A 72,089-nucleotide genomic window follows, 5' to 3' on the forward strand; every position below is an offset into this window, starting at 1 on the left:
ATTTGTGCCCTACAGCGTCAACCTCTACATGTACCCTCTGGGGGTTCCTCATGCTGTTTTCGTGACCTTTTTCCAACATTATCGATACTGTGTTCTAGAAAGTCAATCACTTGCCTCTCTTACCACTCGCTCTTGGTTTATTATATTTTCATGCAAAAATTTTATTATTAATTGTCTCGACATGCTCAAACTTCCTGACAATATTCTTCTTCATTATCACTGTGGCATCCTCGCTAGTACCTGCCAATTCATGCCATCAACGACAGCCATCTTTGGTCCATTGCTGGACATAGGCCTTCCTCAATTCTCGCCACCAAACTCGATCCTCAGTTCTTCGGACCCATCCGCTTCCCGCCAACCTCTTTAGGTCGTCGGTCCATCTGGCAGGGGGCGTCCCGCCGGTCCTCTCTAAGATACGTCTGCCCCAGTGGCCGTCGGCTCTACGACAGATATGCCCCGCCCATTGCCACTTCAGCTTACTAATTCCTTGAGCTATGTCGGTAACTCTGGTTCTCCTCCGGATTTCCTCATTCCGGATTCTATCCTTTACACAGAAAAGAAACACCGAGCATAGCCCGCTCCATCCGTGCCAACGTATACCAATCTGTGAAAAAAATATGGATAAGACGTGTTTATGATATTTTTATACTATCACATATATTTTTTTATATTTTAAAAGGGAAAATTGATTGTATTAGCTCCTATATTTGTGGTATTTCGTGTTCGATTCAACGCCGCGCATTGTGCTCCTACCAAAGACAATATACCCCCCCACCCTTCCATTTTTAAAAATAATGTAAATTTATTTATCTCAGCCGAACTGATACGCTAAAAATAGGTGTATTGTCCAAACACATTACAAAAAATCAAATAAAAAAAGCTAATAATTAAAAAAAGGAAATCCCCTACACAGTTATTATTATGGTATAAACTACAAGTTGCACTGTATTTAATTCATATCTGCACTTGAAGTACTACGTAAGAGCAACAGTTCATATTCCACAGAATCGTGACGTGCACCCTCGCGGATACGCCTACTACATACTTACTTACCTCAATTTACTCTTCCTTAGAACTATAGGTATACTTATCCTATCCTATCCTATATCTTATAAAACAAAGTCGCTTTTCGTGTCTGCCTGTTGTTTCTAACTCTTCTTCTTCTAAACCACCCAACGGATTTCTATGCGGTCTTCACCATTAAGTCGAGTGTTTTTCGTAGAAGGTTTATATATAGTTTATTATTTGTACATTCTTATGTAAATTAACATAAATACGATAAATGTGTATTAAGTCCTACCCGTTGAGACACTTTCGCGCATGCGCTGCTTTAATGGTAAGTACTACATGAAAAAAATGTACTGGAGTATTGTTCCTCTTAATAAGATCTACAAAAAAGTCCGCGAGAGCATATTCGTATCTTTTAAGAATAACGTGTAGTGATCATTTTTCTGTCTAAAAATAATAATTTCAATATATTTTTTATTGTGAGGGATATTTTTCCATAATGGTATTAATCCTTATCCTTTAAAATACTTTATTAATTTTCTACGTTAAACGAAGATAAAATTTGCTTTTTACAATATTTCGAAATTGCGAATGCGAATAGTTTTACAGAAAAACGCATTTAATTGTTGACACATCCCGCCGTTGACACATCAGCTGTATGTTACTCAAGTTTCACTTATCCCTTACTCTCAGCATATAAATAAGTACATTAGTTACGTTGGCCATTTAATGTAGACCAAAACTGTCTTTTACTGTTTTTCATTTTAATAAGTACTTTAGAAGTTGTTACAATATCAAAAAAATCCTTGCTGCGAAACGGCTCGCCACTCGCCATGCGTCCGCCGTGCCCGCTTGCCTTACACGCATCGGTGGTTCAGTGGTAGAATGCTCGCCTGCCCCGCGGGCGGCCTGGGTTCGATTCCCGGCCCATGCATTCTATTTAATTTTCCTCACAGGCAGCCACGTCGTGCTTGCTTTTCATCAGGGACAGAATACCCCCTTCAGCATTAACCACAAGCTCGAAAAAAAATCCCGGCTGCCTCTATAGCAACAAAGATTTAGTTAGAAGCGTTTGCACGTATTGGATAATTGGAGTTGAATGTATTATTTAAGCGCGATATATTTGGTTTCACATTTTTTGTAGTAGTTAGTAGTAGGTAGGTTTTTGTTTATAATTTCTTCCGTTTAAAAATAGTCATTTAACTATCTAAAAATAGTCATTTAAATATATTTTAATAAGTACTTGAAAAGATTAGTAGCACAGATTTAAAATTACGGTACCTACTAAAAAATCCTTGCTGTGTAAAACAATTGGAAAATCCTTATTGAAACTACGAAAATGCGGGTTGCATTAGGGTTTAATTAATTTGCACATTATCTTAAGTGCTTTGCAAACATACATTACAGGAATAATCCAGTAGTTAAAGCGGGCGAAGCCGCAAGGGGGTCGCTAGTATATTATAACCGTCTGTCTTGAGACTAAATGCGACGGTTGTGGGTTCGGTTCCCACCACTTCCGGGAACACATTTATTATTAATATAATAAATTTATTTACTCTGTCTAGTGCCTACTCTGCTATTTGCGAGATATAGCATGCGCTAAAAAACATTTAAAATTAGCTGCCTCGCCCGCGTGGCCTGTGTTGACTTGACTCTTGACAAATTCCAAGTAATGGTAAGCCGCAGGTACAGCGGGTTGCATCATCACTCCTATGTCGATAAATGGACTATCCAATTTTTTTTTTAATTATAGCGTTCAGCCAAACTCTTCAGCTTTAGTATAGTTTAGTTTAACATAATTTATTTCATGGCTATTAATTTAACATTGAAATCTAACAATGGAAATTTCAAAGTGCAAGTGCACCCAGTGTCAATTTATTCTGTTCTCCACTTTAGTATACTTGTATACCTCACTAATTTAAAACCACTGTATTAAACATAAGTAAGGCAAAAATTTACAAAATAACGTTAGTGTGACAAGAACGAACAATGCTTAACTTAAATCTTAATTATAATTATTTAGCACCTACCTACACGTACTGCGCCGTGCACGTGCAGTAGTTCGAAGCGTGAAACATGTGATAATAATCATAGCTAAGATACGAATCATTTAATGGTAACTCTACTGTATTTTTCTGGACAAGTAGGTAATACTTAATGGTAAAAGTAAATAGAGAATTCAGAAAATTTAAGAGACTGGCTTCCCATTCGAGATATGACTTATTTTCAATTCCTTTCCCTTTTAAGGAGAAAACATATTGTTACTAGGTTCCCTGTACCTACTCTGGTAGAAGCTGCGTGAAGATGAAATAAAAAGATTATTTTAAATTCAAAACATTGATCTTGGAAACTCACAATAATGGCAATATTTTAAGATTGCAACTTATTAAATTAGTAGAATTCAATGTAACTAATTACAATGAAATCATTCTTAATAAAATCAAATGAAATAACTATATCGACAATATAATTATATACCAAAATAAGGATCGCGGCGACATATACAAAACGCGAAAATTAAGAGTTTGAATTTAAAATGGAAATGTAAAACAAAATCAATTATGAATTTATAAATAATGTTTTCAAATAAATTACATAACAAAAGTAAGAAGGTGACTGTTGAAATTATTCATTTGCTGAATAAGGCGAGACAATTACCTCATTGTATAGAATTCGCGGAATGATTAGTGACTTAAGTAACATCTAGGAAAATTAATTTTAAGACACTCCGTTTTCCACTTATTGCGCAGTTTTCAAGACATTTCTATAACTAATATTTGTAATTAATAACAACAATGAGAATACGTAATACAGTAAGATATTCATTATAGATTTTAGTCACTGTTAAGATAAATATTAGTGTCCTTTAAGCATTGTCCGACATTGTTGTAATTCCGACGGTTGTGAGTTAGATTCCCTCGAACTCGGGGAATTAATATTTTCATATTTTCGCTTTTTATAAAGATAACAATGTCATGAAAATAGGTAAAAAACGGAAAACTGAGTGTTTTAACTCTAGGATTATTACTCTTGTGAAAATTAAATATATCTAATACTGAGATTTTAACCTACTATTGAAAGAAAAACCTTAATTAAATAAAATAAAAGCATTTGTTAAATTTTCTAGATAAATTTTAAGCCTTAGGTTTATTGTGAATCAACGTTTCATCTTCGCATACGCTACAGCATCCACGCACTGTACCTACTACTGAGTTAGTGACTCATTATAATTTTATTATTGTATTTGTAATATATGTATTTAAAAATTGTTTCACGTTTTTTCCCTTAAGGAACGTGGGCGGTGCGTGGAAAACGGTTTCCTCTGCCTAACCCGTTATAAGGGAAAAGTCAAACAATCATTCATCATTCTGTTTTGAAATACAAAGAATGTTATGAATAAAACTGAATTTGTAAGTAAGTACCTACATAATTTGAAAGAAAATAGCAACAACTGGCGGAAAGTGGGGAGCCGAAGTGTCTCAATGGGAATGGAATGTCTTAACACAAGGTTCCCAGGTTCCCTCTGCCTACCTGCAATACGCCACCCGCACACCGCGCTAGCGGGTCAGTGACTATCACGAGATGAGTCTACTGTGCGTCTTGTGCCGATAACAATGTTGACATTATGTTAGTCAGTAAACAAGTATTTGATGATGATGATGATGTGCAAATATTGTACTTTAATTATGTCAATTTGTCTGTAAACCTATGAATATTTATTGTATTTGTGAAACAGGTGTCATGGTTTATTTTTTTTTATTTTTTTAAAAAATAATACAAATAATTCAAGTATACTGATAGAATGTTAAGAATGCCTACATACATAAAAATATTTTTTTAAAACCACGATAAGTGATCGTGTCCTAAAAAAATGTTTTATCTGCATTATGTCTTTTATACGGCGGGTATAATAATTAAATTTGTGTAATACTTTTTATATCTTATAAATATGTCGTTAATCTTATGTTGGACTATGGATTAAATTCTACCTACTTTTCTAAATTTTTTGATATCGAAAAAGAAAAAGATTTATTAAACGAAACATAGAGACCGTCGTGACGCAGTGGGTGCTGGGTAGCATGTGCGCGATGGGCGTGGCATTGGACTCGGGAGAATTATTATTTTTATTTAATGTTTAATTCCCTATTTATTTTAATTTAAATTTTTATTTTTTCGGTCTGGTGTCGCTGGGAAAAGCGCGATGTTCAGTTCCGTCACTTGGCAAGTGGAAAACGAAGTGTGTTAACACTAGGTTCCCTCTGCCTACTCTGCTGTGTGCGGGATACAGCGTAAAGCTGATTTTATTTCCAACTCTGGTAGACGAAACATCGAGCACATTCGAAAAAGCGCCGGGAAGTAGGCTAAAGTAACCTAGTGTTAAGACACTCCGTAACCCAGACATTGCCAACCTTTTGAAACATTACGTGTTGGGTGGTGGCTTCAACGCCGCGTTTTATGTTTTTACTAGAACGAGGAAATGAAAATAATGCTTTACCCCTGACGGTAATCGAACTCACAACTGTCACATTTACAGTCATATGTTGTGCCGTGTCTATGATATAAACATTTTCTCGAGTAATAACGGAAAATGGAAATCTAAGTTATCTAGTTAAAAAACACGAGTGCAGACACACGAGTACGTATTACACCACAGAAGAGAGAAATAACTGTGAATTTTACAGATCTTTATATAACATGCGATTAGGAAGTGTTTGAGTGTACAACATAGATGTGGGTTCGATTCCCGCTACCTCTTCTAGTTATAATGCAATGTTGAGTTCGTTTATGCAACTTAAAATGGTCGATGAATACATCAGTGTATAGGAGCACTTTAACACTAGGTTCTTTCTTCCCAACTTGCTATATGTTGGATTTAGCGTAAGACAAAAAAAAATAATTTAAAAAATCAACATTTAATTTATGGCAATTATAACATAATAAATAAGTTATGTCTGTGAAAACCCATATCTGAGTATTATTGAACATAAACAACTTACATAAGATATAATATCGTAAAAATATCTTTTGTCGCTATTACTTTGTAGAGTTAAAGAGCCTTATGACTATCTTTCACTTCTTTAATTAAAAAAACGAGTGTGAGTGCTAAGGCGACTATTGTGAGGTCGATTTCCACATGACTGAAGATGGACTGAAGTAATTAATATTTTTAACAAATAGACGACATTTTCAATTATTTTTATTTGTCTATTAAAATGGTCTAACTTTAACTAAGGAGGTAACTTATTAATTCTTATAGATTAGCTGGATTGATGCAAATGCATATGTAGAGCTCTACATACATACATTCATCAGATGTTTGAGATCTTGCATTTTACATATCAATAGAAAATACCCAACAAACATATAAAAATAACAAACAGACAAACACACAAACAATTAAACAACTTACCTTCACGCCATGGGTCGTCAACGCCGCGCCACAGAGCGCCACAGAGCGCCAACCGCCGCGGTACTTACAAACAAAATCTTAATAATCTTTGATTCGTGTTTTTTCAGTAACGTAAAAGATTTGTTCGTAAAAATATTTAATGTACAGACACACTTTTATCCTGTTTTATTATATTATAGATATTGATGAATTGAGTCACCGCGTGAAGATATGAGCACTATTTATGTTTGAGTTCTCGGTGGAAATCACGCCTTACGCACACGCACAGGAAAATGCTTATATTCAATTTTATGCATAATAAATATAAGAACCTTTGGGATTTACCCCAAGAGAATTCGAACCTATACATCATTTTCATATAGAGATTTATACAATAATTTAAATAAACAACCACACCGAAACAAACGCCGCGATGTGTCTTGATCTATAGTGAGGAAATAAAAATAATGAAGTCCCCCAAATGAAAAGGAACCCGCAATAGTTACGCTGCATCTCGACGGCCAGGTTCGATTCCCACTCGGGGGAATGATATATTTAATACTTTCATTTCCTTCCTTCGGGATACAGCGTGAAGCTAACAAAACATAGTACCTAGTAATGTACACAGAAAGAAGAAGCTTTGCCTAATAATATTTTTTTAATCAAAATAATATATATCGTAAGAAATTTATAGTAATACCTAACACATATAATTAAGATAATTATTTACATGTGTTGAGTGGTCCGCCACTCAACACATGTACTCAACTCACTCAACGCTGCGTTCGTTTTGTTACAGAGCGAGGAAAACGATTATGACAAATGTCATTCGAACAAGATGAAATATATTCTTTTAAATAGTATCACGTGAGATATTAAATATACATTAAAGTATAGGCTATGAGCATTAACTTTTATTTTGTTTTCTTTCTTTACAATTAGGTCAGTTAAACAAAATTATTATGAAATGCAAAAACTAATCGAGTGAGAATCGAACCCACAATTGTCGTATAAGAAAGATACTCCGTTATCTTCGTTAGTATTTTAACATCGTGTTATTTATACGCACATATGAACATATTGAAAAATAAACCTAAACTGTATTTCCCCTTTTTTGAATAAAACATTGAACTTAACAGTTATTATTCACCGCACGTCCTTATTTGATTATACAGTTTCCCTAATATTTTTTTTTAGCTTTTTTTATCCTCTCCCAATAGGAATCGAACCCACAACCGTCGTGTTTACAGTCAGACGACGCTATATAGCTTACAACCTGAAAACGAAAATACAGAAATAATTAATTTTGTTCTTTACCAATAACATTCATTCAGTGCACCTCTAAAGTAGTTCACGATTGTATCTGCGTAATACAAATCAACTTGTTATATCATTTTGAGAACCAAAATTACTAAAATTGCATCACATGGCTTAATTTACTTTAAAATTTGGTAAAAACATTACAATTGCGGCCATATGGCACAGTTAGTAGATTTAATTAAGTGAGGTGATTGCGGGTTCATTTTGAATAGGATTTTTTTTGTAGGTAAAAGGAATTTACGCAGATCTGTGAGCATCTGCAGTCGCCTGAGTGCACATGTGAACCCAGGGAACTAGCAGCTTCAAGGCGGTCAGGTAACTGATCCTCTTCTTCATTAATTTATACAAGTTAAAACATTAATCTTGTATTAACTAAAAAATAGTAATTAAATCAGCTTCACTCTGTATCCCGCACACATCAGGGTAGTCAGGGGGAATCTAGTGTTCAGACACTCCGTTCCCCACTTTCCGCCGCATTCTGGAGGCATAGCGTGTTGATTGGCGGAACTCAAAGCCGCGCTTTGCCTCGATACCAGAGCGAAGAAATGAAAATATAAATTTAAATAGTCCCCGATTGTACTATTAAAAATATTTACTTTATTTTAGCAGCAGAGTAGGTGCCTAAATAAAGGCACACAAAGACACATGCAATCGTCGAAAACGGAGTGTCAAAACATAAAGTTTTCTTCGATAACTATGCTATAGCCAAACCCACTGCTATATCAGAAAAAAAATGAGTTTCTTGCTGAGTGCTAGAAACCGCGACATTTACTCATGCATTTCAACTTGTATTCAGATCAAAAATGAAAAACAAAGTTATTAGTCACTGTAATCCCTTAATGACCATAGATAAAACAAGAAATTATTCCGCCCGCCTAATTCTATATTAATACAAAAATATATTAGAAAATATATTTTTATTAGAAAATAAAATATCTAAATGGAGGCAGTCGTGGCGCACTGGGCCATCGTGTTGGGGGTTCAATTCCTACTTGGGAAAAATAATTATTCTTACTTCTTTGCTATAGTAAGACGACAAACCGCGGCGTTGAGTTTTGCCATTTAACACGCAATGTTTCGAAAATTCGTAAGAAAGTTGGAAACGGAATTTAACACTAGGCTCCCTTTGTCTACCCTGGTATATGCGGGATACAGCGTGAAGCTAATAAAACATATTTAATACAAACCATTTCTTAGTTCAAAAATTAAAAAACAGTGATTATACACTATAATCTCTTAATGACCATAGATAAAACAAGAATTATTCCGCCCGCCTAATTCTATATTAGTACAAAAACACACATATATATTAGAAAACAAAATGTGTTTATATAATATGTCGGTCTGTAATACCATTCGGAGCTCGCGCGTCTTGACGTGCGGTCGTGTGTGATAGTAGCTACCAGCAATAATTATACTGAGTGCATAAATAAAAAAGCCTATTTAAGGAAATAAAGCGTAAGTTTTTTTTATTTTAATTTTTAGAGAATTTTTTAAAATATTTTTAAAATTAAATTAGGCAGAAAACGTCTGAAATGTTTTGTTGTTTGTATAAATATATATATTTTTTATTATTATTGTTTTTTTATGCGATTCTGGCCGGTGATTAAATTTTTTATTATTTATTCCTTTAAATCTTGTATGTACATCGAATATTTACTTACCTACTTCATAATAGCAGTTTTCTTTTGTTCTTTTGTTAAGTTTTTTTTCGACAATACGATGATCTATTTTTTATTAATGATAATTAATTCTTATATAATTTGTGTATATACTCGTTCATATTTATATAAAATTATTAGAATAAGATTTTCTTATGATGTCATAACCATAGTGCTGTATGTAGGCTTTGTACAAATTCATATTTTTCCGGTCAGTTAATATTTTTAATTTACATATAGGTAAATGTGTGTTTTAATTATATACCGACTTTTTTTGTCATAGTTCACGGATAGACAGACTGACTAAGTAAGACACCCCGTTTCCCATTTTCTACCCAATTTCAGAAACATAGAATGTTGAGTGGCGGAAGTAACGCTTTATGATAAATGAAAATGAGTCTACCGTCTACAGCATCTGGTTAGGCAAAAAGTGTCAAGATTCTAACTAGTCTTTCCAGATTAGATCTCTTCTTAGGTGGTGGAACCTAATGGCACCTTAGCAGACTTAGCGTGAAGAGAATTAAAAAGCAGCTTCACGCTGTATCCCTCACACAGCAGAGTAGGCAGAGGGAACCTTGTGTTAAGACACTCCGTTCCCACTTTCTGCTGAACTCTGGAGGCATTGCGTGTTGAGTCACAGAACTCAACGCCGCGCTTTGCCTCGTCACCAAAGCGTAGAAATGGAAATATAAACATAAATAAATATTTTATATTGGGAGTCGGAACTTGACGCTACCTTTTGACTTGTGAGAGCGGATTGAACCCACAGTGATCGGGGTTATTGTCATATGATGTTCCACTGTGCCATGGTAGCCTCAATAGGTATAATATAATTTCCTTAAAATACAAGCTAGTCACCGTAGGACTCATCTCCGTACCAAATGCAGTTCTATTCACAATTACACGCTTACGCATGTTTCTCACGTTACACTTAAACCTATGGCAGGGTAGGTAAAAAGGATCTAGGTTCCATTCTCCGTTTTCATTTACTTAGTGAGATTACTTGATTGACACTTAACACTTCTTTTTTTTAATCTTCATATTGTATCCCGAATAGCTCCTAGCATGCAAATATTTTAAGTAATAATTGTAGATATATTAGTCATTGCTAGTATTTATTTATTTATTATTGTTATAATTTCAACTAAGTATATATAAATGTATGTACGTACGTTTAGTGATGCAATTTAAAACCACGTGGCTCAGGTTTGGTGGTGATGGGGAGTGATACAAAAATATTTTCTTCTTTCGTATCAGTAGTTTCCAAGATTAGCGCGTTCAAACAAACGAAACTTTAATTTTATATATTTTTATTTCACACTGTATAGCCGGGTAGGCAGAGGGAATCTGGGAACTTAGTGTTAAGACACTTCGTTCCCATTGATATATTTCCGTTTCCTATTTTCCGCCGAATTTGAATTTGGGGAATAGCGTGTTGAGTGGCGGAGCTGAACGCCGCGGCTTGCCTCGTTACCAAAGCGAGAAATGAAAATATTTCATTTCGTCGAGTGTGAATCGAACCCACAACCTGTCGCGTTTACAGTCGCACGATTGTGCCACTGCGCCACGATTATACATATTACATACATACATATATAAAAATATATATGTATGTATGTAATATGTTTAGTTGTAGTTTGGCACACAAATGTAACACGCGGACGCGGACGCAGACATTGTGCGAGGTCACGGGCAAAAACTAACTGGATTAATTTAGTATACGTATTTAGGATAATTTAATATATTAATTGAATAATATATAAATATTTATACAATTGTATTTATTTATACATACACGGGTCTGGATACGATTCTCACTCGGGCCATGAATTATTTTAATTTCCCCGCTTTGAACACAAGACCTACCTACATTATTACTAAATATAACTGACAAGGCGTTAAATTCCGCCACGAATTCAATGTCTCAAAAATTGGGCAGTACGTGTATATGCGATGCATTTTAATAACAGGTTCCCTCTACCTGTTATATGTGGGATCAGCTTAACGCTTAACAAAAACATAAATATATCTATAATTTATAGTATTACCCATCACGCGAACCACCACTGGAAGTATACAATTATTTTATAAAGTTACACTTGCTTAGAATGGTGTAATATGGTATTTTGTTAACTAAGAACTAATAGACTTTTATATGACATCGTAAAGCATAATCTTTTAAGATAAGCTACTGTACCTAGCTGTTTTGTAATTAACACTTATTTTTCTACGCAATTTTTTAAATCGTTTTTATGTTACCTTCCTGACACGACGGAATGTTTATTTAATCGAAAAAAAATTGTGCATCGTTCCCTATTTTTCACATAACATTCACATAACATTATGTGTTGAGTGGTGGAACTCAACGCCGCGCTTTATTTCAGAATCAGAAAATTGCATATAATTTGGTCCCGTTGCTCCGAAGATTATCCCGGACAAATAAAAATTTCAAAATTATTTATTTTTGTTATAGTGTCGTGTAAATAAATAGCTGTATGCATCTGAAAAAACAGTTATTTTGAAATCACAGACAGACAATTAAATTTTATTTATATGTATAGATAATTGAAAACTATATACCTAAAATGTATTTACCCTTTTTTAACCGACTTCTGTAAGAAAAGGAGATTATCAATTCGATTGTATTTTGCTTAATAAAACATTAAACTTAACAGTATTATTCATCTCACATTCTTATTTGGTTTTAAAGTTCCACCAATTACTTTTTTAGTTTAATTGCGAGTTGAGTGACGGAACACAACGCCGCGCTTTGTCTCGTTACCAGAGTTGAATTCATTTCTCGAGTTCGAGTGGGAATTGACCCTATAACCGTCGCGCTTGTTACCGCACGCTGTCTCTGCGGCCTCTGCGCCGCGGGGACGGCGATATGTTCATACGTATTTCTTTATTAATATTATAATGTTGAAGAGTTTCTTTAGTTGAATGTGCCTTTGTTTTTTTGGTGTTGAACGATCCCCTTTTAAAAGAAGTCTATATAGGCTATATCATATTATCCTAATCGTATGTAACCTAATGTACCTATACCTAATCAGAGTTACCCATATTCTTAAAACTTACCGTAGAATGTGTTATCTTCACTCTTATATCACGACACATATGTCGTGACAACACAACTATTAGTTCTATCTTCTTGACTAAACGGGCGAAGCCAGTGGTAAGAGCTAGTTCCTACTATATATTATATGTTTATAACTTGAACGTCCATGACTTTACATCAAGATATAATAATTGTCAGTGTTGGTATTAAAATGAGTTTTGTTGTAGTTATGAATGAGCGGCTTGTCTGTGCGAGTACTTGTAGCATGAATAATTAATTATATTAATAAATCATTTACATTACAAAAATAAACCAAAGTTTTAATATTTTTAAATATTTTGTTCTTTTGAAAAATTATCAAAATTTCTACGGGAACGGAAAAAAACGAGATTCCCTATTTTACATCTCAAGGTACACGCAAACAAAATTGAGGGCGACGAGTTGTATAGGAATATAAATGGTATTTGTATACTTCCATGACAGTGAATACCGCTATAGTACCTACATATATCCCATGGAACCATCCCAAGAAAAGGAGGAGGTTTGACCGGTTGGTCGTAAATAGAAATAATTAAGAACATCCATCGTAGACTGCTGCTTCTAAATGTGAATATTTTATATTTTAACGACTTGTAGCTCGCGAAAGCGTTTACGTGGACGAAAAAAACGGAAAATATTTGGCGATCTTAGTAGGAATTTAGGGAAATGTACTCTTAGTGCTACCTTATTCTTCTCAAAAACTCTACGTCATATTTTAATAAACAAAGCGTAGCGTTGAGTTTCCGCTATTGACCACAAGCAAGGTCCCGAAATCTTAGATCTTTATTTCAACTATAACCAGTAGGTACCAGGTAAACGGAAGTAAAATGAAAATTATGGTTAAGTCCATGCAAAATGGCAGGCGATCACTAATTTTATTTTAATGTAAATTGCTTCAATGTTCTAGCTACTTGCAATGGTAGGTTTTAAGCCAATTTTTACAAACTTTGCGTGTCGAGGCCTAACCAAGCCATGGCAATATTTAAATCAGTATGTAAATATTAACAATATTCCGACTGAGATTTGATCAGTAGTCAAAGCTAGGCTAGTCTCTATAGAGTTTAGGTAATATAGGTTATATTTTAGTGCTCGCGGCTCAGAGTTTGTATGAGCAACGATGTAAGTTCGATTCCCACACGGGGGCAAGTTATATCTAGGAAATCCTTTAATTTTTAAAATTTATTCGTTGTCTCGAGCGAAATTTATTTAACTAGATTATTAACTACGACTTCTTTACATAATATTGTATCGATGTTAGTATATTATTAGAGTTTGATCGTATGACCTTAACAAATAATTATTATTTATAAAAAGATCTGTTAGGTATATGGCTAAAGTTGGTAAAGAAACTAGTGTCATTTCGTTCTCCCTTTCTGCTTAATTTTAAAATATTACAAATTGAATGGCGGAGCTTAACGCCGTGTTTATCCGTATTGTAAGGACGAAATAAAAATAATTATACTACAATTCCGACAAACCAGTCGTGTCGCAGAGGCATAAGCGTGCAGTTGTAAATGCGGAAAAGTAGGTTGTGGGTTCGATTCCCACTCGAGAAAATGAAATATTTAATATTTTCGTTTCCTCACTAGTTTCCTAGGTTTCCTTTGCCTACCCTGATATGTGCAGGAAAAAAAAAGCAATTCCCCTCAGTGACAATCAAACCCACTATCTTCGCATTATAGTCAATACACTTTACCACTGCGCGCCGACGACGGCCTCGTAAAAGAAACTGAATTAAAATTATCATCCACTATAAGTTTTCTTTAAACAACAGTTTTATCTTATCGTGAACTGTTCGATAGAATAAATTTACAGGGAGTTCATTTAATAGCTATTAATCGAGTTCTTTTTATCATAATCGTCGTGGTAATTATCTAAGTGAATGTTTAATGGAATATGGAGTGTTGGTTCACTATAAAGCGCGGCGTTAAGTTCCGTCACTCAACAAACAGTATCTTCAAGCTGGGCTGTAGTGTTATATCTCTAAATATGTATAGATGTATATTTAACGATCTTCAAGTTGTATCTCGTATATAGGGTGAGAAGCAGAAGAGGAGGAGGCAGGACTAGAGAGAGAGAGAAGGCCTCGTGTTAAAGTAGGTACTCTTATACTCGCATTCCGCCTAATTATCGAAAATTTTCGTGTGGAATGTCGGACTTGAACGCCGCACCTTGTCTTTGGTTTTGTAGGTTAAAGCTCGTTAGGTATATTTTTTTCTTTGTTGGTGCTCTGTGCCAATTTTGCTATACTGATGATAAATTCAGGAAATTTTCCAATATGTCTGCCAATTTTCAAACAAAGCTAATGCGACAGTATTGTTTGGATGTTTGACCTGGTTTTAACCGATTTAGAAATAGTTAATATGTATTTAACACAATTACTTTTATTTTAAAAGACCTTAGAGCCTTCTTTCACTTATTCGGGAAATCGAAAAATAACTGACTTTTATATACGACGATTGTGATTTTGAATCTCATTTAGGAAAAAAAATAATTTTAAATGCATTCCCAGTAAATACAAGCCACGAGACGACAAGCAATAATTAGTATTCAGTATTAATTAGTATTCAGGTTTTGAATTGACAATTGTCGTGTTTCATATTATTCAGACTTAACAACTGTACTACAAAGGGTTAAAAAAAACAAAAACAAACATATGCGTTATTACAGAAACAATTTCGCACCTTAAAAGGGATTCATTCATTATTTCTTTTTAGTTTATGTTCTTCACTAACATACGAGGTAATTGCGTCCTGTCTTTATATTTTTTGCACATTCAATTCTAAGAAGCCATGGGTAAAATATTTTATAAATTAACTTTGCTTTGACTCTAGTTTCGCTTGTTTAATTTTTTTATGTGAAAAAAATATTTTTTTTAGGTACGTCATGAAATATAGAGATAGTATACCCTACCACTACTTACACTATCTATACTATATATATAGCCGAGTCCAAATGTGCAAGTGTGTACTCATGATAGTTGCGAGTTCGATACCCACTCGAAGAAATAATATACCTATATGTGTCTCATTTGTCCTCACAGGCCCCATATAGTTTGGCGTTAGGCTTCGTCATTTTTTTCTTCCTTCTCTTCCTACCATGCATTATGCGTAAAAACACATTGTAAATATCCAAGTGGTAACCGAAACTACAGTCATTGTATAACAAAACACAGATGAGATCTGTAATATAATAAAAACTGGCTTAACTAGTTTGAATAAATAATATTGACTGACTTCTAGTACAAAAGTCCTGTTTAAATTATTTCTATATACCATATAGGTATATTACTAGATTTTATCTACTGCTTCGCCAGTTGCGCGTGACACATGACACATTCTAACTAACATAACACAGCTTTTAGCTTAAATGGACTATAAATTAAAAACAAAATTCAATTCCAATCAGTTGATAGTTTCTGAAATAACAACGATCAACTGAACCTGCATATCAGCTTTATAATATTAGTATAGACTGTATACAAAAAATTGATTGATGAAGGTGGCATCTTCATAATGTGTATTCGTCCAATGGATTACGATTTTAGCGTTAACGGGTTTGTCTAAGCTTCTCGTGCTACCTGATTGATTTAGAGGTTCTTTATCTTTTTTTATTCTACCAGTGGATTTAAAAAAAATAATCTAATTGCCAAATAAATATAGTAACCAACTGATAGCTTTAAACATTTTTTTTCGTATGGTTCTTTTTTGTATCTATAATGTTGTTTCAACCCTCAAATAGTTTTACAATAATAAGTATAATAAACACAGGGTACCACTAAACATATAGTATAAAGTTATAGTTTTGTTTGGGTAATCTCTGAGATTGGGAGTACTGTTCGCATTGAAACATTTTTATTTGTTTTAGATAGTCCATTTACCAAGAAATATGTTTCTAATAGCATGGTGCTTTATATGGGATACCGCATGAAATAAATATGTAAAAAAAAATAATAAATCATAGAGCTCACTCGCAAGACTGACTTGAGTTTAACAACTTTTTGTAATAATAGTATAATCGTATTGACGTCAGCAAAAACTGTTTGGAAGAAAGAAACATAATGTTCTTTCATTTATAAAGCTATGTGAAAATCATTTACATAATATTATGGACGAAGTATGCAACAAGAAATGTTGTAGCATTTTATATATTACTTGTAGTCTATTTTGTTATTTTCTTCACGCTTTATTTTGAGTGGGGTACGAAAGTTATGAAGAGAACCCTGTACCGTACACACACTGCATACCTCTTTCGCCTCGTCGACTATCATCAACTTCTCCATAGATACATTATACCATTATGCGCTCTGGGCAGTCTACTTATTTTCTAGACGTAAGCTAACCAACTAAGCACATTTTGTTCGTTCTTTCTGCGACATTGTTGCTGTTATCTATCATTATATATATTTCTTCATGATGTATTCAATGAACCAAGCTGACTCCGGATATAGATAAGCGAAGAGATCGCATCTTCAAAAGTCTTCATCTTTTTTTCACTCTTCTTCTGTATTAATCACGTTGCAATACGCGTAAACAGAAGTTTACGAAACTAAAATCCCATTTATTAAGTTTCTGTGGGAATTTCGGGAAATCCTCTCTTAGTGCTGCTTACCCGCATGAAGGAATATATATATTTATATATATATACGCCATAAACTAAACTAAATAAATATATATATATATATATATATATATATATATATATATATATATATACGTATATATATATACGCCATAAAGATAAAATTGAAGTGCTTGGCTGTGATTTAGTGGATATCGAACCGGCACCTAATTTCCCTCAGAGTCAGTCAGACGACCATACACGTGGATGTTTGTAAATATTTCTACCCACAAAATGAATCACGCTATCGCAAGCTGACAGTACGTTCCTAGTTGGGCGTCTGCCAGATTGTACAAAATAGGCGTCTCTTTCGAGATGTGAATGTATGAAGATGTTTTAGAGAATACAAAATGGTGAATTTAGGTCGATTTGTAATCGATTGCTATAAATTTAAATTTTAAAGAGACCTATTATAATGAAAAGCTATTTTTAGAGATTTATGTGCTATAATAGGTTTTAGCTAAATTCGAAATGTCGTAGATGATTTTTAGTAAGACAAAATATTAAGACAAATGCATAAATGCGTTAAGTTTCGCAGCGTCAACACAGCGCTAAGTTCCGCCTTAACACGTAATATCTAAAATTAGGAAGGAGAGCTAAGAACGGAGACCTATACGTAACCTATTGTGTGAGACAAAACTTGACCCGTCCTGGAAATGGATATATTTTATAACTATGCATTTGGTTGAACAGATATTGACGCCAAGTTTGTATTTATTTTCACTACTGAAATTTCAAGTACATCGGTCATCTTCTTTCATTATTCGAAGAAAACATTGGCAGTTTAAAAATTACTTACAAACATTAAAATTTTTATACAAATATACGTGAATTTATATAAAGGAATTTAAAATTTTATTCAATGAAAGCTATTTAAAAATATAAATTACTAAGACACCAGTCAAAAAGTAACTTCAATTTATTTCTATAACGTATTTCTAAGGCAGTGCTTGTAGGATCATTTTGTCAAGTAGAAAAGGAGCTCGGACAGTGAAGTGACAGTGGTAAGCATTCATATCTGTTTAATGGGGCCCCTTAAATGTACAATTGGGTTGCAAGTCCCAAGCACTGTGAAGACAGTGCGTCCATGGAATGCCAAGTAGTTTCTTGTCTTATAAACATTTTTTTTATTCGAAACGTTCATATATTTAACGATACCACCGTAATCAATAAAAAAAATATCATACATTTCTGAATTAATTATAATTAATTTCTTCACTTCACTAAACTTAAATATATTTTTTTATTCATAGTATACCTACCTATACACAATTATATATTTTTATTTGATTATTATAAACAATTTATATACATATTGACTTCCTTTTTTCCGCATAACTAGGTAGGCCGACGAAACTTAGTGTTAAGACACTCCGTTTCCCATGTTGGATGGCGGAACTCAACGCCGGACTTTGTACTTTGTTTAGAATAACAGCTAATACTAACATAATATTCAATTTATTACTAAATATTATGACTCTAAAAATATTATTATATTGATTAGTAAACAGACTCTACAGCCAAGAGCGCGAGCCAATAATAACGTAAGCTATTTTATTATTTATATGGACTGTGAAACTAGCCGGCGCCTATTTTCTGTACACATTTTAGTAGAGTTTTTAAGTGTTTAGGTTAACGTAGTGTTATTGCGTGTTGAACATCACACTTCGTCTACAAGAGCGGTGAAAAGAAAATATATTAAATACTACTATTTTTAGTAGGAATCGAACTCGTGTCAGCTCGTTTCTATATCCCACGTCGAGATACTTGGCCCTCCGCTTTCCGCCTTTATTCGAAACTGTTGTAAGTTGTAAGACCAAACAAGAGAAAAGACCGAGTTGTAAGACCAAAAAATATTATAAATAAATAAAATATTCCTCAGTATTTCAGTATCTGAAATTAGAACGTATAAACTATCCTATATCTTATAAAACAAAGTCGGTTTTTGTGTCTGTCTGAACTTTCTAACTCTTCTTCTTCTAAACCACCCAACGGACTTGGATGCGGTTTTCACCATTAGATCGAGTATTTCTCAGGGAAAGTTTATATATAGTTTATTATTTGTACATTCTTATGTAAATTAACATAAATACGATAAATGTGTATAAAGTCCTACCCACTGAGACACTTCGGCGCATGCGCTGCTTTAATGGTAAATACTACATGAAAATAATGTACTGGAGTATTGTTCCTCTTAATAAGATCTACAAAAAAGTCCGCGATGGTATATTCGTATCTTTTAAGAATAACGTGTAGTGATCATATTTCTGTCTAAAAATAGTAATTTCAATATATTATTTTTATTGTGAGGGATATTTTTCCATAATGGTATTAACCCTTATCCTTTAAAATACTTTATTAAATTTCTACGTTAAACGAAAATAAAATTTGCTTTTTAAACTATTTCGAAATTGCGAATAGTTTTAGAGAAAAACGCATTTAATTATTGACACATCACGCCGTTCACACATCAACTGTATCGAGTCAAGTTTCACTTATCCCTTACTCTCAGCATATAAATAAGTATATTAGTTACGTTGGCCATTTAATATAGATCAAAACTGTCTTTTCAGTTTTTCATTTTAATAAGTACTTTAGAAGTTGTTACAATATCAAAAAATCCTTGCTCCGAAACGCGCCTCGCGACGTTATGCTTATACAAGCGAGTCCGCCGCGCCCGCCTGCCTTACACGCATCGGTGGTTCAGTGGTAGAATGCTCGCCTGCCACGCGGGCAGCCCGGGTTCAATTCCCGACCGATGCATTCTATTTTCGTCACAGGCAGCCACGTAGTGCTTGCTTTTCATCAGGAACAGAATACCCTCTTCAGCATTAACCACAAGCTCGAAAAAAAAAACCCGCCTGCCTTTATAGCAACGAAGATTTAGATGCGTTTGCACGTATTGGATAATTCGAGTTGAATGTATTATTTAATGTCATTTAACTATCTAAAAATAGTAATTTAAATATATTTTAATAAGTACTTGAAAAGATTAGTGTCACAGATATAAAATTACGGTACCTACTAAAAAATCCTTGCTGTGTAAAACAATTAAAAAATCCTTATTGAAACTACGAAAATGCGGGTTGCATTAGGGTTTAATTAATTTTCACATTATCTTAAGTGATTTGCAAACATACATTATATGAATAATCCAGTAGTAAAAGCGGGCGAAGCCGCAATAGGGTCGCTAGTAATTATAATAAATCATACCCAGGCAGATTAGAATCTGCAATCGTCCCATACTGCATTTAATAAATAACGTCACACATACGTAGAGGCTATCATGGTGGAGTGGACGCTCGGAGCTACTGAGCTTTGAAAACGATGGTTGTGGGTTCGATTCTCACTCGGTAGAGTGTACTCTACTTTCCGCCGAATTCTCGAGGTATTGCGTGCAGAGTGGCGAAACTCGGAGCCGTGCTTGCCCCGTTTCCAGAGCGAGAATGAAAATATGAAATATTTCGTTTACTTTATTTCTTCTGAGTCAGAATCGAACCCATAACCGGCGCGTTCACAGTCACACCCTAGTGCCACTGAGCCACGAAGGCCTCGGCCTAATACTTAGACTAGCTATGGTAAAATTCTACTTTCTAAGTTCAGTAGTTTCGTTTGTGCGTTGTCTGTCACACAGTAACTAGTAAATAGTTTTATATACCTCTTCTTTATAGATAAATATGACAGATGTGGAACAATTAAAGTTAAACGTCATTGACATATTGAACCCACAACCATTAATAACCGTGACTCCTTGATAAACTTTGTTTATAGGTGTATGTATTTTTTTATACAAGGAAATTATCATAATAATATACTATATATGTTTAAATGTATTTTTTATAATAATTTATATTTAAAAATGTAAAATTTATTCACTAATTTAATAAAAGTATATTCATATACTGAATAGTTTGTAATATAACAATGCTAGATGGAAAATAAAACAGAAAAGTAGATTATTCTATTAAAAATGTTATAAAATAATTAAACTAACCTAGGTTCATCTACAATATTCTATATGTAGGTATGTTTTTACGTACGTATACGAGTATATCTCCTGCAGAAATGCCAAACCTATCCATATTTCAAAAAGTAGTATACTGATTTTATTAAAACTTACACTGTTCCCTAATTTGAAATATTTTACATACTAATGAAAAAGGATTAAAGTAATTTTGATTCTAGTTACCAGGCAAACAAACGTACACTTATGAAATTTAACACACGTGCTTCAAAGTCTAAATAGATCGTCATTCTCAAATATTATCCAAATTCCAGTACTACCATAATTTGATTATATGTTTATAGCTACATGTTAAACTGACAACCCCCTTTTTTAAGTTGGTTAAAGATACACCGTAGATTCTATATTTTCCAGTAGGAAAAATTTTACTTCCCCGTATTTGTAAATTGCCAACTTGAGCATTGAATTTTGACTAATGCAGGTAAATAAGTCATTTATTTTAACGCAATGAGTATTTTATTTAAATTTTTACCTTTTTATCGGTCGTCTTATAACTGTGTTACTAAAAAAACTGTTATTGGTGGCATTTAACAACGTAAGAACTCCAAATTTTGGCTGTTTCTCTGTTTGTCTGTGCATTGGTTAACATTTAGTGTGTGTTTTATTTCAATCAGCTTATGAATAAAAAAGTTATAGAATATACATTTAATTTATTGAATAAACTAAATATATAAACTTACTTTTCAATGTACATATTGTTTTTAAAATAACATTATACACATTAGTTTGTAATAAAATTAAAGAAATTGAATTTTGCCCACTAGGAAAAACTTTCATCACAAATCTTGGCATTTGTAGCCTGGTGACAATACAATAACAAGATGTCATCGAGCTTCTCTGATGGTGAAGTCAGAACCCGAAATCTTCAGGGGTTACTGTAAACTGTGCCTCTCCCATCGTTTGTAGTGGTTTATGTGGAATACTGTTAAAAAATAACATACTCGTATATTACTATGTTGATAGATACTATTCAAGCAACGCCAGAATATATTTACCAATTTCAAATAAAAAAGCAATTTCCTATGGTAAAACCTTTCTCGACAAGTGTTACGGCACTTCGTGAGATTAGGAAACGGAGTGTCTAAAGACTAAATGTTCTCTATCTACACTGCTAGACGCGTTATACAGCATGATGCTAAAAATATATATTTGTAAAAGAATACGACACTGAAGTATCTTGTAACGTCATTGCGCTAATGAAACGACTTCCTACGAATGATAAGAACAATCTTTTAAGTAAGTATACTTATGAGTAATATGTGACGTGCGTTTAGAATAGAACTTTCGACGGAAAGTGGGGTATCGGAAGTATCTTTAATGGGGACATTGTCTTAACACTAGGTTCCCAGGTTCTCTCCGACCACCCTGCTAAGTACGGCATACAGCGTGAAGTAAGGTAAAAATAATATTGGCGTAGGTATTGTGTATTTTGTAGCGAAACTCAACGCCGCTCTTTGCCTTGTTACCAGAGCGAGGAAATGAAATTATTAAATATTTAATTTCCTGGAGTAGGAATCGAACCCAAAAATACTTCTTAACTGTAACGTTACTTTTATTCTACTTCATAACTTAAACGTTAAATAGCATCGATTAAAAATAACTATCGCTATTAAATTTAATTGTTATTTTAGTTGACAAATTACTTTTAATGAGCTACTTACTATATTTGACTCGAAGTATGATGTAATAAAATAGAAAAATAAATAAATATTTCCAGTTTTATTGAAAATACAATTGTTTTGTGTATGGTTTTTAACCGTCGTCGTCAGGTAGGTTCGCTTTTCATCCGGGGATATTTTTATTTCCTGGTTACAAGACAAAACGTGGCGTTAAGTTCCGCCACTCAGTACGCAATATCTAGAATTCGGGCTAAAATGAAAAAACGGAGTGCTTTAACACTAATCTCCCTTTGCCCAGTGCCTCTAATGAAATTAAGTAAAATATTTTCGTAAAAAATATAAATGAAATAAATGCATACATCTTTATTATATATATACATCTTTATTATAATAATACATCTTTATAATAAAATCTGAAAAGTGAATATAGATATTATACGAACAATTGAACAAATTTCGATTGAGTCATTAAATATGACGACAGGCCCCTACTACGGTAGCGACTTAACGACGTCGTATAAGAAAACAATATTTGCTAAAATAAACTTGCACTGTAGTAAAGTATCAGGCTGTACGTGATGGTCGTGGGTTCAATTCCGCGCTTTGCTTCGTTACCAGAACACGAACCTACAACCTGCCGCGTTAATAGTCACACGCTAGTGCCACATATGGGGCACAAAAAAATAATGAAATCGCCTTGACGCAGTTGTCTTAAACGTGATAGTTGTGAGTTCGATTATATGTAATTTATTTCCTCACTTTTGGTAGACTAAGCGTGGCGTTGAATTCCGCCATTCAACTTAAAATGTTGCGATAATTCAGCGGTGCGTGGACAACGGAGTGTCTTCAATCAATCAAATCAATCAAATCAGCCTTTTCGGGTCCACTGCTGGACATAGGCCTCTCCCAGGGTGCGCCAAAGCTCCCGATCCTCCGCCTTCCGCATCCAGTCGAAGCCAGCGGAGTGTCTTAACACTAGGTTATCTCTGCTTACCCTTCTTATGCGTCAAAAGGCGGGAAGCTAGTATTTTAAAATATAAAATAATAGAAGACCATTGTGGCGCAGGGGTACAAGGGTGTGATTGTTCACCCTGACATCAAGGCAAAAGCCCGGCGTTGAGTTCCACCACTCAACACGCAATGCCACTGTAAAATCGGCGGAAAGTGGCCTACTTCCCACTCTGCTGTATGCATGAAGCTGATTTTTTAAATTTATTATTATTTTTCAAATAATAAAACTGAACATAATAATTGTTACTTCAATAGTAGCGGTGAGCAATTTAACGCTCTGTGCCCGCGCTTAGAGAACACATGTAGTTATGACGATTTAGTACAATTTTAATAAAAAAATATAATATAATTCTCACATGTCAAAACATTGTCTCTTATCTGTCATACAAACTTGAAGACTATTTAAAATTTTGTATAGCTTTTCAGATGTTCTTCCATATTTTAATCTTTATAATGTCAATGGAAAATGTTCATAATTCTAAATAATCGATGTTAGGCGGCTTTCTATTATTTCTTAAACAACACTCCTTTCCTCTTGTTCTGCTCAATTAGAGACTTCGCGTGTTGAGTACCAAATATCAACGCCGCACTTTGTCTTGTTACGTAAGCAAGGAAATAAAAATAACTTATCCCCTCGAGTGTGTATCGAACCCACAGCCATTGCGTTTACAGCCGCCAGGACTAGATATATATAATTTTGCTAGCAACTGAAATGGAAGAAGGGGAAGAAGGGGGGCAAAGTTTTCTCTACACGAGGAGAAGAGTCAAACTAAAAATAAAATAATACTCTTGCAAGCTATTTAAAAATGATTATATCTTTTATAGTATGATTACGGCAAATCTGTATGACCACCCACTATACATTTTAATGAACTATCAACGTAATAGGCTGAAACGTGGCACCTATAAATAGTTCAAGAATGTCACTCGTATAACAGGGCAGGAGGAGAGGAGGGAACCTAGTGTCGAGACACTCTGCTTACACATTTCTACCATTTAGGGAAAGCTATTTTTATTATCACCATACTAATATTATAAATGTGAATGTGAGTTTGTTTGTTACACTTTAACGCCAAAATTATTCAATTTGGTTGCAATATTGGGGTAGCCTAACCCGTAGCCGTAGTGTAACCAAGAATATATATATTAATTTAACATAATAAATGCGTTATGTTTTAAATATAATCAGTCCCATGTGTAGGGTTTGAACCCATAACCATCTCGTCCTGCAACCTACTGTCAGACACTGCCACTGCGCTATAATGTCATTCTATTATTCCTTACAATTACACCGCCGTAAGTATATATTTAATTTATAACACGTACAAAGTAAATGTTACGTATATGCGAATCCCATTGGGTTTTTTCACTTGAAAGTATTTATTCCTTCTGTTTGATATTCTATACGCGTCTACACTATTTTATTGCATGAATGGGTACGAAAAATGACTTGCTTGCTCTTTATAGGAAGGAAAAGTGTTGAATAGATACAAGACGGTATTGTCGATATATGTATATAATATTTAAATTATGTTTTTTTTTATTGATTTCTTCTATGCTAATGCTGAAGCATAAAGCTGAAGTGTTTGTTTGGTTCAGCGTTCTAATCTTATGAACTAGGTACTGATCTGATTTTTTTGTAGCCTATCTATTAAGGAAGGCTATAGGCTATAATTATTACCTAACGTTAGTCGCTTCAACATAGTCCACTGTACCTGCAGTCGGCTAGGGTTAGTTCGAACACTTACAAGGTGACATAACTTTTAGTCATTCCATTTTGACCATGCAGACGAAGCCGCGAGTAACAGCTGGCTTAAGAATGTTTAAGCTATCCGTATTAAAGCTATAGTGCTACAAGAGTGCTATGGTGCTAATTGTAACAAATTAGTCGCATTTGCTATAATTTTTATAAGCAGCTTCATGCTTTTTCTCATATAGCAGAGTAGCAGGGTAGTGTTAGCAATATTCGAAACATTGAAACATAAGAGTGAGGAAATGAAAATTGATATTACCCCAAAATACTTTTAAAACATAAACATTTAATTGCCTATATTTTTATATTGTTTTCTAAAAAGTATTTTTCTTACCTAAATGTGCACTTTAAAAATGTAAAAAATAATATAATCCTTCCTCCCAGTGGGAATCGAACCCGAACAAGCATTATGTTTCTAGTCATACGCCGTCCCCCGCATCACGACGGCCTCGCGGTTATTCAAGATATCTAATTTAAATTTCTTAAGAAATTAAACAAAACGATTTCTTAATAAAGAAGCATTTGGCTTTGTATACATGTAGCTCTTCATTAGTTACGATAATATTTTCCTCTATTTCCTGCATAAATTTGCATACGGGTCATCTGTAGATGACGATTATTTTTTTTATTTACGCACGTAGCAGTGTAGGCAGGGGGAACACGGGAACCTAGTCTTCACGAATACTATTCGGTTCCCTATTTTCCGCCTAATTCTGGAGGTATTGCGTATTGAATGGCGGAACTCAAGGCCGCGCTTTGCATCGACATTTTAAATGTCACCTACATTTAACGTAAATTTCCAATAGTCTAGTATTTTAGATATAGAGGGTCAGAGGGCACTAAGAGAGTTTTTCCCGAAAATCCTGCGGGATGGGGAAATAACGGTATTTTTAACGATTTTTTATGTCCTAAAAAGAAAGTTGCGGGCTACCATTTGTTTTATATATTTTTCTTATTAAAACTTAGAGTATTTTGTTTTATTTCCAGTTTCAAGATGAACACAGGCTGGCTAGCATGGGAGTGCATTGTATTCGCACTGTTTGTGTGCGCCACCTCGTGCGCACCGCTGTGGCGGAGGAAGCGTGACGCTGCTGCCGGGGGCGACGTGAAACGAGCCTATATCTTCGCGGGGGGCGGAGTATCTACCTTATCGATGATATTATCAGTTGCTCGGGGTACATTGGGTGTTAGGTCGTTTTTGGGTAAGTTTTTCGATTTTGAGATAAGACTTACTTAATAATATAAATGAATTTAGCACCTGCATAACGTCTGGTGGTAAACGCGGCTATTGTATTTCGATTTACAATATAGTGAATGATTTAATTGTATTTCCTTGCTCTGGTAAGAATACAAAGCGCAATAAAATAAAACAAAAGAGTAAGAAGTGGCCAGTCGTGGTGGCTAGGATTGTGGGCTTGATTGTCATTCAAGGACAGGCTTTGGTAACGATGAAAAACGTGGTGTTGAATTCCGCCACTTAACAGCAAAGCCTTCAGTATTCGTCGGTAAATGAGGAACGGAAACGGAGGACCTTAACACTAAGTACCCAGATTCCCTCCGCCGATCCTGCTATATGCGAGTTATAGCGTAAAAAAAGAATAAGATAACAAAGCACGACGGAAGTGCAGGCAGAACCACTAGCATTACGCAGGCTATTTCCATTCTTTTTCGCTTCTCATTTCCCCGCTAAGAGATGTCAGACAGAAATAGCCGTCCACACCAAAACAAATACATTCCCTCTCATTCAAGTCTTATAAAACAGTAAGAGCATCCGTTATCTATGCACTATTGTGCATTATGCAACAGCACGCCTTATCGCGTACGTATTATGAGATAGATCACGACCAGATATATGTGTTTATGTACATTACTATAATGTATCAATTTCACGGTACCCTGCTAATTGTTGTGTGGTGCGATTTAATGGACGTATTACTTGTGGTCTTTATGGTTTTTATTATAAAAAAGTCATTTCCGTAGGTTCCAGATCCATATCTCAAAAGCTGTTTCACCCATTTTAATGAGATTTACATATTTAGACTATTTCCTAAGACCTAGACTATTTCCTAAGAATATGTCTCATTCAACCTTAACAGAATCATATCGATATTTTAGTTTCCGAGAAATATTGTCAAACATACGATAATGCAAACATACAAATGTACCTATTATACTTACGAAATTAAACACTTGTGCTTAGAACAGGCCGGCAACGCATCGGCAATCCATTCAGGTTGTAGATGTCCATGGGCCTTCATTTATGGCATCGCTTACCGTCAGGTAGACTTCCTCCCTTCGCCCCCGTTTGCCTCTTTCTGTAATAAATAAAAAAAGCCTAAGAAGATAGATAAGCCTAGATAAACGAACTGATAACTTCTTTTTCTCTGAAGTTGGTTTCTTGTTCTTGGTACCAACAGTAGCTTCACATTTTTTCCTGTAAAGCACGGTATCAACAGGTAGACGTACCTTCGATTGAAACCATAACCGTCGTTTACCATCAGAAGTTGTATTGCTAGCGTTTGGCCGCGTTATTACGACATTTTCGTTATTGATAACGATACGTCATACGAGTCGAATTGAAATCAGTTAAAAATATAGATAATTCATGAATTTGGTGGAATAATGACTTAATTTTAAAAAAAGATATAACGCCAACGCAATCCTGTAAGGTATGTGGGTTCGATTCCCAGTCGGGGGAATGAATAAAAGGGTAACGAGGCAAAGTACAGCATTGAGTATCGCCGCCCAACACGCAATACCTCGAAAATTAGACGGAAAATGGGGAACGGAAGTGTCTTAATAGAAACGGAGTGTCTTAACACTAGGTTCTCAGGTTTTCTAAAACATAACGCATTTAATAAACTATTTATTTCATACCAGAAAATTCACAATTTACAAATCATTTCATACAAAAACAATGTGTAAGGGCGGCCTTATCACTAAAAGTAATTTCTTCCAGGCAGCGTACTTAAGGATCTCATCATATATATATATCTATCTAATTCAATTAATAATATTCTTTTTCTAAACGCTTTTTCTTGCTCCTAGAGCACGGTAATAAAAATAAAATTTTTGCAAAATAATATAAAACTACAAGCACTTTTTATTATCAATAACATTAAAAAAATACTATATTGTCAGTCCTACAGGACTTTTACCTTGAAACATTTTTCCATTCGTTATAAGATTTATTAACGGAAGCTCCATATTAAATAACATAGAGAAATACGAGATCTGTAAATATTGCTTACACCGAGAATCCAAGCCGCGACCTTCACTCAAGTGGCAATGTCAATGAGACACACTGACACTGAGTCGATGTGTCAAGTTCATGTTCAGAATGCAAAATGGTTATTACTGAGTCGACTCTTACGATTTTTGTAGTTTTACGTTGTATCACGCATGTGGCGTGGTAGGACTCAATGACGAGCTTTGTCTACCGGAGCATATAAATAAAAAGTTGATATAACCTGTAATTTCCCCGAATGGGAATTGAATCTAGAACCAATGCTGTGTTGCTGGGTCAAGAGGGCCAAGACGACCTCTTACTAAATAGATAGTTTATTACTAAATGGACACTTAATTAAAGTTTTAGTTACTTTTATTACAAGTATAAGTGACATTACTCTCTGTATTATATTGAATCTTACATTTGCAGGCATATGCAATTATTTATTTAGTTAGTTACCCGCTCATATTTCAATACACTTTTAATATTATCCATTACAGAATCAATTAAAATTAGCTATTATATATAAATTAGCTATTCTAAGCAATAAGATATCCGAGACCGCTGTATCATATTACAATTCACAAAGCACAAGCTCGGTCATATTTATACATTTCACGTTTAACACGCGATCCAAACACGTGCTGCCAAAATGCTATATGAAGAGGAAACCGTAGAAAATAAGCCTATTAAATACTATATATTTAAGGATTAATTTAAATAAGTTTAAATATAAAAATATTTATTTCTTAATTTCAACGTGGATCTGTGAGTCTGTCTGTAAATGCGATGATTGCGAATACCTTGGGGAGTGAGTTACTAGGGGAAATTAATTTTCATTTTCGTGCTTTGGCAAGACAAAACACGGCGTTGAGTTGCGCTATTAAGCTCCCAGAATGTCTGGCTGTCTGTCGAGTAAAATGAAGGACTGATTCTCTGATTTACTTAACGCAACAAAAACAGACAAAAAATAATTGTAACGTGTTTTTTTAGTTAACTTATTATTATTATAAGCCTCCTTTCCCCGTGCACCGCTCAATTTTCGAGCCATTGACGTATTGATAGGCGGAACCCACTCTTACCAGAGTGAAAAAATTAAAAAAATCCTTACATCAAGTGGAAATCGAATCACAATGTTCGCGTGACCGTAAGCGAGACGTCATTTATTTTTCTCATAAAAGGTAACTTTACTGCATTGCTAATTAGTTTTACTTAGTCTTAAATAGTGCAACTAATTATTTAGACAAGCGTGACATTTTTGGATTTCCTGTTTTCAATTAGTATGATTTTCTTTAATATAAATCATGTTAAGTAGGTATAGAGTAGTATACAATAACATTCTGTAAAAGTAATTATTGTTGTGCCGTTACACGCTTTAATTGAGCGTTGAAATTAATAATTAATATCGTTTTGTGCGCTTCATTTAATGTTAAATTAAAATTAATTAATTAGTTAAGGCCATCGTGACGCAGCGGCTCAGCGTGTGACTGTAAATGTGGCGTTTGTGGGTTGGATTACAATTTAGGGGAATGCATTATTTTCATTTCCTTGCCCTTAGAACAAGACAATGTGCTTGTTGAGTTCCGTCAATCTACACATACCTAATATCTTGAAAATTTTACCCCTCAACTGTATATGTAAATTAAATTATTTAAAAAATAAGATTTTTTATTTAACGGCTTTAAGTCCACAAACAAAGTAGCGGGCGGCTTTTAAAACCTAAATTAGATTAGAAATATTTTAACATAATATTTCCTTTTGTTTCAGGTTTTCCATCCGAACTTGTGTATTATGGCTCAGCAATGTGGGAGACGCTCTACGGCATGATGCTGGCCTTCCCGCTAGTATGCTGGATTTTCATACCGGTTTACTATAGGCTTAACACGAACTCCGTTTATGAATATTTACAGGTATTTGTTTAAATTTTTTGCCGCCCACCCTCCGTTGCCCACGTTCTCCTCAATTTGCGAGATTCAATTCAATTCAATCAACGTCGCATTTCGTCTACTAAAACGAGGAATTAAAAATAATTTAAATATTGGAGATCGAACCCACAACTATCACGTTCATATGCTCTATTATGGTACTCAGGCGTATAATCTGTGTCTCAATTTTTTGTATTTTTTTAGTAGTAAAAGTACTAATGGATATTAGTACTTTTACTAGCTAGGAGTAGCTTAAATTGAAAATGTCTTTTTGAGTTGGAGTTGCCATTTACCGAGAAGGCTATAAGGCTGTATATTTTTAACTTTTATTTATATAGACCACAAATAAATTACTTTAGTTAGTAAAAATTAGTTTTTTAATAAATTTACTATTAAATACCATTATTTTTTAATTGTTTTAAACATTAAAGAAAATGATAAATTAAAAACAATTAAAAATAAATTGATTATCATTATCTGAACATAACAAGACGTCAATTAATAAATATAACGTTATTATAATTAATTATTTTGATCCGTTCGTTATTAAAAAGTAATTAGTCATTGATAGAACATTCTCAATAAATTTTATTAGTGTATATAGAGCATAGTTTGTAGGTGCGATGGTTCAGAATTCGATGCCCACTCAGTTAAATTATATACTTCACAACACATAATGTCTCGAATTTGAGGGAGGAGGTGTGTAGCTAAAGAAGCTTTACGATTCTTTTTTTTTTGTAAAGAATAAGAAAAAGTTTTATGATTTTTTTATGCAAAGAATAGATAGAAATTGTCAATAAAAGCTAAGGGCTGTTCTTTAACTAGTTCAAACGCCATATCTGAATAAGAAAACAATATTTTATTTTATTTTACAACTGTAGAATCCGTCTCTGACGAAGAGACAAAGCCAAATAAAAATCCTTGTTTTGTATCGCTTATTAAAGTGATACAAAACTTTATCAACATTTATAATATTAAAAACAAGCACTTTTTATAAATTTGCATAATAATATCATAAATATAAGCACTTTAGCTTCGTTTATGTTGCAAGTAATTGTGCATTTTTTAAATTAATTAACAAAAGAATATTTTTTATTCCCTTAGTTACTTATGCATATTTTAAACTTTCCCAGTGTGGATAGATATATAATATTTAACTAGAAGCAGAAAAAATATATAATCTGACTGTAGATTTTTTTTATGTTTAATTTTATTTTAATTTCAATGCATATAAAAAGCGGTTTGCTAAGGTTATCTGACACCACGAAGATCTAGTCAAGTATGGGCTGAGATGACAAGCGTCAGCCTTAAAAAATATATGTCGAGTTAAAAATAAGCGCGATTTAGAGACCATTTTAGTATAGTGTGACAGCGAGGGTTGTGGATTCAATCCCCACTGAGAGCAAATAATTATTTTTATTCATTCGCATAAGAAAGATCGCGATGTTCAATTCCATATTAATACGTAATGTCTCAAAAACATTAGGTTCCCTTTGCCTACTGTGCTATATAAAAAAATGCTTAATTTTACATGTTTCAAGTAATTTTTCATCTTTCAAATCTTCTCTACCTCTATCAAATTCCAGATGCGTTTCGGCTCAATATGGGTGCGTCGTATGGCAGCAGCTACCTTCCTCCTTCGACAGACCCTCAATCTTGCTGTAACAGTGTACACGCCGACTGTCGCTCTTCATGCAGTACTGGCGCTGCCGCACTGGGCATCAGCGGCCGCTTTGACTGTTGTTGCTATTGTGTTTAATTTGTTGGGCGGATTGGCTGCTGCTATCAGGTTAGTGTGGGTGGGTAGTGGGTTCAATATCCTACTAATATTATAAATGTGACAGCTCGTAAGGACGGTCGTTTGTTCTACTTCAGTGCAAATGATTTAGATGAAACTTTACTCTAATATAGTTATTAGTTATACATCAGAATAACACAGGCGATTTACGTAGATTTCATATAATTTGGCTTTGGTTTCGGCAACACAGATTAAGCCATTGGACTTGGAAAGTTGAAATTTGGCATGTGTCCTCGATTGGTATAATTTGGGGTAAGCATAGAGAAGCTATACACTCTGAATTTGAGATATATTACGGGTTGAGTGGCTTAACTCAATGACATTTCCTTGCCTCAAGTGTCAATCGAACCCACAACCTGTAGCATTTACATTCGCACGCTTGCTCTCTACACCAGGACTGGAAATGAAAATATATTTAAATAATTTAAATATTTTCATTTAGCTGCTTTGGTTAAAAAAGCGTGGCATTGTGGAGTGGAGTTCAGCTGCTCAATAAGAAATTTATCGAAAATTCGTTAGTGCGTGGGCAACGGAGTAGGTGTCTTAACAGTACATTCCCTTTGCGTATCCCGCTATGCGAGAAAAAGTATGAACCTACAATAACAATAATAGTAATCATACAATTTTATATATTTAGATGCGCATTATAATTCGTGATGACTTTAGAATAAAATAAAATATGATTTCTTATAATTTCTGTTATTACTATTTACGTAACATACCTACTGCAGTACTTTTACAATTCTCATAATAGTATAGTATTTGTAAGACCTTATCTTAAATATTGTTTTTCATATCTCTATGGAAATTGTAGAGTGCGTTTTAATTATGTTGGAAAAATATATATATTGAGAACGAGTAAAACTTATGTAAATGTTAAAAAATATTTAAAATTATTTAAGATGGTAATAACAAAATTTGACTTATTTTAATAATGTTTTATAGCTGTGGGTTCGATCCCTACTCAGGGCAATGATGTAATTACAATTATTTTCACCTTGATAATAAAAAGTGGGAGGTTGAGTTCCACCACTCACTACTCTCCCTAGTTCCGAAAATTGGGGGGTGTGGCGACTTTATGTTTTAATTCTAGATTGACCTCTGCCTGAGTTGCTAAGCGGGAAAGAATGTAAAACTGAATCTGCTATTTCAGAGTAGCATTCGCATTATATGATTATGTATAAATAACAGGGACGTAGGCATTTGGAAGGGGGGGGGGGGGGGGGGTTGTTCTCTTGTTATGTGCCCACCACAGAATAGTTTTTTGCCCATCCCATCCCAATATATTATATAATCCCATTATATTTTCAGTTGACTCTGCAAAATAAAAAAGATTAACACGTATATATATGCTCAAAGCTAAAGTCCAGACCCTCCTCTCCTCTGTGGAAAATATATCCAGATACGCCCATAATATACTCCATTTATTAAAAGTAATTCATCTTTTCAGGGCTGATGTCATACAAACTCTAACCATGGTGTTAGTTAGCGGCGCCTTCATAATTCAATCTACAGTGAAGGCGGGAGGTCCTGAAAAGGTTATAACTGATAACATCGACGGCAACAGATTGGAATTTTTCAAGTAAGTTTAAAAGATTAAATAATATATATTTTTTTTTTATTAGAAAAAAAAAAATATGTTAAATTCGTATACATTATTTATTAGTGAAAATTAATGCTATAGTGTGGCAAATTAAATTAAAGGAATAAAAGACATTTTCGCTCTGCAAATGATTGTTTAAAACTAAAATAAAAAAAACCAGCTTCACGCTGTTTTCCTCACACACTAGGGTAGGCAAAGGGAATCTAGTGTTAAAACACTCCCCGCCAATTTTTTTTGAGGCATTGCGTGTTGATTATCAGAATCAACGCCGGGCGTTTGTATTGGTGCCAGAGTAAAGAAATGAAAATATTAATAAATTCACACACACACCCACACCCTCGAGTGAGGATCGAATCCACAACCAGTCGCATTTACAGTCACACTTTTGTGCTCCTCCGCCACAACTGGCCTCTGTCTAGTAGTTTAGATTAGAAATCAAAATATAAACATAAACATATTATTTCAATTACAGATTCACAATGGACACAACAGTACGCGTAGACACCCTCTCAGCCCTAATAGGACAACTATTTATGTCGGTATCAATATACGGATGTCAACAGACGTTCGTTCAACGTTATTGTTCCATGTCCAGCGAGAGCCGGGTAAAGAGAACATTACTATCTAACGTCCCAGCTGTGGCTATCCTGTTCAGCTTGTCCTGGGTAGTTGGGATGGGACTGTATTCCGTATATAGGTATTGTGATCCTCTAAAATCAGGACAGATAGTTGCCCCGGATGAAGTGTTGCCCTTCTATGTGCAAGATCAGTTTTCATTTTTGCCGGGAATGTTGGGCTTGTTTTTGGGCAGTCTATTTAATGGGGCTTTGAGGTTAGTATGAAATGTAAATATTAATGTACATATGTATGTGTCTGAACTATTGTTTTTATTTGTGTTTCGTATATTTAACAATACGAAATAAGAAGTCTATATGAGTAATATTAATTATAATATAAACGTTTCCGAGTACCATTCCAATGTAAAATTTTGCTCTATTGTAAAAAAAAATACTTCAAGAGTGTTCTTCCACTCGATTCCTAGTTTCCCTCTGTCCACTTGCAATGCTCGGATTACAGCTTGAAGATAAAAAAAAGCATCTCATCGAAATGACAATAATTCATTCTATCGAGAGGAATTTGAACTGAAAACCGACAAGTTAACAGTGAGACGCTGTCCCATGGCTTTACTGAAATGTTAAATCACATTTTTTTAATATATTTTTTTATTTCTATTTCAGCTTTCTAGTATCGAATGTGAATTCACTATCAACGGTTACTTGGGAAGACTTTGTATCAGCAGCCCCGGCGTTCAAAGGAATAAGTGACAGACAACAACTAACTATCATTAAGATTATTGGAATAATATATGGTGGGAGTTATTATTTTTTAGATATTATCAATTAAACAATTGAACTAACTATTATGATAAATTGATTACTGTATGTAGAATACCTTTAGCACATAACAGGTTTTTATTTTCCCTACAAGTCGCAGGATACAGCGTGAAGTTATACAGAAACTGCTGTATACAGAGAAATTAGTATAAAAACAATTTGTTCCACAGCAATAATAATTATGAGCTTATCACTCTGCGTCGGCCTCGTCGGGGGCGTAGTCGAGGGATCCTTACTAGTCACTTCAGCTACATCTGGGGCACTTTTGGGTGTCTTTCTACTTGCCGCCATTTTCCCCATGGCCAATGGTAAGGGCGCGTTATGGGGTATGATAACATCCCATGTGATAACAACTTGGATGGCCGCTGGAAGGTTGATGTATGTGAATGATACGGTCGCCATGCTGCCTTTGTCTGTGGAGGTTAGTTTTTAATTGTTTGTTCGTATTTTATATTGTTAATTTTTATTGTTTATTGTAATTTTATATTTGTAATGAGCAACTGTTAAGTTTCTTGCTAGTTTTTCTCAGCGAACTCTCATTCGAGCTGGTTATGATTTTATGTTATGGTTTCATATTAGATATATATTAAAAAATAATACAATTGTTTCTTCCAGCAATGTTCTAATATAACGCAAAGTGTATTAACAACAAAAGCTCTTCCAGTCGAAGTAAACCAAACTTTAGCTCAATTTGCACCAATACTCCAAGTTTTGGATAAAATGCATGTTTCTCATCAACCTGAAGAATCTCCTGTGTAAGTATTTCCTTAATATTAAGAAATTTGAATAGATTATTTTCTTAATTTTTTAGCTTTACTCTGTATCCCACACATAGCAGAGTAAGAAGAGGGAACCAGGGCCTACTGAAAAAAAACTTCAAGTTTTTTCGTATAGCTACCTACATCTGCACATTGTAAAGACAAGACTCCGTGTTCCACTTTCTGCTCATTTTTTTCTTACATTGCGCGTTAAGTATCAGAATTGAACGCCGTGCATTGTCTTAACAGAGCGAGGAAATGAAAACAATTTAAAAGATTATATCATTCATCCAAGTGTGTATAGAACTCACAACCATCCCGTTTACAATCAGACGCCGTTCACTGCGCCGCCATAGCCTTACTTAGGTATATTTTAAATATAAACATTATTAAAGAAATTTGATCAGCCATAGACAAATATCTTTTCCAGTAAGTCTTATAACCAATTTTAATTAAACAAATATTTCTTTATTACAGATTCACAGCTCTCATGCAAATGTATTCAATATCGTATATGTGGTACGCTGTGATAGGCACTATCACATGTGTCACAATTGGCGTCGTGATAGGCTTTATCACTAGCAGTGATAGTGATAGATTTGACGAACAACTCTTACATCCGTTAATTGCCAAATTGTCCAGAAAAATGCCCGGTAAATGTCGTACATTTACCAGTCAAGCTGAAAAAGAAGCGAAAGCGGAAGAACCTGTAGACGATAAGATATTTACAACGTGTAGTAGCGGAGTATATGAAAATAATAATGTTCCAATAAGAACACATTTGTGATTGAAATGGCTATTATTACTTTAGTCTAAATAGCGGGATAAGCAAGAGAACCTAGTGTAAAAACACTCTGTTTTTCTTTTTATCTGACACTAGCTTGTACTTGTCGTTTCACGCCTTTAGGTAAATGTAAATAATAACTAAGTTTCATCGAAACTATTAATGTGATGTACTATGACTTTCTCGTTACATGGACTATTCTACACAAAAATATTATTAATTTCGAGCCAAGTAGTTCCTGAGATTAGCGCGGTTACCAAATGAACTCTTTCGATTTATAATATTATTACGTAGATTAAGTAGATTGCGTGATGGGTGGTGAACAGACGTTTCCACGAGTTGAAATTGAATGCATAACTGTTGAATATTAGGGTAGTTTTTTATTTTATATATTTCATAGTAACTTGACGGGTCTTAAGAATTTTGAAATTGTAATATTGTAACTGATATATGAGAAATAAAAGGACTAATTTCTTTCTTCATAAATAAATAACGTAAACGGAATTATAATAATTCATAAAATTACAGGATATTATTAAGATTTTTAAAAGTACCATCCATACAATAAGAACAGTAGAATATTTAGAAACGTATAAAAAAATTATATAATAATGCCTCTTGGATGCCGTCAAATGTTATATATTTCAAAATATTGGTTTTCATAAACTTACATATTTTTGTGAACACAGTTCAAATATTATAATATTTTTTTAAAATTATTGATTTGTATGGACTTATACTTATAACGGTCTAAAGTTAACTATTAAGTGAATATATAATATGAAGGTTGTAAAAATAATAACATTTTAGTTTAGAAATGTTATTATTTTTTTATCTATGTTTATGAGTTTTTATTAATCTTTGCTTTGGTGTATGATGTATAGATAATTGCAAGATATAAAGTTTAAGTACACTTCGAAGTTAGTGAAGAAAATAAATTTCTTACCTTCATCTTTTGTCCTAGAACCTAGCGTCAAAACACTATTCTCCACTTTCCACCCATATTTGAGAGATATTGAGTGGCAGAAATCAACGACGCACTATGTCTAGTAATTTTATATGTATACATTTAAGTAAATGGGATTGTAAGAAAAGCCTTTCACACAAGAATATTTAAATAAGATATTTTTTTATTAGTAATTTAATTACTTTACGAGCATTTTAATATCCAAAGTGTAGGAAATAATGCTTATATTGTTGTAATTCTTTTGTATAATATTTTTGGATGTATGAAAATTTTGACGGTTTAAAAATCCTTTAATATTTACATAAATATTTATAAATTTAATTCAATAAATCGCATAAAACTTTTTTTAGAATATCAGTGTACATACATGAATATTTATTTAGTTCATCAATCGTCACTAATATTTTTAAAAGATGCATTTAAAAATGTTATATTTTTTCATTTTTTAAATCTGTTTGTATTTTTTATATAATTTGCTTTTTTTGGTCCATTTAAAGAATTAATTCTACATAAGAGGGATTATGTCACATATATACATAATAATATGTGCATACATAAAGGTTGAAATTGATATATTGCAGCTTATATATATGAAATTATATATAATGATGATTGGTAGAAAGTGATTAATTCTATTTTTTCAATAAAAATAGCTGATTTTCACTTATATTTTTATAAATAAAAATGGCCATATTGTGTATATGAAAGTTGTGATAGTAGAATAATTTGTAGATAAATGAATCCGAATTTAATTGTTTAAGTATAAATGTATATTTAGATTAATTATTTGATTATGATATTTAAACAACACAGTTCTTTTTAATGTACATAATTTGCATTAATACTTTTGATCTAATTAATAATATTATTGAAAATGCAAATATTAAGTATTTCAAATATTTTTTCTTTAAACAGTAATTTCCAAAAACTATATATAATATAACTACAGTAACAAATATAATTTATAATACTTATATTTCATCTTAATAAAATAAAATATATTTGTAGATTATAAAGAACAGTTTTATCGAAATTATCTGTTTTATATTTATCTGTGGTTTAATTGGTTCTAATTTAATAATTCATTAAAAATAAGTAAATAATTTACTAGGATGTTCAATTAACTCACAGCAACCCTAGACCTTTAAATTGTATAAAAAATATTAATTGAATAAGTTTTTATTCTACGAATTATTGTCATTTATTTGTATTGTTGTTATTGAAAATACTGAATAACTGTTTGAATAAATTAAAAATTCTGTATTTTTATTTAAAAAAAATGTAATGTAAATATTATGTAGTTGTTATAATTAAACTATGAAAATAAAAGAATGAATTGTTAAACATTATTACTAGGATATCAAATTAATATTTTTTATTACACACAATATACATAAAGTAGAGAGCTTTTGAAAGTTGTTGAGCCATATTTTATATATTTAATAAGATTAAGATATTTTTTTATTTTATCAAAAGATATAACAATCCGCCCAATGTATATATAATACAGGACAGCCGTTGTTTTTTTATATATACTTAATATGTAAAAAATATTAATGTACTTATGTACTTATTCAGTATTAGAACCTTATAAAAACTATTTTTGTAAAAAGGTTTAATATATATTACACATAAAGCATTGTAATATAAATCTGTACCTATTATTTGTAATAAATATAAATATAAGTAAGAAGAGTTATTAAAATAAAATTTTTGTGGTTTTATTTAGAAATACCTAAATCTTACTTTATCTTAAGTTGTTAAAGCCGATCAATTCCATTCAATATTTCATGGTGACAAATATAAGGTGTCATTTCAAAAAGCTTTTCGAGGCTGCCGAGGCGCAGCGGGATATCGTCTGTGGTCTGACTGTAAACGCGACGGTTATGGGTTCGATTCCAACTCAAGGGAATCAATTATTTTCATTTAAATACTTAAATCTATCGCCGAACATGACAATGTCTCAAAAATTGGGCGGAAAGTCTGTACACTCCATTGATCATCACATCTAATGGATGGAAGTAATGAATAAAATGAAAATAAAATAATTATTTGTAATTGTTTTTTAATTCAGTATTATTGGCATATCAAAAGTAAAACGATATAAAGTATAAGAACACTTTTAGACAATTTATGTCCAAAATGATACACATGAAATGATACGAAAGCCACTAAAAGATACTGTAAAAACGTTTTTATTTGCCACATCCACAACTTTAGTGATTCTAAACTTTTCATTATATGGGCCTTTTATCACTGTTATACTAACTTTATTCTACAGTCTACTTTATAAGAACAAGGACAGTTAAACTTCTAAGTGGAATAATAGCTTTCTTTTATTACTTACTAGCAACTCAGCGGCTTCGTCCGTTTGAACTAATTGATATATTATAGCCAAATTATACAAAATCTTAATATAAACTGAAGCCTGTGTTATTTTGATATATAAGCTATTACTGTTTAGTTTTTACGTGAAAATGGAACAAACTTCGGATGGGTTAACAAATTAGTAGGATATACAAATTTATAGACAAGATTATCTAATCTTAGCCGTACCGCATGACGGTACTGGGTTCAAAGATTGGGACAAAATAGATAATGTACGAATTATGGCGTGCATGCTTAATGTTATTATTTATTTATTTTATATTTATATTATTATTCAATATAACGCTTTTTACAGTTGATATAGACGAAACGACAATTATTTAATATTTGTTTTGCGTCACGCTGTCCATCCTGCAGATAGCAGGGTAAACAGAGGGAACTTAAGAACCGAGAACAAGAGGCGAGCAAATGAAACAATAAAATATTTCATTTCCTCAATTGGGAATCAAACCCACAAACTTTGGCATTTACAGACATGCGTTTGTGCCCCTGCGCCACGAGTAGCGTCGCAAATTACAACATACAATGAATCAAGTTTTATATTTAGCATTTGAGAGATATTATTTGATATTCTAGGATATATATATTTCTAAGTGATAATCGAATCTACACCGGTTGATATTACAGTCGGACGGCCTCTACTACGGTATTTTATTATATACTATAGTGTATATTATTTATATTTCAAGTCTATACCCAAACAGCTATAGTAGCTAAATAAACAATGCTTCTTACATGCAGTATGTAGGTCATGACAGCCATTAGTCGGCTTTCATTAAACCAAGGCGACTGCCCCTAAGATTTGCATAAGATGTCTTCGCCTTCAAAACTTTTAAGTTGTACTACACTAAATATAGCGCTGTATGGAGAGATGTCATCCCTTATTTCATACTAGCTTCAAATGAAAATAGCTAAGAGGTGTGTATGAGAATAACGTGTCATACGTTCAAAGTGCTCAAACATGTGCCTTTCTCGATAGATTACTTAGTCAAAACAGAAAGTTTTTTTTTTCAAATAGTTTCTGAGATTAACTCATTTAAGCAAACATTTTTTTAAAAATATTAGCATAAAAGTGTATTTTGTCCTGGGTAATGTAAAGAAGATGAATAGAAATAGAAATTTTATCCGAAATTTTTCTTTTATAATAAATTTAATATAATATATTTTATAGTCACAGATACGTGATTTTTTAAAACATTTTTTTTAAATTCACACTGTATCCTACACTTAGCAGGTTAGGCAGAGGGAGCCTGGTAACCTAGAGTTAAGACACTCGGTTTCCATTCAAACAATTCTGTTCACATTTTTCCGCCGTATTCTAGAAGCATTGCGTGTTTGAGTAGTAGAAATCAACGCCTGCTTGGCCTCGTTCCCAGATCGAGGAAATATTTTAAATATTAAATATTTCATTTTCTCGATTGGGAATCGAACCCACAACCTATCGCGTTTCCAATCGTACACTTACATCTATGCGCCACTACTGGCTCTGAAAAAACATGTAAGAGTAAAATAAGCTTTCAGTGGAAAAAAGTATTAAAACTGATCTTTAGTTAAAGTTATACGCTGTCGCTGGTCCAAACTGTTTTAAGTTTAAATGGCCCTCCCACTTCAGCCCTTAAATATAGCCACGAGGTTATAGCGGGATAACCGTAGGACAATCTTGCTAACTTCATAATTAAATGTCTTTAAGGTAGAACGGAGGTGATAAGTAATTCAACTCAATCAATTTTATCTTCACTCTATAAATAAACACAAAAAGGATTTTTCAATTCAAACCAGTGGTTCCTGAGATTGGAGCGTTTAATTAAACTTTTCTTATTTAAAATAATAGTATAGAAATATAGATATTATATCATTATCATATGTCTTCGTCAAAAGTAAGAGTAAAGATCTTTAAGCCGAAAATGGCTGCTTTACTATAGAATATAGAGAGGCCTGTTAAGAGCCGGAAACTTAAAACAAGAAAATCAATAGTTATTAGAAAACGCTTATATATCTTATAGCAACACACAAGCAAAGTCATAGCTTAAAACAGTTAAGATATAAATATTCATAATATATTTATGAGAGCTCACACCTACACAAGGGCACCGAAATTGGTTTTCAATCGTATGTGTTTGAATAATTCATCAGACGGCTATCAACTGACGCCTAATTAATGGAAATGCCAATAGTTTGTCGATTACTATTTTGTGTATGTACATATTTGCACAGTAATTACGGTAATGTCGAAATTATGCTTGGTGATGCAGAGATTGTAGGTTCGATCCCCATTCAGGCGAATTGTAATTATAGTGTGGAGTTAAGTTCCGCCACTTGCAATGATTCCGTAGATTTTTTAAATAAAAAAAAATACAATCTAAAAAGAACAAATGTGACTCGTGAATTCTAATTTACTAATGTGATGCGATGTGTGATGAGAACTAAATTCTCTAATAACTCCAAAATTCAGTGGAAAAATGAGAACAGAGTGTCTTAACACTGGGTTCCCAGGTTTCCAAGTTCATATTATGTGCAGGATAAACCATGAAGCTAAACAAAGTAAAATTTTTAAATAAGATTATCCAAAACCGTTCTCTATATTGATGATTTCCCATAGTCAACGACGGTAGATTCAACTGTCATTCACTTATTATAGGCCTATGGGATTCTATGGGATAATTTGACGTAACCGGAAGGAAATTACGTGTTCACTTTACGTGCCTTTAGTATGAGAGTGCTATATATAACTCCTAGCGTTTATACTCTGTTAGAGTTTTTATTTTCAAATGCTTGTAGGTGAAGTCCCATTTTAGGGAACGAAATTGGGATGGAGACTGGGGAACGTAGGTCTTAACACTAGGTTCCCTCTGCTTGCTCTGTTATGCTCTAAAAACGTGAAGATATCTTGTTCTTTTTAATAGCCCTATTTTTTAACCAACTTCTGTAAGAAAAGGAGGTTATCAATTCGACTGTATTTTTTTTTTCGTTAGTTGTCAACACAGTACACAGCTACTAACATAATAAATGCCAGAATCGAAATGTTATTACAACCACACATGGGTTTACGTAAAGACGATAATTACATACATCGTCGAAAATCGTGAAAATTCAATATAATTGAGGGCCTGTCATAATGTGCACACTGTTGTTACCCAATACAATTGTGTTTACGCGTAAAATTGAAAAATCTGTGGTTAATGGCTTGGTAAAATAAAAGTTAAAATTTTGATTGCACAATTGTGTCATATGGCACGGCGTCTGATTGTAAATGCATCACGTGGAATAAATTGATTTCATTTCATCGTTCTGCACTAGTAAGAAAAAACGCAGTTTTCAGTTCATTCATTCAACATGCATTTTGCCGGTCAATTCCGGTACAATTGCCGGTGATTGCCTATCCTAATATATGCGGGAGACAGCGAGACAGCTTAAAACCATCTACGTGGTCATATCTATATGTTTGCAAATTTTCATCTCAATCAGTCAAACCGTTTAGGAACCTATTGGTGACAAAGAGTGTAAAAAGTCTCCAGTAGCTCTTCGCTCGCTTCGCTCAAAAAATAAAATAAAAAAAATCCACTGAGCCAACTACCCTCATTACCGAAGTAATTAGAAGCTTTCCATTTAAAAGAAACAAGTGTAATTAGCCTCAACAAACTTTCTAAAATAATTTACATTAGAATGATCTAAATGTTCGAAAGAAATGAACAATTATATTTTTACATTATATTCTAAAAAGCTCAGTTTAGTTTATTTGTGATAAAAAAGTAATATTTTTATTTTTAAAGGAACGTAATAATTAATATTCAATTATGATATTATCGTGGCGCAGCAGCACAGATATCCGTATGACTGTATACGGGGTGGTTGAGGATTCAATTTCTATTCAGAAGAATCCATTATTTTAATTTCTTACTCAAAATCACGGCGACACAAAAAATTCGGCGACACAAAAAATTCGGCGGAGAATGGAGTGTTATAACTCATAACGCTTGGTTTCCTGTGCCTAACTTGCTTTGCGTGAAGCTAGAAAAATTATACCTGGATTAGTTTGAATTCAAATATAAAGAAAAGATAAACTTAAAATCCTTTTAAGTCTGTTATTTAGTTTATCTTTTCTTCTATCCTTCAACCACGGAAAGTGGAAAAAGAAGAGTTTTACACTATGTTTCTTCTGCCTACCCTACTATGCGGGAAAAAACATCTAAAATTGCTTGTATTTTAAATTTCTTATAAGAATTTTAATAAAAATATGTTAAGCACTAAGTAATTTCAATACATTTTGCTTACAAATTGTGAAGAAACATTTTTTAATATAAAGTTTCAATGAACTCCGCTGTATGAAGTTTGAAAATGTTTGATTTTGCGATCGCAATATGAGATGAGATTTATTGCAAAAAGATTAATCAAAGAGGCCTTAATGGCGCAGCGGTACATTGTCCGAGTGTGAACGTGACGGTTGTGGATTCGATTCCTACTCGAGGGGATGAATTGTTTTCTATTTCTCACTCTGGTAACAAGACAAAGCAAGGTGTTGAGTACCGCCATATAACATAAAATGTTTCAAATTTAATCTTAAAGTCCACGTAAACAAAGTTGCGTGTGAAAACTAGTCAATAAATAAAAACACAATCCACACCCATTCTTTATAAGAACAAGAATATTTTAACTTTGCTACTAAAGCTAATCTTCTATCTGAATCACTTTATAAAATTTAAATTTTGCTATCATAAACGAAATTACGAAACTACTTTCAACATTGGATGTCTTGAAAAATCACTTAAAATGTTCCATTGGATATTAGATCAGTTACGTCAGTCGATTGTTAGTGTTGTCAGTTACGAAATTGTAACGGTGAAATTTGATTAAAATTATTTAAAAAAATGATTAAAATCGTAAAATCTATATATACACTATGTTCTCAAGTTCTCTGCCTATCGGGCCTATCGGGCTATGTTGCACAACGTCCTCACGCATGTTTTATTACAATTTATAACAGTAAATACGTTAAGTATGAAATATATCATCAAAACTATAAAAAATAGATCTTTTTTGTCATAAAAGGTTTCAAACTGTCGAAAATTGACATCACTAGCAAAGACCCTATTAAACTATGTAATAGAAAATATCTAGGTCATTTAGAATATGTTGCCTAAATAAGTTTTTAATACATTACTAGTACTAGAAATTGGAAAAGATCTGGTTCCACGACGGTTGTAGGTTGAATTTTCGCGCGAGCATATTTTTTATTTATTATTTCGTTTCTTTGCTTCACGCTTCAGCCCGAATACAGCAGAGCGAGAGTTGGCAGAGAGTACTTTGTGCAGACTCAAATTTCCGCGAGAACTCGAAACACGGTGTTAGCACCACGCCTCGCCCCCACGGGTCACGGAATTATTCAGGAACTCAACACTGCATTTAGTACTTACCAGAGGAGGGAAGTGTAAATAACTTATTCCCCCTCATGGGACTCGAAGTCAGAAACATCGTGTTTACGACCAGTCGCTATACCACTAAGCCCCGACGGTGTCGCCTTTCTAATATTAAAAATGCGACAGCCTACTAATATTATAATATGAAAGTTCTGAGGAGGGATGTTTGTCCTTCTTTCATGCAAAAACTAATGAACGGATTTAGATGAAACTTTACAGTAATACATCAAAATAACCCATAATCTACAATTTACATAAAAAATTGTATAATTTAACGGCGGCCTCATGACTGATCTCTACTTTTCATTACATATACGTACCTACAGCTTTAACAGAATTTCCACAAGCAAATAAGCTAAAAGATTCTTATGTACAAAGATTTCAAGATCTCGAAGCAGAGAAAGCAAATAAAATAGGTATAAAGTTACCTTGGGCGGGGTTTGCAATGTGTGCTCGAAAGTAGCGAGTCGGCTATTTAGTTTCTTTACGGAAACTTATCTTTGTATAAAGTCTCTTAGAAATTTAGTTATTGTTTTAAACTTCTCGAATACAGGAGACCGTTGTGGTGCAAGAAGAGGCACATGCGTGTGACTGTAAGCATGATAGTTGTGGGTTCCCTTCGTTCTTCACTCTGAACATGAACGGAGTATCTTATCATTGGGTTGCCCTGCTATATACGGGATGCAGCGTGAATTTTATGAAATGCGAGTAGCTAGCTTTTGTCGCTTTGGGTTCCGCTCTACGGTGCGCCTTGCTTTGTTACCAGAACGAAGAAATGAAAATATTAATGAATAATAATTCATCCCATCGAGTGGGAATCGAACTCACAACCGTCGCTTTTACAATAAGCGCTTGAGCCAGTACGCCACGACGCCCTCTAAAATAAAATCAATAAAAATAAGCAAAATGTCTAAAATTATATTTAAAAAACTCAATTTTACGAATATATCCGTAAACTTCTAATTCACTTAACGACCAAGTTTTCGTTACACAATTTCATTGCTACGGAACGACGTTTCACTCGTAACAGCGAGCTTTTATGAATACTCGATAAATAGATTTAACGTCTCTCTATGTACTCTGTTGGAGTTTAAAATGTCGTATAAAACTTTATTGGTAGAGTACTCTTTAGGAAAATATTTATAATGTGTATAATTAGGTATTAAAATTTATTCTTATTTGTATAACAACTTGTTTTTTTTTTCTTAACGCTTTATACCGCACTTAGCATGTTAAGCAGAGGGAACCTGAAAACCTAGTGTTCATCTCGTAGTGACTCGTAGTGTACATCTCGCATACAGCAGAGAAGACAGCGATGGAACCTAGTATTCAGACACGCCGTTCTACAGATTTTGTTTGTTTTGGAATTCAACGCCGCGCTTTGTCAAGCGAGAAGAGTGAGGAAATGATAATATTATAATTCATTGATTAGAAATTAAATTAACTTAAATATAAACATTGTCTGAATTCGAAATTGAACCTACAACGACCGAATCACGTCCAGACTTTGTGCTGCGATAGTAGATGATGAGAAACTTTAAAGTTTCACCATTTTATGATTCTGAAGACGAAGGGAACTAACGAGTCACTATTATTAGAATCTAGTCCGTCCTCACGGTGTAGCCTCTTAAGATGTAAGAGACGCTTTAAATTTTGACAGAATATTTTTTATGCACCTATTTAAAAAATATAAAGTATAAAGTTTAATCGCCGCTGGATTTGCACCAGCGTCTCTTGGAAACCTTCTATTTGACGATAATTTACTATTCAAAAGATACAAAAAGGTTATACATATATTATTATGGCGTGAAACTAAAACATACTTCATTCAGTGATGGCTGTAAAAAGGCCTGCTATACTAATTGATCTCTCATGACGATGTTATCGATGATTTTAATAGTCCTTGACCGAGTTCATTTTAATTGTTAACAAGTGTAATACATATTTTTATTTATATTTATTGACTGTATTTCTGCTTTGAATAGCAGTGAATATGCCCAAAAATGATTTCTTTTGCAGTTTCAATTAAACTATTAGTTTGTACAAGTACCTACAAGCTGACATTTGTAGAGGAAAGTGTGGCTAAAATTATAGTCTACAGCTTGAAAATGTATAAGTCGCACATGGGATACGTATATCCTCTTTTATCCTTCTTCTACGCTTTGGAATATATATTTAAATTTATATTGTCATTTTTTTGCTCTGCTGTCGAGACAAAACGCAGAGTTGAGTTTCGCACCTCAACACGCAATGTTCATAGAATTCGGCGGAAAGTGGGAGTGTTTGTATACTAGGTTCCCTCTGCCTGTATATAAATAAAGCCTGAAGCTGATGACTGTTTAAGAAATAGTAATAATACATTTATTTTCATTTCCTTAGGTTGTCTAAACTGAGCTGAAACTTATGTATATAAAAAAAATATTGCAACGAACATAATATGTGTATTGTACAAAGAAATGTATTTAATTAGAGATGTAAAATCGTAAAATTCCACTGCATTTGGACGCTAACTAGTAAATACCGATGCTATAATTAAGTTCAATTGCTCGCTCGAGCCCAATCGGCGTACCGTATTGTAGTCGGCGCTCAGTGTGGACTTCTATTGAGTCACTAGCTCTGTTAGCTAGGCAAGTCCGGTATAGCTGACTGTGAACTCGCGCCCTCGTCTTCGCTCTAGGGTACTAATTAGTTAACTTCCCCGCTCTGGCAACATAAAATGCGATGTTGAGTTCCACCACTCAAACGAAATGTCGCGAATTCCCCGTTTTCCGTTTCCTTCGTCGTCGTAAACTGTCATTTCCTTCATTTGTGATCGAACTACCAATTCGTTATTTTTATAATTAATTTAAGTTTTATTACGTTTGGAGATTCAAATCGGAGCAAAGGAATATTTTATTTTATCTTAAATATGTTATAAGTTTCATATTAATACATATATTTCAATTTACTTTATCATATTATATCCACGTCCTTTATTACCTACCTACCTTAGTACATATTATCTATATATATAAAAGGACTTGTCCTCACTGACTGAGGTAAGACGCACGCACAGCCGTAACCGCGGTGCGTAGAAACGTAGAATTTGGACAGATGTTTACTTTCGTAATCTGAACATCCACTAAGAAGGGATTTTGAAAAATTTTAACCCTAAAGGGGAGAAATAGGGGTAGAAAGTTTGTATGAAAAAAAAATTAAATCGGCACCGATTTTTATAAAAATTGAAATTTAGATTTTTAAAAGCATTTAATTGAATACGTGTTTCATCGTTTTCTGGAATTTTCTCCCTAAGGGTGCAAATTAGGGGTTGAAAGTTTGTATGGAAACATCTTTAAAACGCCACCGATTATTATAAAATTTGAAATTTAGACTCTTAAAAATATTTAATTAAACATGTGTTTCATGGTTTTTTACAATTCACCCCCTAAATACGCAAGCGAAGCTACGCGCATTCGCTAGTCGTATATATATATATATGTATATATATATATATATACACATATATCCACCCCGATTTCGGCAATGGCGACTCTTTGCATGTCTCAGTTTATTTTACTTTATGTAAATAGGATGTACTCTAATATTAAGCTGAAGCCTTTGTTGGATTGAACGCGCTAATCTCATAAACGACTGCACTCTCACATCACATTCGTAGATTAGTTTACGGGGGTGAAGGCGCAGGTACAAGTTAGTACAATATCATGTATATTATATGTATGTACTGTGTAGGAATATTCAATTTGGATGCCAGAAAATGACCTAATTACTAAACCTTTGTGTCTCCAGGTTGCTAACGAGTGTCTTTGACTCAGTCCGCTCTGATTGTGCTGTTCTGTTTCCCTTTCAAAATGTCACTGGAAATTTCTCTGCCATTCATAGTTGAATTTGAAGTGACTTTTCGTATTATGAAATTGCATCTGCGGTGGTTTCGGGTTCTGTCCTTTTTAGCTTCTCTTTGTATTCTGCATGTGACGCGTCGTAGCGCACGGGCACAAGCGTGTGACCGTAAACACGATTTGTGAGTCCACACTGACATACACGGTTGTGAGTTCGATTCTCACTGGGGGCAATGAATGTATTAAATTTTTCATGTCCTCGCTCAGTAACAAGGCAGAACGCGGCGTTAAGTTACGCCACACGAATTGAGAATGTTTCATTTCCCTCGTTAACAGTTCAAGAGTGGGAATCGAATCAACAACGGCCATCGTATATCAATAAAAAAATCATATTCTGTTCAAGAAAGGGCACTTTTATTATAATCTCGACTTTAATCAACATGATGTATTGCGGAACGCTAGGCATAGATCGAGTGTAGGTAATTAGCTTTTGACATATTTCATACGGTTTCACCTAGAATGAAGGGTTATGGCCTAAATAGGTTATTAGTGTGTAATTAAATACACTAGTCCTCGCCTGCAACTACTATTGTGCTATTAACCTTATTATTTGCATAAATTTTACTTAGAAAATCCTGTTCCCGTTTCGTGTTCCGAATTTCCAGAAATACTTTCCTAGTGCTTCTCTACACTTTCTACCCTATCTAGATGCCTTTAGATATTACTTAGAACTACACTACTTAAGCTGTTGTATGCGAGATAAAAATAAAGAGATGAAATAACACGTTAAACATAAAATACGTTAAAATGTTTGTGATCGAATAAATGAAATTCGTTGATTAAACAAAGCGCGCGCTAATTAGATTTTTTTGTCAGCTTCCCGCATAGTGCATGGTTAGGAGGGAGAACCTTGCATTGAGACATTATATTCTCCACGTACTGAAAAATTTTTGAGACATTGCGTGTTGCCGAACCAACGCCTTTCTCCGCTTTACCAGAAATATGAAAATAATTTAAATACTCCTAGTCATGCCCCGTGAGGGGATCGAATCCACAATCGTCGCGTCAAAGGTCGGAAGAGTCATTTGTTATATTTTTACTAATATTTTTTTCTTATAATAAAATAAATATCTTAATGACTTATTTAGACATGAGCGCTGTTAATTTACTATTTATATAATATAATAGCGACTCCATTAATTTGACAACAAATAACAATAACGCTATTGTAGAGTCAAAATACTGATTTTCAAGTTCATTTTCGTGTTAGCCTTGCGATCCAGTAAATTTAGAAAGATATAATTTCATAGTAATGCTATTTAAAAAGTGCACGTTACAATAGTTGTGGGTTTGGTTCCTAGTGAGGTAAATAGTAATTGAATGGCAGACAACGCACAGACCAAGCTACTGGACTTGGAAATTTGACATTTGCCATGTAGTGTGAGCAGATGGGCACTAAAAGAGAATCTCTTATTATTTCTACTAAATAATTACAAAGTTTAAGAACAAAAAAAATCACGTTTTTATTCATATAGTGCTATAAATTCAGGTCCTACTTTCATTACCAGAACAGCTCGATGAAATAACTAGCTATGAAATAACTAGCTATGAAATAGCTAGTCATTTAACCTACGTATTACTGCCAAGTTTAATTTAAAGTGCACCAACTATTAAAACTATTAAAAGTGGTAAATTTAATTTCTTAGATTTTATTGTATATTTCTACCTAATAACAGCGCATTACAGAGAATTTTCCTACATACGGCACACGTCTCAAAGTTCACACAAGAATAATTGTGAGTCATGACTATTTCATAATAAAAAAAAGTGACCACGTTCAAGTGGAAGTCAACCTTAAGAGGGTTAATTAGACAGAAATTTCACCCACGTACCGGTTTTATGTTTCAAGTTATGAATGAATGAACGATATTATTAGCTTAAGTTAGAGATCTTATTATCTGTTCGTATAAATTAAAACGTTTATGTGATTTTGATATTAATATGTCTAAATGTAAACGCGACTGTGGATTCGATTCCCATTTGGGGATATAAATTATAGTCCCACTGCACGATGACGGGCTTGATGATTATTTATATTATTCCCATTTTTATTTGCTGATAAGATAAATTGTGGCGTTAAGCTCAGTTTCCACCGCAAAAGAGAGATGAGCGGTAAACGCAGGATATGCATAAAACTGAAAAAAAATGTAGAAGCCAAGTGACTATTATTGGGGGCATTTGTCAATATAATAGAACCTAAAACAAAGATTTAATTAAATGTCTGTTTGTTTGTGCGTTTGTGACCGTTATTCTCAAAAACGGCTTAAGCGATTACAATGCAGTTTTGACTAATGTATTTTTCGCTTAACATTGCATATTTGTTTTATTTTATTTGGTTCATAAAAAGTTAAAAAAGTAACGTCAATTTAGCGTCTCAAGCGGATTGAAGAATCAATGTTTAATTTTTTATTTGGCTTCATTCTAAACAAGACTCCCTTACAGGGTCGTCAAAATATACGAATCCTAATATAATTTATAAATGTTTCACCAGAATCAGGAAAATAAACAACGATCGCTCCCGTAATCGGATTTGGCCCAAAGTATACCATTACTTTGTGATTTCCATAGAAAATTTTGTATTAAAATAACTTTTGTATACGTTTTCTTATTGGTATTGGTTTTTATGTTATTTGTTATTTATAATATCATATGAATTTATATTTCATAAAAGTAATTGATCGCTGTGGGATATACATTATGTACTTCAATAGTATTAAGTTCAGGGTTCGGTGGAAATTTGGGAAATTTTGATAAAATTAAATATTATTTTATGCGATAAGTTATGGGTCCTATTTAAATTCGAGAAAATCAAATATTTAATATTTTCAATAATTTTATTGCTCTGGTAACGAGGCAAAGCGCGTTGTTAATTTCTGCCACTCAACACGCAATGCCCCAGAATTCGGCTGAAAAACGGAACGGTGTCTCTTAACTTAGTATATGTGCATAAAAATATTAATAAATTGAATAAAAACAGTGACCTCCATCAACATAATTTAAGAAATAAAAATAAGCTTGCTTCTCTAGGCTCCATAAAGTGTCTCACTCATTCGTAGGTCAAGGTATACACTTTTATAACAAACTTCCAAACGACATGGTTAATTTATCACTGAACAATTTTAAAAAAGTGGTAAAGCACAGGCTCTGCCAAAAAGCATATTACTCTGTTAAAGATTATGTTCGCGATAAAGATGTTTGGAAATGAGTCGCTCTATTTCTAAGTTAAAATTGTTAATTGTAATTTGTAACAAATATTGGCAGTTAAAAAGAGTGGCCATGAGTTTCTTTGCCTGTATCTTCTCGTGAGCTCAACCATTTGAACGGGCTTTTTTCAAGTCAAAATTGCACATTTTTTTTTTGGTTATTTTGTTTTGCATTTTTTTTCTACTTTTATGACATGTCCAAGTAAATGTTAAGCATTTTATGGAATAAATATATTTTGACTTTGACTTTGACTTTGACTTTAACACCAGGTTCCCAGGTTCCCTCTGCATACTATGTAGGATACAGCGTGAAGCTAAAAAAAACACATTAGCAACACTGAACACGATTATAAAATGAATTAATATCTCGAAATACAAAACAAATCCAAGACATAACTCGATACAGCCAATTCTACGGTCGTTTCGATGCAATAAAAATAATTTACGAGTGCCATCGGCTTACACTATATGAGTCGATAACTGTCGATTTATATGTTTGTTTTTAAGGGAAATCATTTAATTTAGATAATAGTTATTTTTGAAATGGTGATTAAAATTTATTTTTGCCGCTTTTCTACCCAAGTATCCAGATTCTGGATAACTTTACGATTTATAGCAGGGTGGGCAGGCCGCAGTTGCATGGGGAACGGAGTGTCCTAATAATAGGTTCCATTCTTCCTGCTTTTCCTGCTCTTTGCGTGGTGCAGCGTGAACTAAACAACATAAATAAAGTAAGAAAAACAAAGCCAATCGTGGCACAGTGGCACAAGCGTGCGACTGTAAACGCGACAGGTTGTGGGTTCAGTTCGAGGGTTCGAGGAAATGAACTGTTTAATATTTACATTTCGGAAAAGGAGAAATGGCAGTGCTTTAAAATCAGAACAGAGTGTCTTAATTTTAACCTAGGAACCCAGGATCCCTCTGCTTATCCTCACTACGTGCTGGATTCGTGCCTGAAGCTAAAAAACAAAAAAAAGAAAAGACCGCTAACGTTAGATGCTTTTAAACGTCGACTACTTTTCATTTAAAAATTAAAGTTTTTCTTACTTCTTTTATATTTATCTATTTAAGTAAATAAATAAATAAAACAGAACCGTCCAGACCATTAGTTGATTGCGTCAATCGCATCGTATTGGAAAAATGTATAAAAAAATCCCTTTGAACTAGCAACTAATAGTTATTAAAGTGAGTGAAGTATTGACTATTTAAATATTTATCAAACTTTAGAGAGTGGTAAAGAGAAACTTGTAGCTTTTATATAGTGTTTTCACAGCGTTTAGTTCTGCCAATTAACATACATAATGTTTCAATATGTCGTCAAGAGTTCTTATGTAATTCGGCGGAAAGCGAGAAATGGGAAAAAATCATCATTTACAAAAGTATGTTAGTTTAAAATTTAGTAAAATCAATATACATAGGTAGCTTAGCTGTGATAACATTTTTGAAATGTCAATCTACGGTTATCTTGCGAGAGTCCTACATTATATGTCGATAGCAGACGCCTGTCAAGTAACAAGAGAACGTTCAATCTGACTGACGTACTCGTACATCTTGAAATTGCTTGAAATGCTGTATTTGCAGTAATATAGTATAGTTTTAAACTAATTTAGTAATAGCGGGGTAGGCAGAGGGAACCTGGGATCCTAGTGTTAAGACACTCCGTTACCATTAAGATATTTTTATTCCTCAGTTCTCTCGTTTAGTATTAATCTAAGGATTCGTTATATATACTTAATATTATAGGGTTAAAGAGTTTGTTTCGTTGCAAATCTTAGGAACTGGATTATTATGGAGGATCATGCGGCTACATGGAAACTCCATGTAGCCACCAGTATCTGTAGTAAGAGTTAACACGTGATGAAGAGAAAATTAGGCGTTAAGTTCTACCACTCATCACACAATGTCTGGAAAATTGGACAGAAATTGGGGAAATGTTATGATTCTCATGATACTAGGTTACCTTTACCTACCCTATTATATACAGAATACAGTGTGAAGCAAAATAAAAACAGATATATACGGTCCTCAACTATCAATCGAACCCACAACTACATTCAGACGCGTCCATTCCACTGCGCCATAAAATTATATAATATGTATGTATCTAAAGTAATTTCTAGTACAAGGCATCTGCTATCATATCGATCAAACACCACCTAGATACTTGAAATAACTAGATAAACTCATCAAATGAATAGTTGTAAAATACATGAAGTAATAGAAGTGGATATGCCATTTTAAAAAACAGGTAGCAGTAGCAGAGACCGTCGTGGCCAGGTGGCATAATGGTGTGTCTGTAAACGCGACGGTTGTGAGTATGAGCTCCACTGAGGGGAGTAAAATATTTGATGTTCGCTACGTAACACGTTATGCTTCGGGAATTCAGCGGCAAGTGGAAGGGAGAGTCTTAATGGGGAACGGAAACGAATTATTTTTCTTGCGTCATTTAAGTTTCACCACTAGATGGACAATGATCTTCCATATGCATGGGAGGAAAATGAAGAACGCATAATCTAGACACTTGGTTTTGTCTACCCGCATCATGTAAAAAAGCGCGAAGAGGAAAAAAATATATAAATTTATATTATACAACATCCAAAATCTTCTTACATCGCATCACTCCCCCTTCTCCAGCATAGTTAACTTTGATTAAGGCTTTACTTTAAAGTTGAAACAAAAAGAGTTTATAACAGAGTTGCCTCCTTCTTAATTACCCACAACTCACAAGTTTGATTTACTTTGATTCTTTTTGATTTACTTTGATTTTTTATTACACTGCAACGATTCACCCTTTGAAAGTTATAATAAGTTTTGATTGCGTTTTCTTGTTAACTGCCCTTAAGGCGTCATCTTGAAATAAATTATATTATTCATGATATTCGTGATCTAGAAATTTATAATATATTTGATATGGAAATTGAGGCTTAAATTTCAAATTTGCTAATGTGTCACTAAGTTAGCAGTTGCTTAGGATATGTTAGGGAGAAGACTGTCTGTCTGGCTGGGCTGTCGTGGCGTTGCGTTGGTACAGCGTCCGATTGTAACCGCTTTGGTTGTGGGTTCGATACACGCTCAAATAAAAAGTTTTTTTCTAAAATATTAAACGCTTTCCAAGTGGCGTGGGGCCCTATTACGTAAATATTTTCATAACTTTTATAAAAAAGCGATATGTTTAGAATTTTTGCATTTTTCTTTATTCAGCATTTGACGTAATTTAAGCTTTTGAAAAAGTTCTAGTACATATCAAACTTTATCAACAGTATAGAGTAAACTAAATGAATACAAAGTATTCTTTGATGTACGAGACTGGCTAACAGTTCATTTTATATTGAAAATTCCTTTTCTAACTCACTCAAGCGAATAGTATATAATGTGCATAGGTATATTATATAGCACATAGCCCTCCGTCTGATGGTTTTGCGTAGTTTAGCGCATAACAACATGGGCAGAGGCAACCTAGTGTTACGTTACGCTGTTCCCCACTCTCCGCCTTAATGAAATATTTTCATTTCCTTGCCCTGGTTACAAAAAAAATGGCGGCGTTTAAAAAAATGCCAAAAATATCACACTATAATATGAACTCGCACTCTAACAAAATGTCATTTGAACAAAATAATAAATTAGATTTCATCTAAATGTATGAGTGAAGTCGGAGGCGGATATTAAGCTACGTGCAATAAAATTGAGTTGGCGCCTGTTCTCGCTACAGAACCCACTGGGCGAATTTTAATGAAACATTGCTTTTATACGGACGGAAAGTTTGGACAACACTACATGTTTATTCCCAATAGCTAATATGATTAGATGTTCCAATATTGCATAGACTAGTTGACGTCGTCGTGGCGCAGTGGCGTAGCGTTGGGCTGTCAACGCGACGGTTGTAGATGCGTTTACCACTAGTGATTCGTTTACTCTAATACTTCATCAAATATTTAAACTAATAATTGTTATTATTATACAAGTTGCATTTCGCTATTGCATTTCAGTGAACTACATAACCTTTTTTCCCATTCTCCTAGGAATTTTGGGAAATTTTTCTAGTTTCTGATGTGCAATTTATTAGTCACGCAGAAACGAAAGAGTTTTATATAATAATTATGTATACTGATTTAAAAAGGATGACATATATAAAGCAGAAGCTCCGCATCTGTTTCGTCTGTATGTAGAATACGAGATCTCACAATTTTATAGCCTCCCGGAAGGGCTATACCTTTGAATCTACTCCGAGACGTTTTTATGTCTTTCGGCGTTGAGATATTTTGTATCCCAGTATAGAGAGCCTCGAGCCCCTAAATTGTCGTACAACCTTATAAATGATTTACGATGTACTAACTTGAAATATTGCTGAAGGAATTATACAAGATTTTTCAGGATTTTTGGAGATTTTCCGTTGAAATTTAAGGTTTCTGTCAATATTTTAAGTTTAATAGCGGCTGTGAGACTTACGAGTATGCTTAGGGTAACAAGAAAAAAAATCTTTTAAATATATGTACGTAATATGGCAAGAAAAGATTTTTTGTAAGTCTACGCCGTTGCCTTGGTGCCAGAGCGAAGAAATGAAAATATTAATAAATATTCATTCCCTCGAGTGGGAATCGAACCCACAACCGTCGCGTTCCAGTCACACTCTTGTGCCCCTGCACCACGACGGCCTCTCGGTAACTATTTGTTTTTATCGATTTTTTAAATCTATTCTAATATTATAAAGCTTAAAAGTTTATTTAGCTAATTTCAAAAACTACTAATTCTAATTAATTTTATTATGTGTTGGATGTCCATTTATCAAGGAAAGCTATATGGCATTAAACGATGTAACCCACTGTAAACAGGTACAGGTCTGATCAGGGTCAGAGCTACCTCTCGTCACTCACTACTTACTTATGTAAAGTATGTGTTGAGGCCATTCCAGTGAAAAGAGAAAAGAGCAGATAATTTTAAATAAAATAAGTTAACATTTTTTTTACCAATGAAACTTTTTATACTTATTAAGATAACGTATAAAAATTTAAACGTTACGAGATTTTTAAAGTGTGGTTGGTTCCTAGAACTTAGAGAGTTCATTACAAAACTCTCCGCCAAACTATTTCTTGGGGCAAAAACAAGCTCTAGTAGCCGTACCAATCAGTTAGCTTTGCACGTTTACACGTTTGCCTTTTAGCATTTGCATTTTTACATATGCATAAAGGCGTTCTTTTGATTGTCCAACGGAATATCGATTTTCTACAGGTTGTTAAAAAAATGATAAAAATACGTAACTTTCTCATAATTTTTAGTGTTTTCAAGTAAAGGCTGTATTTTTTATTAATTTTACGTCATTAGATTTATAAACAAAAATCACCCACTTACATTAGGTTCACGCTGTATCCTGCATATAGCAGGGTACTCAGAAGGAACTTGGTGTTAAGACACTTTGTTCTCACGCACCGCTAAGCTAAAAAAAGAAATAAAACATATTAACATTTTTTATCATATCTTAGAATATTATAAATGTTGTTAAGAAAAATAATGACATCATTTAAAATTGAATTATAAAATCTAGCTACTCAGGTAATTAGACACAAGATCTCTCAACATCAGGAGTTCCAAAAGGAATTTATTGGCATCGTTTGCTTCAAAGCAATACTTGAACCCTCTTTCAGTTCTACAGCTTACAGTATGAGTCCGTCCCGATCTGTATATGTATGCGATGTAAAAGTATTATAAATTTTTAGACATGGCAAGTAATTTAAACGATACACAGCTCCATGTTTAAATTATTCTCTATGTCAAAACATTTGGCGGAGAGTGGAGAACAACGTGTCTCAACACACGTTTTTATATCCGTTACTTTTAGTTGTTTGGTTTCAGCTTACCTTTTTTTATCAATCCGGTAAAATATAAAGCAAGAAAATATAAAAGTTTTATATTTAAACTTCTTTTATTTTTAACACATTTGTAGTCATTTTACACATCACATATTAACTAAGCTAACTCCATAACAAATCCATACCAATATTACACTTGTCCTATCAATAGAGATAAGAACTTACAACCGTTGAGCTCATCAAATAAATAATATCGCTTTTCAATGCCTTTCCGTCTTTTGCCCTTAAAAAATCCTAAATTAATCTATAATGTACAGTCTAACCTCCTTGAAGCTCTACACAAGCTATCTGACAAAAGACTCCTCAAGGGCCAATCTGAATAAAGGATAGTTTAGCGGGACAGGACTGGATCCAAGGATGGCTTTGAAGGAAGTTTTCCCATTTGATTTCTTTTGTATAGGCTTTGTATGTTGCGGTTAATATTTTTGTCGATGAAATTTACTTTGTCCAATGTAATTAGCCTAATGTATTTTTAATCTATTTACTTTGAAAAAAATAATAGTATATTATCATAATAAGATAAATTTATTATTATTATAATTAAGATAAATAGATAGATATAGATATATCTATAGAATAGATAGATATAGATATATCTATATATATATATATACTAGCGGACGCGCGCAGCTTCGCTTACTTATTTAGGGGTGAATTCTAATAAACCACGAAACATGTGTTCAATGAAATATTTTTAAGAGTCTAAATTTCAAATTTTATAAAAATCGGTGGCGATTTAAAGAATTTTCCATAAAAACTTTCAACGCTTTATTTGCACTCTTAGGGGGAGAATTCTAGAAAAAGATGAAACACGTGTTCAATTAAATACTTTTAAAAATCTAAATTTCAAATTTTATAAAAATCGGTGCCGATTTAATTTTTTTTCCATACAAACTTTCCACCCCTATTTCACCCCTTTAGGGTTTAAATTTTTCAAAATCCCTTCTTAGTGGATGTCCAGATTACGAAAGTAAACAACTGTCCAAATTTCACGTTTTTACCATCAGCGGTTTCGGCTGTGCGTGCGTCTTACCTCAGTCAGTGAGGACAAGTCCTTTTATATATATAGATGACGGCGCGCTGCTATGTATTAGTTTAAATTATAATTTCGCAATTATTACATTTCGATTTTAATTGATTTATGTAATGGATTATATTAGAAGAATATTTAAAACGGAGCGGGTAACCCCGAATAGGGTATTAGGTGTAGCCACGAATAATAGCGGATGTCATTGGTTGACAGCTATGGCGTGAGATGTTCACCAATTAACCTATTGGCTCCTAATCTATCGTAATTTTGTTAATCTTATGAGATTTTTTGTAAAACTGTTATGTAAACGAGTAATAAGATATTGCAGAATATAAGTGTGACTTTTATTAAAACATCTTTGTTGCTACAACGCCCACAAATGAATAGAAACAGCCAAGACCGCTTTGAGGCCCTTTCTGATGCTTCTACATCAGAAGTGGGATTACCAGCAACGAATAAGGAACAAAATACAGAACAGAGTATTAAAATTTGACAAGATGTGAAAATTGTAAAAAAAATGTGAAGTTGAAAATTTATTTTTGACATGTCGAAACAAAATTTTACGGGAGCCATTGGTATCTGACATTAAGAAAAATAATGTTACGAAAGTTTAATTCTGATGCTGCAGACCACGACGTTCGCAGTTGGTGTGACATATGTTTACAAGAAAAACTTATTTTGGCAGTGATTTGATAATTACAATGAGCAAGGCACAAAAAGAGCTAAGAGAGAATTTGACAAATCCGAGATTGTGAGAGCAAACTCAAATAATAAGAAATTTTGGAAAGTATTAAAAAATAAGTTAAGTATTCGTGACAATAAGAATATCGCTTCTGATTTAATACGGAACTCAAGTTCCCCGCAGGTCAACTGAAACATAGTTAATGAATATTTCGTTAGCATTGGTGGAAATCTTGCCGAGAAGATAAAAAAAGAGTCTCCCAATATCAGTCGAAAACCACAAATAGATAACATTCAATCGTCATTCGTTTTACTTAATACTGATGAAATTGAAGTTGTAATAATTATAAATTCGTTAAAAAAAACTGACTGTGAAATTGGTGTAAGGGGTAACGAACACAAACTATCCGAAAGCTATCGCACGGATAGAATGCAATGCACTAAAATAGAAGAATATACCAGCATAAACCTTCCTATCAAATATGGCATTCCACAGGGAAGTATATTGGGACCAACACTATTTTTAATATTGAATTTACCTATGAACTTTTGAAAAATTGTGTCTTTTGCTGATGACACCGTTTTACTACTAAAAGGAGAACCTGGGAAAAAGCCTTTTATAATGCTCAGGTACTCAAAGGATCGGCGTCATCTTGACTTGTTCAATACTGTTGATACTGTTGAGACTCCAGCTGCAATTTATGGCGATTACTCAATGGTGGTCCAAGAGAAGATGAGTGTTTATCTGCGTATGCCGGGTGCTGCTTATAACACTGTTCAGAAATATTTAAAGGATAAACATGTATGGAAATAATGTCTATTGAATGTCATGCAGGATAGCTGCCAGTTAAGATTATTACCAAATTAATGATGTTATAAATGTTAATTCGCCTTGAGAATGAAATGCTCGCTCCAGTTTGTTTCAAAGAAAAAGTGGACATCCGATTAGTGGGAAGACTACTCTGACTATGGAAGTGAAAAAGCCACTAATAGAATCATCACAGCGATGCTATAACTGTGACAAACAGGGTCACGTACCCAGTGATTGTTGTGGCAATAGTAGTTGTAATAGCAATTTCTTATTTACGTTGTGAGATTTCAGATACTACCTCATCTCTACAGTCTAAGGAAGTTGGTGTGCATATGAAGGTGATCCCTCCAACTTGCTTCACGTGTGGTGAATGCAGCCACATCGCACTGCGCTGCTCCAGTATGGATACCGAGGCAAGCGATGAACGGGTTGAACGATGGGTGAATGTTTGCTCCATTCAACTAACTATGGATCAGTTCTTAGATGAATCTGGTGAGAAGTTTTCATTTTGTTTTGGTTCTGTTGCCGAATGCTCTTTAATAAAGTCAGCTCTTTCGAGATAGATAATAACAAGTCATGGCAAGATGCACTACCTGACAATCAGCTAGCCATTAGCGCAGCTATTATGAGTAGGACAACCAGGGCGAGTCATTTAGAATTGTTAGTAGTAAAGGTTTCTATGCCTCTAAACTTAATGTAATTAGCAACGGATGAATTTGATTTGAATCTTATTATCGAGCAATCGACACGAGTGAAAGAAGCTAATGCTTCTTCTGAGAAGGTTTAGTTTGATAAACGTAAAGCAATGTTAAAGAATTAAGTAGGTGATTATGTGCTGTAACCAAACCAAGCTTGACCCAAAATTTTAAAGACTCTTAAAAGAGCCCGTAAGCCCGTAGTAATTGGCTTTCGATTCTAGTAGCACGTAGTAGTGCGGGAAATTGCAAGCAACAAAATAAAGTCAGAATGTGCCGATGACGGCCATGTTAAATAGTTACATACCCCTTTTACCCTGTAGTAGCGTGTGTGGCTAAGACAAACAAACAAAGCTAAGACAAACAAAACAAACAAAAAAAAAACCAAAAAAAAAAAAAGAAAAACTAGCCTTTGTGGCAACGACTAGCCCTTGTGGCAACGACTAGACTTTGGGGCAACGACTAGCCTTTGTGGCAACGACTAGCCCTTGTGGCAACGACTAGCCTGTGTGGCGACGAGTGGTCTGTGTGGCGACGAGTGGCCTGTGTGGCGACGAGTAGCCTGTGTGGCGACGAGTGGCCTGTGTGGCGACGAGTGGCCTGTGTGGCGACGAGTGGCCTGTGTGGCGACGAGTGGCCTGTGTGGCGACGAGTGGCCTGTGTGGTAACGAGTAGCCTGTGTGGCGACGAGTAGCCTGTGTGGCGACGAGTAGCCTGTGTGGTAGCAGCTGGCCTGTGTGGCAGCAGCTGGCCTGTGTGGCAATGACTAGCCTATGTGGCAAGTACTAGCCTGTGTGGCAATGGCTGGCCTGTGTGGCAAAAAGTAGCCTGTGTGGCAATGACTGGCCTGTGTGGCAATTACTAACCGTTGTGGCAATGACTTGTCGATTGATTGATTGATTTCTTGATATATGGCGTTTCGAGCGTGCCAGTTGAGCACAATTCATTTCGCCAATGTCACGTTGTATGGAAAACACACGAAGGAAATTGACATGACTTGTCTGTGTGACTGTTAGCCTATGTGGTATTGACTAACGGATGTGACATTTGTAAGATTGTTATGTTTTCCTTATACGAAACATTTTGTAGTATTTGTAATACATTTATAAAATCGTAATCACTATGAGTTCACTGTTACATCCACTAAGGGGAGATATTGTGTGGTCAGGAAGACCGAACGGGACGTATTGCAAAGCACTATGTTTATTGTTCACAGATTGAACCTATGCACACGAGGACGTGTGACGATGCAGGACGGCCGTGACGGCGCGCTGCTATGTATTAGTTTAAATTATAATTTCGCAATTATTACATTTCGATTTTAATTGATTTATGTAATGGATTATATTAGAAGAATATTTAAAACGGAGCGGGTAACCCCGAATAGGGTATTAGGTGTAGCCACGAATAATAGCGGATGTCATTGGTTGACAGCTATGGCGTGAGATGTTCACCAATTAACCTATTGGCTCCTAATCTATCGTAATTTTGTTAATCTTATGAGATTTATTGTAAAACTGTTATGTAAACGAGTAATAAGATATTGCAGAATATAAGTGTGACTTTTATTTAAACATCTTTGTTGCTACAACGCCCACAAATGAATAGAAACAGCCAAGACCGCTTTGAGGCCCTTTCTGATGCTTCTACATATATATATATATATATATATATATATATATATATATATTTAGATCACCAGAAATAATCGAATAGAAATTAGGTGAAAAGGAACTGTCTTAACAATAGGTTCCCAGATTCCCTATACCTTGCTATGTGCGGGATATGGCGTGAAGATAAATGAACATCATATGTTATCACAAAAAAACATAGCCACTATGAAATAATGTTTAATTACTAAATAAAATATATGCACTGTAACATAATACATACATATCTATACAGCTATAGAGGCAATGCTGAATCGATGTTGCCTAATTGGATGTTTGAGATGCAAGGCCTTTAAGCAAGATAATATTACTAGTGCAGCTTTTGAGCATTTACCGAGAGTTGAGGAGAGTAAAGATCTTGATTCATTGATTATTTAAAGTTTGTTTGTAGTGTTAGGATAAACAAAAAATATATAATAAGCTAAATATATGAGAATTTAAAGTGAAAAGTACTAAGAAGGACATCCACAGTAAGAATGATTTAATTTTTTTAGTATAATTTAGGTAAGTCGAGAGAATGGAAGAAATGCAAAAAAGTTTTATAATTTTGAAAGCATACTCGTATTGTTCAATGGTACACATTGCATTGTATTGTATTGTAGTTTATTTATGAAACGTAAAATCCAGATTAAGATATTGCTTTCTGGATAGTGGGGCACATCGTTGTGCTTCATCTACCGGAGTGAAGATCGAACCCACAACCGTTATATCCAGTATCACGCCGTACCACTGCGTCTTACTAGTTCCAGTATACGTTAGTTTTTCCTATTATACATTTATTCCTTTCAAGGACAGTCGGCCTGATAAGGCATAATAGCAAGAAACCTAATATTAGGTAAAGGAATAATATGTAAATGTAACGATCGTCTCAGCGACAAATCACGATTCTATGTATTGCATAGAAATCACTGATTTTAGATATCGATTTGGCGTTTGTCGTATCTATCTATAGACGTGTTGTTTTTAGTATCCATAACGTTTTTTTTATAGCTTCACGCTGTATCCCTCATGAAGTGGGTTAGGCAGAGGTAACCTAGTGCCAAGATACTCAGTTCCTCACATTCCTCCCAATTTTCGAAACATTTAGAATTGAATTATTCTCATTCTTCCATCTAGCAAGACAAAGTGCGGTGTTAATTTCTTGTACTCAATACGTAATGTCTCGAAAACTCGGCGGAATTTGGGAAACAAAAGAGTCTTAATGGGAACGGAGAATGGAGAAAAATTTGCTCTGAAATGAAATAAAAAGTATAATATAACATTATTTCCAAAACAAAAAACATCACGAATCTGCGGTGAAATTGAATAATACCAATATTTTATTGGCTTCGTCGTGTCGTTCTCACGTAGGTAGGAGGTAGGATTTACTTTAAATGTTGATTTTGCAGAACGTACGTAGTTGTATCAAGGAAATGTTGGACGATCACTTTATTAACAGTTTTTGGGTGTCTCTCTTAAAATGTATTTGTATTTTAGTATCGTGTAAATAACTATATAGGTACAATTTAAGCATACAAATCCTTCAATTTTATTTATTTCACGCAAAACTTGAAAATAATTTATTAAGCCCAAAGTATGAATCGAACCCACTACCTAGTACTTTAAAGGACTTTTTGATAAAATACATGATATGTAGTTAGCTTAGTTAATAAAAAAATACACGCAGAAATTTCAAAAATGTTATATAAACGAATCGTCTAGTAAAAAAGGTCGAAGAAAATGATACGAAACAAAAAACTAATAACAAAATTGAATTCATTTATTGAGCAGTTTCTTAGTACAAAAAAGGTTAGTATTCCATCATCTCACTCTGGAAACCTAAAAAAGGTCATAATCGGAGAAATTATATTACTCCGAATCCTATATAGGCGACTTGCGAAAATCGTAAAATTGTTCTAAGTTAAAAGCGAACAGCGATAAAAAGGCTAAACGATAAGTAGATATAAAATTGAATTAACGTGCCGCAATGGAACAGTGCAGGGTGTTAATATGAGCGTGGTGATTGTGGGTTTAATCCCCACTCGGGGTGAATTTCATGTCGCTGCTCTGGCAAGAGGAAAAGGTGTGTTTAGGTACCAATCAACATGCATTAGTTTGTGGAAATCGGAGATCGCTGTGTCGTGACACTAGAGCTTTACCGATTGTTTCTGTGATTTGGATTTTCCCACTTCTTTGATCTGTAACTTGGACTATTTCTATGCGCTGCCTTCCATCTCGACACCAGAGCGAAGAAATAAAAGTATAAATTTACATAAATATTTCATTTCTCGAGTGGGGATCGAACCCACAACCAATCGGTTTACAATCACACTTTGTGCCCCTGTTAATTTCTTATAACTTAGACCACACGCTTACTTCTCAGCGACATCATTATCTGCCCAACACAAGCGTGAGATTAGAGCGGGCTATTTCATTATATTTTTCCGAGGGATTTCTTCGGGGTTGAGGTTTAATGCGGTTGTGGCAGCGACTCTATTGTATATTCGAATATCTACATTCATATATACCTACTGTATTAAGAAATAAAAAAAGTGTATAATATGTGTACATTCAAGACCTAGGAGGGACTTTTATGATGATGATGTCACGTTTTGCCTGTTACCAAATTGAAGAAAAGAAAATGTTAAATATTTCATTTCCTCGAGTAGGAATCGAACACACATCCTGTGGGTGTCTCAATAGGAACGAAGTCTCAACACTAAGTTTCAAGGTTCCCTCTACCTACTCTGCCATGTGCGGGATTCAGCGTGAAATTAAAAAAAACTCGAATGTCTTAGAATTTAACACGCACTTTGGTCTTATCACCAGAGCGAGGAAAATTTAAATAATTCACTCTTCCAAGTGGGAATTGATCTCAATTTCAAATCAATTCAAGACTTGTATATTAAACATTCAATTTATATTATTAATTAATGTCATCGTATATTTATTAAAATATCTTCCATACTGTTTAATATCTTTAAATATCATCTCATTTATAATCGTACTAAGTAAAGATAATAAGTTCGGTCTATAAGTTACGAGTGAACTCAATAAACCCCCAAATATTTAATAAATGGGATGAAAAGTGCTCTGTAATGAAATAGAAACGGACTAAGAATAAAAATATAAGAAATAGCATTTTTACATATTTTTAAGCAAAAATTTAAATTTATTGGAATTCAAGGCCGTCGCAGCTCAGCAACACTGTGACTATGGCTCTGAGCGGTGGTTATGGGGTCTCTAGTAACAAAGTACAGCGGGTCGTTGAGTATCACCACTCAAAACGTAATGTTTCGATAATGAAATGTTCTAGAAATGTATTATTGATAATAGCTCTATAAAAGGTTTATAATTGCTACTTTTAATATAAGTAAGAAAAACAACAAATTTACTCGATATCATCTCTGATTTCATGGTCTATGTGCAAAAGGACACATAATAACTTGAAGGCACTTCAAATGTTTTGCGAAGTAAATCATTTAGAAGGAGATAAGAGGTTTGTAAGAAATGTTTGGATTTGTACTAAACGACAAGTGCTATTGTGATCTTGGAACGTTATTATTTTCTGACAAGTGACAGCTGACTTGGAGATACAGATGAAAAAGTTAAAAGATTACGTTTTATTGTGGATGGGCAAGAAATTAGTGATAAGAATCTCTATTTTCTACTTTAAGTCATTATAGAGATATTAATTAAAACTAATCAAAATAATTAGTTGAAGTTAAAGTCGGTGCCGTGTCGTGCTATATTGTGGAACCATTATATTATAAATATACGAAGTCCTTTTAACATAAACAGTATAATTTATCGTAAAGTGTGGGTATATAAAGTCATCTATGAATCTCGTTCTCATCGCGATCATTTGTTTTTTACTGAACAAAGACAAAATCAATCATTTTAGTATGGAAAATTATTTTCTGTATAATTGACTTGACATTGTCGTTGATTCAAATTATAGAAAAACACTTCCATTACCCACTTTTCGCCGAATTCTGAAGGCTTTGCGTGTTGAGTGATGGGACTCACCGTTGCGAAATAAAAACAATCATTTTCTCGAGTGGGAATCGATCCAACTACCCGTCGCGTTAACATTCTCCTGTTTGTGTCCGTACGCCACGACTGGCACCAAATGCAATCTTTTAGTATTATAATTATGGAGTTTTTCATAATTATTTCCTGGTAAAGGTAAATGAGATACTTACGTCGAGTACGTTTTTAAGAGCTTTTCACAAAATCACAGAATATCGTGAGTAATTTCATTTTAGGGCGATATTACTTTTAAATCACATCTAACAGGATACGCAGAAGAAAGCTAGTACTTAGTAAACTATTACTGATTTTGAATTTTAGTGTAACATTAATTAAACATTTGAAGAATTTCACGCAGTGGCACAGCGCCTAACTTTAAACGTTATGGTTGTGGATTTGATTTCCACACAGGGGAATGAATTATGTTCTTTTCCTCGCTCTATCGATCCAACATTAAATTTTTTTTTAATCCCAAACGTTTACGTAAGTGGCTGAGATAAGCGCGTACCGATAACCAAACAATCTGTAAGCTTTATAATATTAGAATACAAATTTCTCCATACAAGGATTGAACCCACTAAATGTCTACCGTACAGTATCCTCTCAACTGTAGGTACCTCTTATAATTCAATTTTATGCCACACTGAGTTTTTTCACGCGCTCCTTCCCGCTCGCACCGGGCGGCCCTCTGAACTGCCCTAGGAAACAATATATCAAAATGTTTTTTGCTTAAAAACGTCTATTATTATACTTTTAGGAAGCGTTTTTTGTGAAAGTGCTATTTAATATATTTAAGTTTGAAAGCTTTTATCTCTTTTTTTATAGATATATTCTCTTTTTTTAGATTCACGCTGTATCCCGGACATAATAGCAGGGTAGGCAGAGGGAACCTGGGAACCTGGCGTAAAGACACTTCCGCTCTTCACTTGCCGTCGAATTCTGAATGCATTACGTGTTGAGTGGCGGAACGGAACGCCGCGTCTTGCTTAGTTACCAGAGCGAGAAAATGAAAATATTTAATATTCATTTGCACGAGTGGGAATCGAACCTACAATAGCGTAGCGTAGCGTTTACGCTATTCACCACTAAACATGCATTCTCTCGAATTTGGCCAGAAAGCGGGGGACGGAGTGTTTTATCTCTAGGTTCCCTTTGCTTTCTCTGGTTTACGCGAAAAAGCCTGAAGCTGTTTTCTTAAATCGTGCAATTCAACCAAAACCCCGGGTGGGTGGCGAGTAAAATATAAACAAGCAATGTTGTCTACAGATGCACCACTGTTGACCGAATGCTGTACGAATCACAATACGAGGTCCAAACTATAAGCTCAGGAAATATGCGAAAAATCTAAATCAAAATATTTTTATTCAATTTGGCCATTACACGAATTTTTAAATCACAACTGATTGTTTTTTACAATTTTGTGTAAAAAATAATCAGTTGAGCTACTATTGAACGTTTTTTCAACTACACGCTGTTCACGCAATTCCCGCATATAGTAGGATAGGCTAAGGGAACCTAGTGTTAAGAAGAATCTTAAAGGAAAAGATAACTTTTCCCCACTTTCCACCCAAATTATGAGAGATTGCGTATTGACTGGCGTAACTTAACACTGTGATATGTCTACCAGAGCGGGAAAATGCATAATTTTAAATACAATCATTCTTCCAAGTGAGATGAAACCCCAAACATTGCATTACAGTCAGGCATTGTCCCACTGCGCTACTACGGCCAAAATTATCTATCTAAAGAAAAAAGCCTTCCGTTCTTTTTTCAGTGTAAAAATAAATAAATCGTATCCTAATACATTAGAGGAGGCGTCTTTATCTCACGTAATCCTCTGAACCGTTTGTCAGATTGGCAAATTTACTTCCCTAACAACCAAATATCCCTTATGTTGCTTCAAATTATTGTTTATTTTCTTTTTAAGATTTTTTTGTGGAGAAGGCAAATAAAAATTAGAGCTAGAGTTATCTTTCTTGTAGCGGAACTTAACGCTGTCCTTTTTTTATACTAAGCAGAGAATTGATAAGTATAATTTACAACAATCAAAAACTATTAAATCCCTCGAGGCGTCATCGAACCCAAACTCGTGGCATTTACAGTTAGACGCTGTACCGCTCCGTACTCCGTCCTCACATAATCTTCAGCTTTTGGCTAAATAATCATTTTTCAAACTATATTTACAATGAAAAGTCTTTTAGGGAGTTATGAGCTTACATAGTAAGCTTATAGGATTATAAAACAGGAAAGTCGTCAAATATCTTACATGATGTAGATTTTGTTGCGGTATAGATTTTGCTTTATGTTCAAATTATATTTTTTATATTAAAAGTTAAACAGAATGAACCTAATGTCAACACACTCTGTTTCCCTAGCACCATCCGGTTTTTCTAGACATGACATGGCCAAGTGGGTAGGTGGAGGGAGCCTGGGAAAAAAAAAACTGTGCTACCTACGCCACTACGAAGCTGACTATTGATTTTCGCATAAAGTCTGGTTCACACTGCGAAAAAGACATGAGCGGGTAATGCTTAGGCAAAACGGCCTAAATAAAATATGCTTAATTGCTTCTCTCCGCTCCCTAGAACTGAGCGAGCTCATTTCAATTCGTTCTGCTCGCTCAGCCCTTCCAGTATTTATTGGTGAAAATACATGTACATATGCAGTTTACTCTCGAGAGTTCAACATAGTCCTCTACGGGACCTCTCCGCTAGCGGTAGAAATCGGGCTTAAGTAATGGTAAAATGAAGATCTTTAACTGTACCCGAGCAACCCTTAGAGGGATAAGTCACGACTTACTAATTCCATTACCATAAACTGTTTGCAATCTAAAGGGTGCGTTACATCGCCCTGGCAGACAAGTGTGGCGTTGAGATTCGCTCAACAAGCAATATCTTAAAAATTGGGCGAAAAGCGTGGAACGGAGTGTTTTGGCACTAATTTTATTTTATAATTCACAATGAATTATGAAAAAAATAATGACAAATAATCGAAATAATCGAATAATAGAAATTTAGAAACTGACGTCGTATTTTGTATAGGTAATTGAACTGAAGTAAATTTATCATGGCGTCCAGTATTTTCCAAATCAACAATTATTCAAATATTTTAGAGTAAATACTCTCAAGGCTTAACAAGAGCTACTTATCGCTGTGCCTACGCAATTTATGGTTGAACTTTCTTTATCATAGACGCCCTTTGCGCGGTGATCAATTCTTAAACCCTTTAAGTAAATTTAAGAGTTTATAAAGTAGAGGGGTTCAATTAAATTGTTTTTTATTCCTTTTCCGTATACAACGCCATATGTTTCAACGCCGAAATTTGTGTTACCCGAGCGAAAAAATGAAAATGATTTAATTGTCATCATCAGGTGACCCGAACGCTCGTTTGCCTTGTCCTTTTTCCATAAAAAAAAAAAAATGTAATCGTCCCTGTTGATATCAAATCTCTCTAATTTTTTTATTTAAATTTAAAGTGGGCTCCTTAAATTTTTCTTGAGTTGCCAGTTCCAAACACAGCCTGCACCAGTTATTCCTCACCATGCACCGCAACGGCACCTGCACGGCGAATCCATGGAACTAAGTAGTTTCTTACTAATATTTTACTACTTTGTGAGAAATATTGAACCTACATCCACCGTGTTCAGACCAACTACAGCGCCACGATGGCCTCTCAAAATATAACAAGTACAAAAATATGTAAATAATACTAATAAATAAGCACATTTTTCATCCGGTACAGAAATTTGAAACGCTTTTATCGCCGTTATACATTTCGGCTACTAAATCGTGCTTTACACAGAAATATTACCATCTAACGATCGTAAATTAAACGAAAGACAGGAGGTGAAAGGAAAAAAAAAAATGACCACCATTATCTTTAATTTTCACGTCGTTAAGGTTAATTCGGGAATTTGTACCTACTATCTTCACGTGTTTTACATGTTTACCTTGGTTTTCTAGAGTAGGTAAAGATAATCGAGTAAAAAAAATACTCTGCTTACTCTACTCTCTGCAGAATAAAATACTTATAAAAAGTATTTTATTCGAGTGGGAAATGTAACATAGATAATTAATAAAATAAAAAATAGTTAAATATTTATATATTATCAGAGTAATATTTTTATGTAACATCAAAGAACACATTTTTAAATAGAAGCCAAAGAAGACTTAGTACAAAAATTTATATAATATTAAAAATAGACACAAAATAAAATAAAATTCGCTCTTGCCATGTACTGATTTAGTTTCACTTTAAACTGAAACGTTGTAAAAAGGAAGAGGAAATCTCGTTTATGTACAAAAATCTTTTTCGTATTTGATTCCTTTTAAAAGTATTTTAATGAGGCTGAGAGATACGCTTCTTGTCCTCGCAAATTGATAAGTTTGATATAAAAATGGCGAAATTTAAGTAAACTTAATGATGTTATTTTCAATATTTTAAAATGAAATGCTACATTTTATCTA

The 72,089-nt window shown here is 33.9% G+C and overlaps 1 protein-coding gene across 1 annotated transcript; it reads left to right on the plus strand.

Moving 5' to 3' along the window:
• The first annotated feature begins 9,067 nt into the window (after positions 1 to 9,067).
• Positions 9,068 to 39,670, plus strand: LOC146528219 (sodium-coupled monocarboxylate transporter 2). The gene is made up of 10 exons (XM_085203249.1): positions 9,068 to 9,175; positions 26,490 to 26,704; positions 30,499 to 30,641; positions 32,243 to 32,445; positions 33,905 to 34,036; positions 34,530 to 34,889; positions 35,296 to 35,426; positions 35,622 to 35,872; positions 36,067 to 36,206; positions 36,687 to 39,670. Exons 2-10 carry the CDS (start codon positions 26,497 to 26,499, stop codon positions 36,994 to 36,996), a joined length of 1,878 nt encoding a protein of 625 aa, XP_085059375.1. The 5' UTR covers positions 9,068 to 9,175; positions 26,490 to 26,496; the 3' UTR covers positions 36,997 to 39,670.
• Positions 39,671 to 72,089: the final 32,419 nt, after the last annotated feature.

The sequence above is a fragment of the Heliconius melpomene genome, chromosome 19 (assembly GCF_056956725.1).
Source record: "Heliconius melpomene rosina isolate 202511_hmr_F chromosome 19, ASM5695672v1, whole genome shotgun sequence".
Lineage (NCBI taxonomy): Eukaryota > Metazoa > Arthropoda > Insecta > Lepidoptera > Nymphalidae > Heliconius > Heliconius melpomene.

Excerpts from the sequence above, each read along its gene's own strand:
- LOC146528219 (XM_085203249.1), top strand. The coding sequence starts at position 26,497 with ATGAACACAGGCTGGCTAGCATGGGAGTGCATTGTATTCGCACTGTTT. Across the intron at positions 26,705-30,498 it reads GGGTGTTAGGTCGTTTTTGG|GTTTTCCATCCGAACTTGTG; the intron begins GTAAGTTTTTCG and ends CTTTTGTTTCAG. Across the intron at positions 32,446-33,904 it reads GGATTGGCTGCTGCTATCAG|GGCTGATGTCATACAAACTC; the intron begins GTTAGTGTGGGT and ends TCATCTTTTCAG.